Source organism: Lithobates pipiens, unplaced genomic scaffold, assembly GCF_037356315.1.
Source record: "Lithobates pipiens isolate NorthernLeopardFrog02 unplaced genomic scaffold, aLitPip1_a1.2 Scaffold_4, whole genome shotgun sequence".
In the NCBI taxonomy this organism is placed as follows: Eukaryota; Metazoa; Chordata; class Amphibia; order Anura; family Ranidae; genus Lithobates; species Lithobates pipiens.
The window spans coordinates 2,469,389-2,541,477 of record NW_027507852.1 but is presented as its reverse complement, the minus strand read 5'-3'; the positions used below and the strand labels follow the sequence as shown (position 1 = coordinate 2,541,477).

Here is a 72,089-nt window from a genome sequence, read left to right as displayed (position 1 = left end):
CCGTCGGACAATCCAATCGTGTATGGGCTAGTCCGCTCATTTTTCAAAAAAAAATCAGATGGACCTAGAAATAGAACATGCTTCAAATCTATCCGACGGACTCAATTTCGACGGACTAAAATCGGGAAATTCGTCCAGATGTGCTAGTCCGATGGACCAAATACGATGCAAGGGAAGCTATTGGCTACTGGCTATTGAACTTCCTTGTTTAGTCCCGTTTACGTCATCACGTTTTAAACGAATGGACTTGCGAATGGACTTAGTCTGTTCATGTGTGGCCAAGTCCGTTCGTTTGGAAAGTCCGTCAGAAAACCGTCTGAAAGTCTGTCGGGAAGACCATCGGAATTAGTCTGCTGGAAAGTCTGGTCGTGTGCACGCGGCATTACAAATAAAATGGTTATCAGTACTAGGGCATTGTGGCATAGAGATGACCGTATCTATAGTAGGATGGGAAGTATTAAAAAAGGGGGCGGGGGAGGAGAAAAAAATGATGGGGCGAACTAAATGGGACCACAAGGGATAATATTGCATACAAAACCCTGCAAGGAAATACAAAGACATGGATACCCATGAACAGCTGAGAATCAGAGTACAGCATCTTGAGCAAGCTGAGGAGCCTCTTGCTCTGTGAAGTCCCAGTCATCTATCCAGCCAGACCTTGTCAAATTTTTTGGGACAGTTCCAGTTAAGGTATGTGATCATGTACAGAGGCAAAACAGATTTCAGGACACAGCACCATGTATATATTGTGGGTGGTAGGGCATCCTTCCAATGAAGAAATATCTCCCTCCGTGCATACCTCTAAAATAACCTAGTATAGTGGCCTATAGTGTTATCATCAAAGACATTTATTAGCATGATTTTGGGATCTGACCCAAGGGTTAGATTAGTGATCCAGTTTAGATCAGCAAGGACCACTAGCCAATATGCATCGAGCTATGGACAGGACCAAACCACGTGCAAAAATTAAGCAGCCTGTGTACCCAGGGCTGGTGCAAGGCTTTTTGACACCCTAGGCGAAACCTAATTTTGCCGCCCCATTGACTCCACCTCCTTTGCCCTGCCCATCTGACAGAAGGCGCTACTATACAGGAAGCATCGGCTCTGCTCCCTCTAGCACTGGCTCCAGTGCTCTGCTGCACCTCTTATTGCACTATCGGTCAGACTGAGTTAGTTACATGCTGCAGCCTGCAGAGCATGCAAACACGGAGGGAAACAGCAGCTGGGTGCCCCTAGGCAGCAGTGTGCCCTAGGCGGCTGCCTAGTTTGCCTAGTGGTAGCACCGGCCCTGGACAGTTGGCCACGAGCATCGGCACCCCCGGAGTGCAGCGGGTGCACGCCTCCAGCGAAGCATACGCGCGACTGCTATCCCACTTAAAGGAGCCGACGTATAGCTACGACGGCTCGTTACACTACCGGTCGGACTGAGTTAGATACATGCAGCAGCCTGAAGAGCATGCAAACTCGTAGGGAAACCAGCAGCCAGGCGCCCCTAGGCAGCAGTGCGCCCTAGGCGGCTGCCTAGTTTGCCTAGTGGTAGCACCGGCCCTGTGTGTACCACATCTCAGGCCTCAGGATTCATTACTGTTAGCCTTTTTCCTTTACGTCCACCTATAAATCTGACTAGTAACACACTTCCTATCTTAGGGCGTCTCCACAAATGAGTGGAGGAGCAGCACAGCGGGGTAGTGGTTAGCACTTTCACCTAGCAGCAATAGGGTTGCTGGTTCAAATCCCGACCACAACACTATCTGCCTGGAGTTTGCATGTTCTCCCTGTGCCTGCGTGGGTTTCCTCCGGGTACTCCGGTTTCCTCCCACACTCCAAAGACATGCTGGTAGGTTAATTAGACCCTGTCCAAAAAGAATTGGCCATAATATGTGTATGTGTATGTCAATGTTGTAAGTGTGTCGGGACTCTACAGGTTAAAGGACCACATAAATAGCTGCAGATGGACACCGGTGGCAAGAAAAAGCGCCCAGAGGCGATTCAGTTCGTATAGGTAGCGCTATATAAGTCATTCATTCATTCATTCATTCAGTGAATAGAGGTGCAACAGAGACACCTTTGGGGAGCAGCATTGTTACTCTAGGGCTGAGGGTGTCCAAACTTTCTTCAAAGAGGACCAGATTTGATGAAGTGAACATGCGTGGGGACCGACCATTTTGTCTGAAAATCTTTGAGCCATTAAACCTTGGTCTAAGTGTATTCGTCCAGGCACTAATACACCACCCAACAAGGATTCTCTTGCCTTTGTGGCTGTGTGTGGTGAAGAGATGAGCTTGGGTGTGTTATTTGGATATATATCTTTTGTGGCCCCCAACTAATCCCAGAGCGCCACTCAGGATTAAGGATGAACTTGGGCGTATTATTTGGATATACAGTATTTATCGGCTTATAACACACACAGGAGTACACACCCTCACTTTAAGAGGAAAGTTTCAGGAAAAAAAATGAAATTGTAAATTAACTGTGAAGCAAAATTAGGGTCAGTGCCAATCTTCAGCCTAATCAGTGACCATCTGCAGCCTCATAAGTGCCATGAATGCATCCATACCATTGCCACAAATGCAGCCTCAAATGCAGCCTCACCATTGCATGCATGCAGCCTCACCATTGCATGAATGCAGCCTCGCCATTGTCATGAATGCAGCCTCAAATGTAGCCTCACCATTGCCATGAATGCAGCCTTAAATGCAGCCTCACCATTGCATAAAAGCAGCATCACCATTGCATGAATGCAGCCTCACCATTGCCATGAATGCAGCCTCACCACTGCCATGAATGCAGCCTCACCACTGCCTGAATGCAGCCTCAAATACAGCCTCACCATTGCATGAATGCAGCCTTACCATTGCATAAAAGCAGCATCACCATTGCATGAATGCAGCCTCACCATTGCCATGAATGCAGCCTCACCACTGCCATGAATGCAGCCTCAAATACAGCCTCACCATTTCATGAATGCAGCATCACCATTGCATGAATGCAGCCTCACCATTGCCATGAATGCAGCCTCACCACTGCCATGAATGCAGCCTCACCACTGCCATGAATGCAGCCTCAAATGCAGCCTCACCATTGCATGAATTCAGCCTTAAATGCAGCATTACCATAGCATGAATGCAGCATCACCATTGCATGAATGCAGCCTTAGGCCGCGTACACACGGGCGGACTGTTCGCCCAACTTTGTTTGTCAAACAGTTTCGGCAAACAGTCCGCTCAAAATTAGCATGGACGGACATGGCCACACACGGCACTTTTTGAGCGGACTGTTTCAGCGAACTGTTTGCCAAACAGTTCGCTCAACTTTTGAAATGAACGGACTCGCCCACGTAAGGCGGAGGCAAGTCCGCCCATTTCGAGCGCGTGTACAGGTAGGCGGGGCCCGCGAAGGAGACGTCGCGGGCACCGCCGCCTGGAATGGACTTAAAGGGGAACCCCAACGCCGAAAAAAATCGGCGTGGGGGTTCCCCCAAAGTCCACAACAGACCCTTGTCCGAGCACGCTACCCGGCCGGCCAGGAAAGGGGGGGCGAGCGAGCGCGCCCCCCCTCCTGAGCCGTACCAGGCCGCGTGCCCTCAACATGGGGGGTGCCTTGGGGAAGGGGGGGCCGCGCGGCCCCCCCACCCCAAAGCACCTTGTCCCCATGTTAATGAGGACAAGGGCCTCTTCCCGACAACCCTGGCCGTTGGTTGTCGGGGTCTGCGGGCGGGGGGCTTATCGGAATCCGGGAGCCCCCTTTAAGAAGGGGGCCCCCGGATACCGGCCCCCCACCCTATGTGAATGAGTATGGGGTACAATGTACCCCTACCCATTCACCTGTGAAATAAAGTACAAAAAAAAACACAACACAGAGAAAAAATATTTTATTGCACAGCTCCGGGGGTCTTCCGTCTTCGGGGGTCTTCTCGCCGGACTCCTCCGCTATCTTCGTGTAGCTCTTTTACTAGCGGAGGAGCCCGGCTTTCTTCCTCCCCGCCGCCGGCCTCTTCTCCCGACTTCGGGGGTCTTGTCCCCCTCTTCGGTTCTTCTGCCGGGCCACCGCGCCTTCTTATAGCTCTTTTGCAGGCGGTGGCCCGGTCTTCTGTCGCCGCTGCCTTCCGTTCTTCTGTCGCTGCCTTCGGTTCTTCTGCCGGGCCACCGCGCCTTCTTGTAGCTCTTTTACAGGCGGTGGCCCGGTCTTCTGTCGCCGCTGTCGCTGTCGCCGTCGCCGCCTTCCGTTCTTCTTCTTGTTCTTCTTCTTCTTCCCCAGGAGATGTTGACACGTCGCTCTCTCCGGCCGGAATGCCAGAGCCGCCCTGCGCTGCCACTTATATAGTGCCAATGGGGCGGTGTCACATGGTATATGTCACATGGGTTGGTCACATGGTGACCCCGCCCCCTTACGATGTCATAGTCCCCATGTGACATCAACCCATGTGACCAACCCATGTGACATATACCATGTGACACCGCCCCATTGGCACTATATAAGTGGCAGCGCAGGGGGGCTCTGGCATTCCGGCCCCCCCTTCCCCAAGGCACCCCCCATGTTGAGGGTACGCGGCCTGGTACGGCTCAGGAGGGGGGGCGCGCTCGCTCGCCCCCCCTTTCCTGGCCGGCCGGGTAGCGTGCTCGGACAAGGGTCTGTTGTGGACTTTGGGGGAACCCCCACGCCGATTTTTTTCGGCGTTGGGGTTCCCCTTTAAGTCCATTCCAGGCGGCGGTGCCCGCGACGCCTCCGTCGCGGGCCCCGCCTACCTGCACACGCGCTCGAAATGAGCAGACTTCCCTCCGAGCGGGAACAGTTTGCTCATTTCGAAAGTAGCCTACACACGGGCGGACTGTTCGCTCAAACACAGTTTCAGCGGACAGTTTTTCGGAATTTCCGAAAGACTTTGTCCGTCAAACTGTCCGCTGAAACTGTCCGCTGAAAGCCCACACACGAGCGGACTGTCCGCCCAAACACTGTTCAGCGGACAAGGTTGGGCGAACAGTCCGCCCGTGTGTACGCGGCCTTACTGTTGCCATCAGTGCAGCCTGATCGATGCCTATCTGCAGCCTCGGAGGGGACAGGGAGGGGACGGGATGAGCGCCAACATATTACATACAGGAGAATCTCCTGTTTACTCTGTGGCAATGGTGTCTCCAGCTTTCATATTTAGAGGGGGCACATGGGGGGGGACAGGGACAAAAGCAGGGGGGCAAATATAAAAATGTGTATGTGTGTGTGTGTGTGTGTGTGTGTGTGTGTATATATATATATATATATATATATATATAGGGTGGTAGTGCCAGGTTAGGTAATAGTGCCAGGTTAGGGTGGTAGTGTCAGGTTAGGGTGGTAGTGCCAGGTTAGATAATAGTGCCAGGTTAGGGTGGTAGTGCCAGGTTAGGGTAATAGTGCCAGGTTAGGGTGGTAGTGCCAGGTTAGGGTAATAGTGCCAGGTTAAGTAATAGTGCCAGGTTAGTGTGGTAGTGCCAGGTTAGGTAATAGTGCCAGGTTAGGTAATAGTGCCAGGTTAGGGTGGTAGTGCCAAGTTAGGTAATAGTGCCAGGTTAGGGTGGTAGTGCCAGGTTAGGTAATAGTTGGCAGGTTAGGGTGGTAGTGCCAGGTTAGGTAATAGTGGCAGGTTAGGGTGGTAGGGCCAGAGTAAATACATGACAACATGAATAGATAAGAATCCTGTTCCCCTCTTCCTCCATCACCTGCACTAAAAGCATGAATCTATGACTGTCCCTGCTGCTGCAGAACTTCCTTCTTCCCCTCCCTGAAGAAAACAAAGAAAAAAAAACTCACATGGGTGCTCACAATCTGAGGATTGATTCTGGCTTCTTCTTCCTGGAACTGTAATTAAAATGTGGCGGGTGGGAGGGGAAGAAGGAGGGGCTGCAGCACGGACAAAGCATTGCAACCTCACTGTGCCCATCATTTTCGCCTCACTGTGCCCTCATTGCAGCCTCACTATGCCCTCTTTGCAGCCTCACTGTGCCCATCTCATTGCCGCTTTACTGTGCCCTCATTGCAGCCTCACCGTGCCCTCATTGCAGCCTTACTGTGCATATCATTTCTGCCTTATCGTGCCCTCATTGCAGCCTTACTTTACCCATCATTGCAGCCTCACCGTGCCCATCATTACAGCCTCACTGTGCCCATCCTTGCTACCTTACTGTGTCCATCAGTGCCGCCTTACTGTACCTACCATTGCCACCTTAACGTGCCCTCATTGCAGCCTCACCATCATTGCAGCCTTACCGTGCCCATCATTGCCGCCTTACAGTGCCCATCATTGCAGCCTCACCATGCCTATCATTGCCACCTTACTGTGCCCATCATTGCTACCTTACCGTGCCCTCATTGCCGCCTTACCGTGCCCTTATTGCAGCCTCATTATCGTTGCAGCCTTACTGTGCCCATCATTGCAGCCTCACCGTGTCCATCATTGCCGCCTTACTGTGCCCATCATTGACGCCTTACTGTGTCCATCATTGCCACCTCACCGTGCCCTCATTGCAGTGTTACTGTGCCCATCACTGCCGCCTTACCGTGCCCTCATTGCAGCCTCACCATTGTTGCAGCCTTACTGTGCCCATCCTTGCAGCTTCACATGCCCATCATTGCAGCCTCACTGTGCTCTCATTGCAGTCTCACTGTGCCCATCTCATTGCCACCTTACTGTGCCCTCATTGCAGCCTCACTGTGCCCTCATTGCAGCCTCACCGTTACCTCATTGCAGCCTCACTGTGCCCACGACAGCCTCATCGTTGCAGTCTTAATGCTGTGTCACGGAGCTGAGTGTGAAATCATGTTCTGCCGCGCTATGACAAAAGTCCTGCCCTCCTCCTAGAGCAGCTCGTGTGATAGACAGAACACTGCGTATATCACATGAGCTGGTCTAGGAAGAGGGCAGGACTTTTGTCATAGCTTGGCAGAACATTTCACAGCTCCATGACACAGCGGTCCCCCACTGTGTGTGTGAGAAGGAGGGAGGGGAGCGCTGCAGCCACGCATGGCATAGATCCAAAGCGGCCATACTGGAACGGAAATGTACCGGTATCCCAGTAGGCCAGTCCAGCCCTGTTGGGGGGCATATGGGGGGCCCAGTATGATGTTGGGGGGGTCAGGGCCCCCTGTGGTCCCAGGCTGGTGATGCCTCTGCTTGGCGGCCTCTTTAATACAAAGTCCTGCCACCTGTGATAGACAGAACAGTCGTAAAATGGCAGCCCAGGAGACGGCACTTCCTATTACAGACGCCGCTGTGTAAACAGGAAATTCTCACTGTATGTATTCTGTCGGTGCTCATCTTGTCCCCCCCCTGTCCCCTCCAAGCACATATATACATGAATACGAGTATATATCTTTTGTGGCCCCCGTGGTGCTCTGGCAATCGTTGGGGGCCACAAAAGATATATATAACCAAATTACCGGTGGGGCCATTTGAAGCCGGAATGTGGGCCGCAATTGGCCCCCGGTCCAGACTTTGGACATGCCTGCTCTAGGGAGTGGGAGATTTACTGTAGATGGAATTGACTAACAAATAAAAGCTGTACCCCAGTTAACAGTTTAAATTTAAACTAAAGGCTTGTTTTTTTGTTAAAAATAACAAACATGTTATACTTACCTGCTCAGTGGATTTGCACAGAGCAGCCCAGATCTTCTTCTTCTCGGGTCCCTCTTCGGATCTCCTGGCCCCTCCCTCCTATTGAGTGCCCCCACAGCAAGCAGCTTGCTATGGGGACACCCGACCCAAGCCACATTCAGACATGTTCACATGTTCATTCAGACATGGAGCCACTTCCTGGCCCCATCCTCCTCTTTCTCCTCAATAGCTCACTGACTTCGATTGACAGCAATGGGAGCCAGTGCTGCTTCACTGGCAGGGGGGTTCCCAGACAGTCGAGTCTCTTGTGCAACATCTATCAAGATGGTGATCAGGTAAATATCAGGGGGGACTGAGGGGGGCTGCTACACACAGAAGGCTTTTTATATTAATGCATGAAGATAAAAAAAAAACTTTTGACTTTACAACCCCTTTAAGCAGTTGCATCAAGTTTTTTTTTTTTCTTTTGGGATAAAGATTTTACATAAGTGAATACCATAGTAAGCACCCTGTCTGTGTTTTTTAAATGGTTGGTCTCAACACTAGCTGGACGGCCTGGTCTGTTAAATGGGTGAAAATGGGTGAAAATGGGAAAAGGCCTAATAAAGAAAAAGAAAACAGCCACTATATCTAAGCTGATATGTATTCCAGTTTTGTTTTTTGGTTTTGATATGCTTTAAAGGCAAATTTAAGCTGTAGAGATTTTATCCTACATGTTGATTGACATCTTCATCTTCATCTTGCATTGCTGCCAATACCAACCACATATCATTTATCTTAAATGCAATAAATGAAATGAAAATAGAATTAAGAAAACGATTGGTTGCTTAAAAACATAACTTTATTAAGTAAACACACAGTTACTTTCATATTATCTAACAAAATAATAACTAACACAGCATATTATACTTATTTACACACATACTTATTTACACCCCTGCCAGCTACTGGCGGCTTAATCTTGGTCCACCAGCGTTCCTCCACTGGGACATCTGAAGATTACTTAGTGGCAATTTACCAACTACCTAGACATAGGGAAACATTAGCGCTGTTTGGCTTCCCTTATATCAGAGTGATGCCAGTTGCTGTAACTTTTTATGACTAGGAAACCAGTAGTGGAACACAAATATTCCCAGTGATAAAAGAAACTTTCTGAGTTAGTAATTTAAAAACAAGTTATCTTCATCAGAGCTAAAAATATATTTCCTTCCTTTCCATTATAAAGATAAGATTCTGAAATCTTCAGTAATTTGCCTTGTATTGAGGCCCGGAATGGAAAAGACAGAAAAGAAAAAGTAGTGCAGGGCCGGGCATGACAGTGTGTTTAGGGGAGACAATGCATGGGTTAATACGAAGAGATAAGAGGGGAGGGGACAGTGAGTAGCAGTCCAAGGGGGAGTGGTAAAATATAAGCAGGAGGTGGGACTAGGCTGGGGAACAGAAAGTTGTGGAGAAAGAAAGGAGGAGGCAGTTTTTTTGCTCTGCTCCTCCAACATGGCTGAGATGTCACTCGGATAAGTTTGCAGGTAGCAGCGGTGAACAGGGGACTGGGGTGGTTGCACAGACAGTTTTCGGTCTTTATGGATGACCAGGTGAGTGGATCGAGGCTGGGAGGTGAGGGTTGCTGTGCATGCAGAGTTTGCGGCCTCTGGCACTCTGTTTTTACCAGGGCCCTCATCCGGGGCCATGCGCCAGGCAAGGAGCCCTCTGGGGGGAACAATCCGATCCCCCAGCAAAGAATAGCCGGCCTTCTGCCTGAGCAGGGTCTGGGCGGACTCCACGCCACCTGCCCAGCTCTGTGGGTGGGGCCACGGGCCGTTATAGCTCCGCTTCCCCACCCGTGAATCGCAGGACTGCTACCTCCTCTGCCTGCATTGCTGCATGAGGAGGAAGGCTTGGCGATGGAGACTTATTAGTACGGCCGTCTGGCTGCTTATACAAAAAAAAATGTTTTTAAAGGGGCGGAGCTCCGCGGGTGGGCATGGCCTATACAGGCAGCGCAAGATGGCACAAGATGACGGTGGAAGGATGAGGTTGACCTTCTAGGTCACAGTATTGAGGGCATGTGTGGAACCGTGGCAGGAGGCGGAGCTTGGAGGGTGAGGCGGGCACTACAACGGAGGGACTCCGCGGCCGCCAGGACCTTGGGGGGCTAATGACACCACCAGTCCTGGTCTAGGATGACAGGTCGGAAGGCAAGCTGTCAGTGTACGAGGAGGGGGAGCCGCAGGGATACAAAACAGCGATGGAAGCAAGCGAGGCGACTGTTGGGGTTCCAGTCAGCCGGTAAGTTGGGGCTTTGGAAAGGGGGGTGCAATGTCGGCGGTGGTTGCTCCGTCGGGAACAGAGGTGGTGGATGCTGGCCCACAAGTGGCCGGTGGTGTGTCTGCCAGTTTGGGGACAGTGGTGCAGCAGTGGGGTTGTCAGGTAATGGTAGGATGGAGATGGTAAGAATTGCAGACGCAAAAAAATAAAAAATGTGAGAAGTACGGGTGCTTTGAGGGTCCCTTGGGAACACAATTAAATAGGAGGTCCGGGATATGATTTGAAAAGGCAAGTGTGTGAAGATCTTCTCGTTATGGCCCCCTTTAAAAAAAAAGGGGGGAATTTAAATTTTAAGTGTATAGGGTCAAGCAGGAAGATTAAGGGAAAAAGGATGAAGGTAAGAGGAGGTACAGATTGATTTTGCGGAAGGCGGACGCCATTATGCGATTGTTATCTTTGGGGGGAAGAACCCGAACATGGTTCGGCGTTGTTCTGTTATATGTAGGCCATTGGTAGGTGCACATGTTAAAAAGGGGGATCCGATTGGCTACGGGATGATGAGCAGTTTAGACCGCGCAGGTCGGTATGGCCGTCTCTTCGTGGGGATCAAAGGATAGCGGCCTCTGGATGCGGTTTCTGTAGTAGTAGAGGCCCCGAAGCAGTTCTTTCGGGGGGGGGTATACCCCCCTCTGGACTGTCGGCCGAAAAGAAAGGGGGGAGGGTTGGCAGTGCAATGTGAGCTCCTATCAGTTCGGTGGTTTTTCACCTTAAACACGAGTGTTAAATCCATTGTATTGTGGCTTCATGTGAGGACAATGTACAGGCAAGCCTAGTCACACAAGGGATGACTTTTGGAAGAGAGTGAAAAGGTTGCAGCCTTTCATAAGTATATACCCGGATAAGAAAATGGCGAGGCTGCTTGCCCCTGAGGTTTTTAATGGTGTCTTCAGCGGGGGTGGTGCCTGAGAAGGAACCAAACAAGTTTCTCCTCGTTTCCCCACTTATCTGTCAAAAATAAAATAAAAGAGTTCTGTCATAATTCGATGCGGTGCACTGTGTCCGATACTTCATGTACACAGCTATAAGATGGGCTGGTGTGATGGAAAAGGGGTGCCTATGGCAAACTAGTAATCTGTGTTCCACTTGCTTACAGTTTATTCAGAGAGCTTTGGCTTCTGGATAGATGCTGGCAAGAGGAGTTTTTTACTTGGATCAATGCCTGCCCATGGGTTGCTCAATTTAGTGGGCCATGGTTAGATGTTTAGTTCTTTACCGGAGGGGGGGGGGGGGTGGGTAGAGACACGTTGGTCCCTGATTCAATCATACATGGCTTGGATGTTTTTGTGTGTTGCGCCGCCTTCAACCGGTGTGTGCGCAATTATACTTTATACATTGCAGCACATTGCAGGTAGGTTCATTAGTGCCATTGGCTGCAAAACAGGGGGGCGATGAGGGATATTGTACCATTTTGTTTTGGCATTGTGATCGTTCTCATTGGTAGTATGTGCCCCTCCGGTGTATTCCAGCGAAAGGTTAGCCGGAATACTGTAATGGTTGCACTACGGGAAAGGGGTTGTCTCCGAACTGATTATCCTCTGGAGGCCTATTGTGTGGAAAAAGATCCCGCAGTGTATTGGTGGAATATGTGTTTGAGTTCGGGGGTGCCATCAAAGACCAACAGACTGGAGTTAAACAAGTTGTTACGGAGGTGATATTTTGGTATATATTTGCAGGCATGCTAACTCCTAACTGATGATGTTCCTACCTGACCCGGTTGTTTCACTCCCTAACTTACTAATCACACTAAAATCATTTCACACCTTCTCAGGGCTTGGCGTTAATTTAGCAAAATGTTCAGCTCTTCCTATCAATATCGCTTCACAAGTCACTTCTAGCCTTAAAGATAAATTTGGCTTCTTCCTATCAAATAGCACCCTCCTATATCTAGGGGTACGCTTGGCCCCCTCACTCCGAACAATATACAATGCCAACTACCCACAGGCTTTTACTAAGGTCAAACAATGGTTACGTCCTCATTCAATTTTTCATTGCTAGGAAGAGTTACAGCCATTAAAATGTCTATACTATCAAAATTGTTGTATTTCTGCAGAGCTCTTCCCCTATATGTGTCCCGCCAAACCTTAATACTGATCCAACGAGACATCAATAAATTTGTTTGGAATAACAAACGCCCCAGATATGGCAAACTACTCACACACACAGGACCATGTCACGTGGAGGACTTGGCCTGCCAGATGTGTGGCTCTATTATTTATCGGCCAGATTAGCGCAGACAGCACAATGGCATGCTGCTCCAGATAAGATTCCCTGGCTTCAGTGTGAGATCACCTCTGTCCGCTCTTTTTATATCCTGGGTCTTCTTTGGCAGGTAGGCCTCAATCCTAGACAAGTTGGAGCACTTAACAACATTGTAGGTCAAACTATTCATTTATGGTCTCTATACCACCAAACCTATAAACTTTGTTCCGACAGACCCCCCCCCCATCTTCATTTATGGGAGACATGTGATTCCCTCCAGCATAAGATTCACCTATAAAGTTTCTTTGGTGGGAACAAAAGCTTAAACACACAACACTTAAAGCACTAACACATGACACATTATTCTACTCCTTCACTCAACTCCAGGAGCAGCTTGACATTTCAAGAGAAGGGTTTTACAAGTTTCTCAAAATCAGACATTTTTTTGATTCTCTATACATGCTCACTGCCACTCCCATTATAGGATAGAACAGAAGACTTGTTAACCCTTGTACACACGGTCGGACATTCAGACGCAAAATGTCTGATCGGACCGTGTTGTCAGATAATCCGACCATGTGTGGGCTCCATCAGACTTTTTCCGTCGGAATGTCCGACCAACAAAGTTTGAGAGCTGGATATAAAAATTTTCAGACAACATGATCTGATCGGACTTTGTCCGATCGTTTGTAGAGGATTCCGAATGGACAAACTGCCACGCATGCTCAGATCAAATTCCTAGACCAAAGCTATTGGCTACTAGCCTGAACGTAGTCCCATTGCAACTAAATAACGTCATCACGTTACGAACGATCGGATTTTCCGACAACTTTGTCTGACCGTATGTATGCAACACCAGTTTTGGACAAAATCCGTCGTAAAAAATCCAACGGATTTTGTTGTCGGAATGTCCGACCGTGTGTACAAGGGCTATGACATGCTACAAAATATGCATAAGTGCACCCGCTCCATAGCTTTGAAAGAGACTGTGGTGAAACTACACACACGGTGGTACCTCACTCCAGACAGAGTTCATAAATTCTATCCCGGTGTCCCAGGGACTTGCTTCAGAGACTGTCAGAGCTCTGGCACCTTGCTTCACACTTTCTGGAGCTGCCCTCACCCTGCAACACATTTGGAACCAGGAAACCTCCAGAATAACACAGATTACTGGATCCATGATCACGCTAACAGCACCAATATGCTTATTATTCACACCGATCCCAGAATTACCCCCTCCTACCATGAAACTAGTTAAAACCCTGTTTTTTGCTATTCAGTGGGCCATAGCCCTAAATTGGCTATCTCAGTCAGTTCTTTGTCCCCAAGTGCTACAGAGGACAGAGACCATCTTTCTCATGGAACAAATCCACCACACGATTAAGGACACTATGCACTTATTCACCAACAAATGGTCTAACTCAGGGGTAGGGAACCTCGGCTGGTCTAACTGGTCCTCGTATCGGGTGCTGCAGTAAATTGGGTCCCAATGTGTTATAATCGCTTCTTATCTCCCTCCTCCCCACAGTTTTAGAGTTACACCGCCTTTTAAGATATTGTGACCCTGGAGGTAGATTAAAATTAATTTAAGGCAATAGTGACATTGGCAACGTTCCATATCTAACCCAGATAACTCGATGTTACCTTATTGTCATGTAGAGCTGGGAGGGTGTATCCTTGTTCAGATTTTGTTAGTTTTTCTCCTTTTTTTTAGTTACATCTCTTTTCTGTTTTTTGGTTTTAATGGCTATGCTGAAGGGGCGCACCATACGTTAAACCTTTTCAGTGCAGCTGCCCCTGCACTGATTATTACAAGCTGTGAACTATACCTTTTGTGAACAATGTATGCATTAACACCTGGGTTGCACCCTGACAGATTCTGTATATGCCTTTTTTTTTTTATACTAAATAAAAGAACGTTTGTATTAAAAAAAAAAAAAAAAATATATATATATATATATATATATATATATATATATATATATATATATATTTTTTTTTACTTTCTGCTATAATACATATTCAAAAAAAATATATAAAAAAACGAATTTATTCATAAGTTAATAAGGCCAATATGTATTCTGCTGCATATTTTTGGTAAACAAAATCGCAATAAACGTATATTGATTGGTTTGCGCAAAAGTTATAGTGTTTACAATATAGGACTTTTTTTTTATTATTGTTTTTACTAGTAATGGTGGCAATCTGCGATTTTTAGTGGGACTGTAACATTGTGGGGGACACATCTGACCCTAATTGACAGTTTTTGGTGACCAGTGACACCAATACAGTGATCAGTGCTATAAAAATGCACTGATCACTGTATAAATGACACTGGCAGGGAAGGGGTTAGCACCGGATACGCTCAAGGGGTTAAGTGGCCCCTAGGGAGGTGTTTCTAACTGTATGGGAACTAACTAACTGGGAGTACAGAGAGATCACTGTTCCTGAGCACTAGTTTACAAAGGCATATCCCCATTCTGCTTCTCTTTCCCACGATCAGGTGCCCGACGGACATCGAGACCACCGACCCTGTGGGCGAGCTCCTGTGGCACACGGTGGGTGCGTGCCTCCAGGGGTGGGCACGCGCCCACAAAAACTAGTGCATGGACTGGCACACCGGTATGTCATTTTGTGCAGGGGAGCTATCTGTGGCGGCTGGTCGGGAACTGGTAGGTCCATTCCCTGTATCATTTTTTTGCCTTACTTTGTAATGATGGGCTCACATGTTGCTGATTGATTCCCTATGCTCATGTATTCATTCACCTAGCTTGTCCCTATTCACCAATAGGAGAAGCAACTACTTGCATGCCTAGTAATTTCTCTGTATTACATCACAAATATTTTTAAAATAACCATATCTCTTCCCGCACTGTAAGCTCTGTTAATTGCTTTCACCCGAACAAGTACAGGGCTGAAAGACCCAGGGATTGTGGGACATGCAATTTCTTCACAGAAAGTATTGGCTTTTAGATTACGGACAAGGTCCATGTATTAAACATGCCTCATGATTCAAACAAATGGAAATTTCTGACACAGGAATTTAAAGATTTACTCAACTATACTTATATCTGCATACTGGCCAACAAATCACACTATGAAATGACATGAGAAATCCATATTTTATGCAGGTTAAAAAACACAAGAAGCAGGTAGAAAGGTCTATAATGCCTTTAACTTTTGGTGTCTGTGAATTGTATGGCAAAGCAAAATCAAAATATGGTTCCCTTCATTATATGCACATTTCTATGTTTTATCAGTTAACCCCTTCACGCCGACAGTACGCATATATGTGGACCCACTGGACTGGGCTTTTTTTTCCAGTGGGGGGGCATATAAGCGTATCTGTCTTTGTGCTGGGAGCATGTCGCTCAGCGTCTTAACGGGAGACCCGGGTCCTGTACTAACAACTGGTGCCTCTGGTTCCCGGTCACCTGATCGCTGTGATAGCTTCTGATTGGCTATCACAGTGATTGGTCACTGTGAAGCCTGCCACTCTTTCTTTCTCTGTGAATAGAGGGGGGAGATGCATTGTATCTCCCTCTCTCCTTGCAGAGAAAAAACAAAAAAATAACTGTGCGTAAAAATATATATAATAATATTAATAATGAATAAATAATAGCTAGACCAAGGTCAGTGCCAGGGTTAGTATTTGGGTCAAGGTCAGTATATTTTGGGAAGGATTTTATTTTAAAAAGCATTTTTTAATTAGTATCAGTGTTAGTTAGTGCCAGTGTCTGTGTATTTTAGGCAGGATTAAAAAAAAAGAAAAATGTGCACTATTGTTGTTGGGCTATAAACCGGATACATACACATATGTTGTATTACTGCCATCATCCAGGACAAAATTATTTATTTTGGACTGTTCTTTGGTGGTAAATTATGGTAGTAACAAGAAATATACAGCTAAAATATATATATATATATATATATATATATATATATATATATATATATATATATATATATATATATATATAATGTGTATGTATGTATATGTGTGTATCTATCTATCCAGGACAAAATTATTTATTTTGGACTGTTCTTTGGTGGTAAATTATGGTAGTAACAAGAAATATACAGCTAAAAATATATATATATATATATATATATATATATAATGTGTATGTATGTATATGTGTGTATCTATCTATCTATATATATGTGTATATATGTTTTTTTACTATTTTGGGACAGTTTTCCTATGATAATAAAAAAAAAAAAAAAAAAAATCAAGAGATATCCATTACCACTTAAAACCAAATGAAAGCACATTTTGTCTTGAAAAAAAAACAAGGTATAATCCACCTGGATGCACAAAGTAGGTGTGACGATATGCACAGTTTTACTAACACATGTTAAAGTTGCAAAATTGTGCTTAGGCATTAACGTTTGTTTTACACTTGATGGGGTTAAAATACCCTACAAGTATAGAAAAGTATCTGTTGATAAACCAGAAATGCACTCAGAACCTGTCTGAGATGTGACATGACTGGGGAGGGAGCAGATGGGCCGATGTGTCCTGTGGAGGGTGGGCGGGCTCGCAGCTGCAAATCCGCCAAAAACAACAGATGTTGTTTCAGTCCACATTTGGAAAAGTGAGAAGAGGGTCCCCACACGCCCCTTTTTTCTTCACTTGTTCTGGTTGCTTTGTTGTTCACTTTTGTATGTGCATTTGTACATGTACATGCTTTCTACTTGACTGTATGTTGTTTTGATGCTGTAGCGGAACCCCCATAGGGGCTGCTGAGTAATGTGGCCCACCTGTCACCCTAACCCAGGCCGGCATTAACTCAGTCACTTTTAAGACAATGAACAGTCTATGTGACTGTTTTGTATTTTTATTGAGGGATTTGAACTTGTATAGGGATAGGAGCATATGAAATGCCCAGTAGAACAAGCAATTGGTTGGTTGTATATTAATCAGTTGGGACAACTATACACACTTGGCTACTCCAGTCTCCTCCAGCACATATCTTGCTTGAAGACTTACTCTCTCTCTCCTGCACAACACTTGACTCTAGGCACAGCTAGCACATGGTTAGGCTCAAGTCTGACTCAGTCAAGCCTCAGCAACTGCCTTTTAGTGTAGCAAAAATAGAATAGGAAGTCTTTAGTGCTAGCTGTCCTATGGTGGACTACTGCTCCCAGTAACCCCTCTTCAGGCCCTGCCCAGCCCTCCTGGCTGCAGCTGCCCGACTTCACTGCCCGTGACATTGCAATCCTCCCTGGTTGCACACCCAGCTCTGATTGTTTCCTTTCAGTCTTCTCTGGCATGCCTCTCCAGTCCTCCCGACTGCCCATGTCACTGACCAGCCCTCCTGGCTGCAAACCGGTGGTTCGCCCCTGAAGGCTTGCCCAGCAGTACTAGCTCCCACTGTCCTCTCTGACTCCTCTCTGTGCCCCCTGTTCAGATCCTTCATGAGTTCTTGTAGGTGATTCTTCACAAAAAATAAAAATTTTATATCTTTATGTTTGAAGCCTGAAATGTGGCAAAAGGTTGAAAAGTTCAAGGGGGCCGAATACTTTCGCAAGGCACTGTAACTGACATATTTGACACTTTTTGGGAACCATTATTACAGTAATCTGTGCTAAAAAATATGCATTGTCATTGCACTAATGACACTGGCAGGGAAAAGGTTAACATTATGAGCGATCAAGGGGTTAAATGTGTTCCCTGTTTGTGTTTTCTAACTGTATGGGGGACTGTGTGACTGGGGAAAGACACAGATCCATCTTACTGCTTAGCAGATAGACAGGATCTGTATGATCTCCCCTGTCCAAACGAAGATCTGCCTTGTTTACACAGGCAGATCCCCGTTCTGTCACTACGGGGAACCATCGTGGGTGGCTGGCAGACATCGAATCCACCGGACCAGCTGATTTGCTCCCCCGCTGGCCAATGGTGGCATGCACGCCCACAAAATTAAGTTCACAAGCCGATCTACACCTATGGCGAGTCGCAGGAATGAGTCAACCTGCCTCAGCATAATGACGGCGGCTTGTCGGCAAGCGTTTAAAGAAGTAGTTCACTCAAAACCTAACTGTAAACCTTTTTGCAGCCACATTCTATGCCTAATCTAGCTATCCCTATAAAGAAGAAATCGCTATATATAAACCTTTTCTGAAGCCAATCCGGTCTCCGGCAGCGGATGCTGTGTGCAGGAGAGGACCGACAATGGCTGGTAAATGCCTGGGAATTGATGTAACCCATAGACTTAGTATGGGGCTTCTGTTGTCTGCTACTTCTCCTGCACACGCCTACATACTGTTGCCGCTGCATACAGTCGAGCGTGGGACCGAAGCAGCTGCAGAACAGGTAAGTACACCAATTTCTTCTTTACAGGGCTAGATAGATTTAATGTAGAATGTGGCTGAGTAGGTTAAAATTAGTTAGGATTTGGGTGAACTTCTACTTTAAAGCCTCGTACACACGATTGGAAAAATCCGACAACAGACATTTGTTCGTGGAAAATGTATAAGCCTGCCATCCTACATTTGTCAGCGGAAAATACGCCAACAATTGTCCGATGGAGCGTACAAACGGTCAGGTTTTCCACCAACAGCCTGTCATCACACAATTCCAGTCTAAAAATCTGATCCTGTGTGCGAGGCTTAAGTCTAGTGTCCTAGGTGTAGTAGGAGGCCATTTATTAAGGCCTGGTTCACACCCATGTGTTTCTTTGGTGCTTTTTGCAGAAACATACTACAGTTCATTTAACATGGTTTCCTATAGGATATATTCACATCTATGCTTTTGTCAGCTTTTTTTAATCTGCCCAAAAGAAAAAAAGAAAACAAAAAGAAAAAATAATAATTATAATAAGATAATAAATGCAAAACGCAAATCACGGCAAAATCGCAGTAAAAGCGCATGTGCAAAAGCGCAAAACGCACAGCAAAAAAGCACTCAAGCCTAAAGACTGCTGCCACTAGAACAGGTATTCCCATTTAATGATTTTCCCTCAACTTCAGTTGTGTAATAGCAATATAAAATATTGGATTCGCCAACTTAGATTCCATGCACACTTTGAAGTTTTTTTTTCACCTTCTCGTCGCGTTTTCTAGAGAACTTTAGGAGCTGTAATGCCCCATATACACTATCAAATTTCCTGCTGATTTTTTCCTTCAGGTTTACCAAAACCATGTAGTGCAAGGGCCTGCCTGATTGCATACACATTGAAACTCCTAAGGTTTCACCTCATATTATATGGTTTTGGTAAATCCGAAGGAAAAACTCAGCAGAAAAATTGATAGTGTGTATGGGGCTTAAAAATGTCAATCGCTCCTAAATTCCTGTTATCTCTTGTGAATGTCAAGTTTCAACTTTTTTTTTTTTATTTGTTTTTACAGAGAGGAGTGTTGTTAAGTGCAAAAAATGCCTGTAAACTCAAACAGTCATAAACTCTCATACACTCGCCTAAACTTTGTACAATATGCTCTCAATTTGCGTTTTTTGTACCACGTTTTTCCAGCTAACTGACGTTTTTTTCTGCTCCTAGTGTGCCTTAGAGGGGTGAAAATACCTGGCAGAGACACACAGACAGTAATAAAGACCTGGCAAGGGTTCTAAACATTCCCAAGGCTGTTCAAGGCTAAAATAAAAATATGTTTGTGATTTTCTTAATATAACATACAATAAATAAATAAATACAAAAGAACTCATGCAGTCCAGTGAAGTGACAGTGTGTCTTGGAATGTTTGGAAGCAGCTTACGCTTTAGTTGAACTATAGACAAAAGTAAAAAAAAAACAAAAAAACAAACAAAAAAAAACACCCTTTTTATGTAGTTGGGTGCTTGTTAAAAAAATAGTTTCATGCAACTTGCGTAAGTGCCAGTTCACACAGGGGTGACTTGTCAGGCGACTTGTCAGGCTAACAAGTCACGCTCTATTCAGTACAATGGAACCGTTCTAATAGGAGCGACTCAAGTCGTTCCGACTTAGAAAAGGTTCCTGTACTGCTTTGGGGCGACTTCGGAGCGGCTTGCATTGACTTCTGTACAGAAGTTGTTTTGCAAGCCGCACTGAAGTTGCGATGTATAGGGCGGCTTCAGAGTCGGGAGACTTTTAAGCCCCCCCCCGTGTGAACCGGCCCTAAGGCTCAGTTGTTTTGAAGTGCATGCAAATTGGTAAGGGTGCATTCTGACAGCACAAGAGAGCAGAGTGAAGGAGTAAGACACATCCCTGTCCCACTGCTGCTGTCCAGTCACTTACTGGAGACAGGGAGGTGATCAAGCTATAGAGAAAGGACACCAGCCTGACAGTCTTATAAATCGAAGGATTGGGTAGACCGATATACCAATCGTATTGTAGGTATAACTGTTCCAATAAACATATTTTGATGGTTGTAGGTGCAAAAATAGGTTAAAGTGGTATTAAACCCAAAAACCAAAAGTTTTATATATTACAGTTTACCAGTCATTAGATGTGGTGGCTACATTAGTTTTCTTTTTTTAAGGTCTTTTTTTTCCCTTCTGTTTTCACATGGTGATCTGTCCAGTAACACATTTCCTGTATTAAAGTTGCCCCTAGGATAAAGGAGCAACAGTGACACCTTTGGACAACGGCATTGCTAATCTTGGGGGGAGAGTAGTGTTAGATGTACTAGCAGATTTGGATAGACTAACATATGTTAGCTGGAGTTTGGCTTCAAACTAACACTTTTTAAAGAGTTACAGCAACCTTTTTTTTTCTTTTTTCGGGATGAAAGTTTTGCATAAATAAATAAAAGCTACTATTGTTCACATCCCTATCCATGTTAAATGGTTTGTCTCAACCCTCCAACTGATACATCGGCAGCCAGCCATAGGCGGTTCGAATCTCAACCAGTTCCGCAGGATATGGCTGAGATTCGAATCATGTATGGGCAGAGTTAGGGTTAGGGTTAGGCTTAGAATGTTAGGGTTAGAAGAACAAGGTTAGGACTCAGGGATTGGACTAGAGATCTCCCCAAAGGTCAAAGGTCAGCAGGTGTGTCCACCCAGAGGTCAAAGGTCAAGAGGTCTGGCTGACTCACCAAAGAGTTCTGCCTAACCCAACTAAGTTGGGGCATGAACAAGTCGGGGCAACTTGGGTACAACCAGCTTGATGGAGTTTACATGCAATTATCGCTAGCGGCTGGTACAGTCCCTAGCAATAATCACAGTCTTTTGCCGGCTCCCCCCCCCCACCAAGAGAATACAATGGACCCCGTGGGAGGGTTTCCCATGTCAGCAATGACTATGTTGATGGGGGAATTGACGCTTGGCTGCAGAAAAGAAATTTTCTCTGTGTATGGCTGGCCTTACTGACTGGATAACCATGTGAAAATAAAGGACGGAGAGCCTAAAAAAAAACAAATGCACACACAACATCTAAGAACAGGTAAGCTGCAATACAGTAAGACCCCTTTCACACCAGGGCGTTTTTCAGGCGCTATAGCGTTAGAAATAGCGCCTGAAAAACGCCCTAAAGAAGCTGCACCATTGTCTGTAGTGTGAAAGCCCTGAGGGCTTTCACACTACAGCGGTGCGCTGGCAGGACGTCAGAAAAAAGTCCTGCCAGCAGCTTCTTTGGAGCGGTGAAGGAGCGGTGTGTTTACCGCTCCTCCACCGCTGCTGCCCATTGAAATCAATGGGGCAGTGCTGTAATGCCGCCGGCAAAACGCCGCTATTGCGGCATATTGCCGGCGGTTTTAACCCTTTCGCGGCCGCTAGCGGGGGGTAAAAGTGCCCCGCTATCGGCCGAAATGCGCCGCAAATACGCCACAAATCCGGCGGTAAAACGCCGCTAAACATAGCGGCGTTTTACCGCCGCCGCTATCAGCGGTGTGGTGTGAAAGCAGTCTAAATGTTTGCTTTTGGTTTTTGATATCATTTTGAGCGAGGCCTAGACTGGCCTTTACATCTCAGTGGCAGTTTGATGTGTTGAAATATAGCAATTAGAAGATCTGCCAGAGGTTTATGTGAAGTGACAAGTTAATTACCCCATGATGAGTTAAAAGACTGACCTTATTTGATTAGACCAGTAGGTCTGCTACAAAGCCACACACATTTTAAATATGAGCACATTTTTCCAGCTTCATCTTGTAAAATGAAATTGCATGTACAGTACAAATATTGGGAGGATGTGGGGAATGAGAGAAAATTCCAAGGTGGGAAACCCTTGCAATTTAATGGCAATTTTGAAGACTGTTGTGCAAGCGTATACTGTATTTTTGTCCCAATTCTGCTGGTATATTGGCTACATTTTCTCCTATGATTATGGCAGGATCATTATGCTCTGCATTATCTGTACTACTTACAGATTATTCTTTTCTATGAATCTAACAATTCATGCTGGCAGAGGACTTCTGAATGGCAGGACTGGAAAATGCTTGCAAAGAACTGGTTGATCAGCAGAGTTGCAGCATGGAGTTAAGTTATATTTACACAGCATAGCTTCTCTTTGTCAGTTGTGGAGTTATCCGTCATTCTTTTTATTGGTTTTCCCCAAATCCATAGTTTCCTCGTGACTCTTTTGCCTAAAAATATTGGACATCTTCCAAACACTATTCATTTCTGTTCCTTCAAAGAGCTTGGCCATAAATTCCACCCCGGCTGTTCTAATTAGGCTTCCTCCTGCGAACACATACAAAATAGGGTTCACACTGCTACTGAGAAATGCAAGAGCTGTGACATTAGGTCTGGCAAGGGAAGCAAGTTTTCTTAGCTTGTCTGATGAGAACACTTCCCCTGACACCTCTATCATATTCACCACATGGTAAGGAAGCCAGAAGATGGCAAACATCACTATGATCATCACCACCAGCCAACTTGTTTTATGTTTGGTTTGAAACTTGGCGTTGCGCAGCCTCAGTCCAATGTAGATGTAGCACGACATGATGATTGTAAATGGAATGATAAAGCCAGTCACTGTCTCAAACACATATTGAAAAATGATGTGTGCCGGAGAGTTGTGAATGTGCCTACACTGTTCTTTGTTGTTAATAGTCTCTGTTGCACGGTAAATTGGCATAGGAATGGCTAACAAGCATGATAAAACCCATATAGCCAATATGACTTTTCCAAAAAACATCTTTGTTCTTACGGTTACAGAGCTCATGGGTCTTGACACAGCAAAATATCGGTCTATGCTCATAGAGGTAATAAGGATGATGCTGCAATACATACTGAGGCAGCTAATGTAATGACAAAGCTTACAAATTATATTGCCAAATATCCAGCTGCCAGTGGATAGGAGATGTAGGAATACAGGTGCTGTTAGGATTACGATGATATCTGCAATGGCCAAATGTAAGATGAGGTGGCAGGTGACGGACCACTTTTTAATGCAGTTCAGAATTGACCAAATGATGAATGCGTTCCCTGGGAAACCAATGATGAAGGCGACTGAGAGGATCGCAATGCCGAGCTTTTGGGAGTAGCCATGAGGTGTCATTGGATACACGGTTGAGTTTGCGAAAGAAGAATTGCTGGTAGCCAGTTGACCGGGAACCATGTACTGGATACAGAAAAAAAGACAGATGTGTAAGATGTTATAGCATATTCAAAGAGTTTATCAGTAGCGTCTCAAAAGAAAACATGCAAATACAAATCAAATTTCAGTTTTCAATTTTTTAAATATAACATTAATGATTGCTTATTCATCAGGTATATTTGCTGCCAAAACTTTCTTCATAGTATAGTAGTACTTACTCTGTCTATTATCCTTTCAGGATACATTGTAAATCCAGATGTTATACTAGAGGGAATGGTTAGTTTATGAAAAATTAAGCATATGTATGTGCAGTGTTGCCCTTAAAAGCAATTTAAATTTCCGTGTTTCAAGATAGAAAATGAAAAATGTGTTTACCCACTGTCGGCTGACGTCACAGAGCCAATCCAGGCTTAGGCAAGGTCGCGACAATGAAATCGGGATCTGCCCACATGCCTGGCTTAGCCTCTCAGCAAGCCGCTCATAGGTTGAGCCGGCGACTCCTGCATATCCACAGCCCAGTTCTCCAGCGAGCGAGGGGGGAAGAGCAAAGAGTGGTGACTGACAGTAACCAGCTCTCTGCTCATTGAGCTCTGAAAACTGAATGATCGGTGGTGTTTGAAAAGTTAAATATTTATTAACTTTGTATGCCACCAGTAACATAGTATCCACATTTTTTTTGTGTTTTTTTTTTTGTCAGACGGTTGAACATTTTAGCATTTGGTTCAAGCATTAATAAGACTAGAATGCATCATGTTTAAGCGCCTGTGTAAATCAAGGCCACCGTCTAAATATTGTTGGTGGCTGCAAGGCACTGGGCTTACTTTCAATATATATGAAAGTGCAAAGGGTGGTGAGTCTGGCAGGGATCATTAGCATTTCAAAAAACAAAGTCTAATTGAGAACTGAAACAGATAGTAGATCCTTCTGTGTTTCTATTACTTTAGTAGATTGGGAAGGAGACAAACTTCTAGAATGGAACAGAACCCAAACTGGCTTGTGCATCCGAAGATGTCTGGAGAAGCAGCATTGTATCACGTGAACAAGGAACAAGATGTTTTCTCCATAGATATATGCAATGTGCTTAGTCTGGTGGTTAGTTACTATAACCATAACATGTGTGGGCTTTTTTTTTTAATTCTGCTTCACTTTACTATGACAATCCAAAAACCTACTTGTAGATAAGCTCACTACCATCCATCCTAGTTGTCCTTATTGAAGTACCGTGTGTATCAAAATTGATTTAATCACTCTCCTAGCAAGTTAGCTCCCTCTGCTTTCCCTTCGCAGAACACTTTCTTTGTCTATATTAGAGAATTAAAATTCAAACCCCACTCCGCTGTTATATTAATGTTAACAAGTGTGAATATTAATTGAATGAATTGTGCAGCTGCTATGAAAAAAAAAAAACCCTTGTAAAAATGTGTGTATAATAGTAGAACCAAATGAACCAATTGTACCCAGCAGTGCTAAATAAATAGTGTACAACAATATGCTTCCTGTTCACAAACAAATGATATATCCAAATTCATTAACCAATACTGAAATTATGCAAAACTCTTACACATAACAACACAGTGCTTAAGTGTAATATATAAATGGATAAATATATAAAACCAAATGTGCACTGTGTAAAGTTCATACAATAAAGTTAGTGTTCCATTGTCTAGTGATGTGTCCTCAATAAACACAATAATGGTGCTCAACATATAGCATATTGTTGTACACTTTTTATTTAGTGCTGCTAGGTAGAATTGGTTAATTTGGTTTAATTATATTAGAGCAGTGGTCTCCAAACTGTGGCCCGGGGGCCAGATACGGCCCATTGCTTACCTTTATCCGACTCTTAGGACATTTTTAAACCAGCTGACAGCAATGAAGGGGCACCATTGCTCCCACTGACACCATTCGTGGGACACTATTCCTCCCACTGAGACCAATGATGGGGCACCATTCCTTCTACTGACACTGTTGATGGGGTACTATTTCTTCCACTGACACCATTAATGGGGCAATATTTCTCCCACTCATACCAACAATGAGGCTCTATTCCTCCTATTGGCACCAACAATGTGGCACTATTCCTTCCACTGATACCATTGATGGGGCATTATTTCCCCCACTGTTCCTCCACACATTTCCACTGGCAAAAAGTCCAGCTCCCGCCCCCCAAAGCCTGAAGGACAGTAAACTGGCCATTTTTTTGAAAGTTTGGAGACACCTATATTAGAAATTAAAGTGCTGGAAGGCTGCTGTCTCTTTGCTTGGGAGGAGGAACAGTTGGAGCAGAGTTACTGAGAGAACAAATTGAACAACATTGGTGTTTCTGCTGCAAATCTTGAGAATTTATGGCTCCATAATGGTTGCATCTATAGAAGTCAATGAGGGTTTATTTTAAAGCTTGTTATCTGCTTATTATGTATATGTAAATACTTGACTATTCATAGGCTGGCTACACGTTTACTTTAAATTGGGACCTCAGTGCAATCACTTGTGCCTGTTCTTCCCCCAGGTTGTGTCTGGATTAGCATATGTGTCCCATTTGAGTAGTATCACAAGTGTACAATATCCTTCTCCCTTACAGGATCCCTTGCTGGCATTCAGGGTTAAGAATTAGAAGTAATATCTGTACCCCCGCTCTCTCTGTTGCTTTACTCTGCAGTAGTAGACACCAGATCTCAACCAGTCCACCCAAAATGTCCATGGCTGCTTCCAGGCCCTTCCTGGGCCTGGGAATTATTTACAAGAAAGATTAACTAAAGACCAAATGTTTACATTCCTTTTGTAAATAATGTTTAAAAATGCTGTGTTACAAAAATAACCAATTTAACCACTTCTACATGTGATTTACGAAACTGAATATGCTAGCTTGCAAAGCAGAACTTTTCTAAGGAACTAAAAGTTGTCTTCATTTAGTTGACACACTTTTTGTAACGACTATATATTGGCAAGGTGCAATATCATATTCATTCTAGCCTTATCTATCTATGGTGCTCTGCAATAATTTTTTTACGATGTTCGCTTTAAAATGTCTATAAGTGACATTTGTTCAAGTGTAACCTCAATCAGACTTGAGTTTGTTAACCCCATCTAGTATTTAAATCCATAACTCGGAATAAGTCCATGCAATTTAGTTGCATGGTAAGCAATAAACAGATTAAGAAATAAAGACTATTGGAGATGGAGGACAGACTAAACGCAAGAGGTTATTCCAGGGAGGTACAGTATTAGACACTGAAAGGAACAGTATTGAAGGGAACAGTCCTTGATTCAGAAGGTCCCAGAGGCATAATAGTAACAGATTTCCATTTGTGTCACATTACCATTCAGAATCACATCATATTTCAACATCATTTAAAAATATTGGAAAATCCTGAAAGAAAAGGGTGGAAGAACTTCAACAATCACCACTACTATAGATCTTTAGTAGAGGGAAATTGATCAATTAGGGACAAGATTGTTAGGGCTGGCTTTAGGATGGTATAACTACATTTTTGGGTACCAGACAATACATGTCGTTTTCCTGTTTATCAATGTTTGAGATGAAAATCTAAATAAAGGATTATTTCACAAATCAAAGCTTGTATATAGTATATACTGTATCCTTAAATGTCCCCGTGGTTTCTATTATGTGGTAGAAACCCACATACCAATCACAGCACTGTCCGCCTACCCCTGCACTGGTCTTTAGTACCCGTCCCTTTCCTGGGATAAACAGCAATTCTGCTGCAGGTGCCTGTGACAAGCACAGTTGCAGGGGGCTCAGAAGGGTAAACAGAACATTTGTTGTGCACCATGTGAGGGCGTAGTGGGCCCCATATCCCTTGGGGCTTATGTGTTGCATAAATAGGTAATACGCCATTGATTTCATCTCCTGATTGTTACTGGTAGCTAAACATTTCACACATTTCTTACAGGCCCTCTGTAGCACAGCTTAAGTTTAAAACCTTTTTTTTTTTTAAATCGAACACCTCTATTGGACATTTTGGCGTGTTGCAGTTTGCACATTTTTTACTGTGCATTTTGCTGCGTTTCACACTTGTTTGTGTGTGTTTGCTTCCATTGTTAGTCTGGCTGAAAAAAGACACAAGTCTATTTAGTTCAACCGATAAAAGCTAAAAACATTTTTGGAAGTACGTATTAATAAATATACAATGTGCCACGGATTTTCTAACAGAATTTTTCTATATTTTAGAGTTGGAGTACACTATTTTATCAGCATGCACCATGTAAGTGATGCTGTAAGGATTTTTTTTTTTATATATGTATAATACAGTGGGGCAAAGAAGAATTTAGTCAGCCACCAATTGTGCAAGTTCTCCCACTTAAAAAGATGAGAGAGGCCTGTAATTGTCATCATATGTATACCACAACTATGAGAGACAAAATGTGGAAACAAATCCAGACAATCACATTGTCTGATTTTTGAAAGAATTTATTTGCAAATTATGGTGGAAATTAAGTATTTTGTCAATATCAAAAGTTAATCTCAATACTTTGTTATATATCCTTTGTTGGCAATGACAGAGGTCAAAACATTTTCTGTAAGTCTTCACAAGGTTGTCACACACTGTTGCTAGTATGTTGGCCCATTCCTCCATGCAGATCTCCTCTAGATCAGTGATGTTTTGGGGCTGTCGCTGGGCAACATGGACTTTCAACTCCCTCCAAATGTTTTCTATGGGGTTGAGATCTGGAGACTGGCTAGGCCACTCCAGGACCTTGAAATGCTTCGAACAAAGCCACTCCTTCATTGCCTCGGTGGTGTTTGGGATCATTGTCATGCTAAAAGAGCCAGCCATGTTTCATCTTCAATACCATTGCTGATGGGAGGAGGTTTGCACTCAAAATCTCATGAGACACGGCCCCATTCATTCTTTCATGTACACGGATCAGTCGTCCTGTTCCCTTTGCAGAGAAACAGCCCCAAAGCATGATGCTGCCACCCCCATGCTTCACAGTATGTATGGTGTTCTTTGAGTTCAACTCAGCATTCTCTCTCCTCTAAACACGATGAGTTGTGTTTCTAACAAACAGTTCTACTTTGGTTTCATCTGACCATATGACATTCTCTCAATCCTCTTCTGGATCATCCAAATACTCTAGAAAACCTCAGACGGGCCCAGACATGTACTGGCTTAAGCAGGGGGACACGTCTGGCACTGCAGGATCTGAGTCCCTGGCGGCATAGTGTGTTACTGATGGTAGCCTTTGTTACGTTGGTCCCAGCTCTCTGCAGGTCATTCATTAGGTCCCCCGTGTGGTTCTGGGATTTTTGCTCACCGTTCTTGTGATCATTTTGACCCCACGGGGTGAGATCTTGCATGGAGCCCCAGATCAAGGGAGATTATTAGTGGTCTTGTATGTCTTCCATTTTCTAATTATTGCTCCCACAGTTGATTTCTTCACACCAAGCTGCGTGCCTATTGCAGATTCAGTCTTCCCAGCCCGGTGCAGGTCTACAATTTTTGTTTCTGGTGTCCTTTGACAGCTCTTTGGTCTTCACCATAGTGGAGTTTGGAGTGTGACTGTTTGAGGTTGTGGACAGGTGTCTTTTATACTGATAACAAGTTCAAACAGGTGCCATTAATACAGGTAATGAGTGGAGGACAGATGAGCCTCTTAAAGAAGAAGATACAGGTCTGTGAGAGCCAGAAATCTTGCTTGTTTGTAGGTGACCAAATACTTACAGTGGTGTGAAAAAGTGTTTGCCCCCTTCCTCATTTCCTGTTCCTTTGCATGTTTGTCACACTTAAGTGTTTCGGAACATCAAACCAATTTAAACAATAGTCAAGGACAACACAAGTAAACACAAAATGCAATTTGTAAATGAAGGTGTTTATTATTAAAGGTGAAAAAAAATCCAAACCATCATGGCCCTGTGTGAAAAAGTGATTGCCCCCCTTGTTAAAACATACTATAACTGTGGTTGTCCACACCTGAGTTCAATTTCTCTAGCCACACCCAGGCCTGATTATTGCCACACCTGTTCACAATCAAGGCATCACTTAAATAGGAGCTGCTTGACACAGTAAGGTCCACCAGAAGATCCTTAAAAGCTACACATCATGCCGAGACCCAAAGAAATTCAGGAACAATTGAGAAAGAAAGTAATTGAGATCTATCAGTCTGGAAAGGGTTATAAAGCCATTTCCAAAGCTTTGGGAATCCAGCGAACCACAGTGAGAGCCATTATCCACAAATGGCGAAGACATGGAACAGTGGTGAACCTTCCCAGGAGTGGCCGGCCGCCCAAAATTACCCCAAGAGCGCAGCGACGACTCATCCAAGAGGTCACAAAAGACCCCACAACAACATCCAAGGAACTGCAGGCCTCACTTGCCTTAGTTAAGGTCAGCGTTCATGCCTCCACCATCAGGAAAAGACTGGGCAAAAATGGCCTGCATGGCAGAGTTCCAAGGAGAAAACCACTGCTGAGCAAAAAGAACATCAAAGCTCGTCCTAATTTCTCCACAACACATCTTGATGATCCCCAAGACTTTTGGGACAACATCCTGTGGACCGATGAGACAAAAGTGGAACTCTTTGGAAGGTGTGTGTCCAAGTATATCTGGCGTAGAAGGAACACTGCATTTCATAAAAAGAACATTATACCAACAGTAAAATATGGTGGTGGTAGTGTGATGGTCTGGGGCTGTTTTGCTGCTTCAGGACCTGGAAGACTTGCCGTGATAAAAGGAACTATGAATTCTGCTGTCTACCAAGAGATCCTGAAGGAGAATGTCCGACCATCTGTTCGTGTACTCAAGCTGAAACGAACTTGGGTTCTGCAGCAGGACAATGATCCTAAACACACCAGCAAGTCCACCACCGAATGGCTGAAGAAAAACAAAATGAAGACTTTGGAGTGGCCTAGCCAAAGTCCTGACCTGAATCCTATTGAGATGTTGTGGTATGACCTTAAAAAGGCCGTTCATGCTCGAAAACCCTCTAATGTAACTGAATTAGGACAATTCTGCAAAGATGAGTGGGCCAAAATTCCTCCAGGACGCTGTAAAAGCCTCATTGCACGTTATCGCAAACGCTTGGTTGCAGTTGTTGCTGCTAAGGGTGGCCCAACCAGTTATTAGGTTTAGGGGGCAATCACTTTTTCACACAGGGCCATGATGGTTTGGATTTTTTTTCACCTTTAATAATAAACACCTTCATTTACAAATTGCATTTTGTGTTTACTTGTGTTGTCCTTGACTATTGTTTAAATTGGTTTGATGTTCCGAAACACTTAAGTGTGACAAACATGCAGAGGAACAGGAAATGAGGAAGGGGGCAAACACTTTTTCACACCACTGTATTTTCCACCATAATTTGCAAATAAATTCTTTAAAAAATCTGAGAATGTGATTGTCTGGATTTGTTTCCACATTTTGTCTCTCATACTCCCTACTTTTTTGCCCCACTCTATATACATATTAGTTTTTATAGTGTTTATTTTCAATGGATTTATAGGTTGTATTATTTTATTTGTGTTGTTTACTTTCTATTCCGGGGAAGATTGTGTTGTGGCAGTGTTAAGACTCAGTGAGTGTTAAAACACTCATTTAGGTTTAGTAAAGTTCAGTGTTCACATTACAGAAGAAGCATAAAGCAATTAATTATGTTTAGCTTTTTAGACATCAGGAACCGAGTTCTGATTGATTGCTAGAGTTTTGTACACATCATTACTGCTTGCACTGCTTTAACCAAAACTGAACTTTACCTAAATATTACAAAAAATAATAATAAAAGAATAAAAAAAAAGTTAAGATATAGAAGGGTCAGTTTGCTAAAACTGAGTGTGCAAAATCTGGCGCAACGGTGCATGGTAGCCAATCGGCTTCTAAACCCAGCTTGATCAAGTAAGCTTTGACAGAAAAAAACCTGGAAGCTGGTTTCTATTCAGAGTTGCACCAGATTATGTACTCTTCAGATTTAGTAAATCAACCCCAGAGTTTTTTGGCAGAATTTACTTTGCATGTCTCTCAACCCATTGGCAGTATCTTTCAATATTTGAGCCAGTTGCCTGGATGATATAACTCCTATGCACGTGTGGCCAGCTGGTGGCTGAAATTCAGCATTATGCCATTCTGTAAAACCAAACATGGTTAAAGTCATTGTAAAATTATGTAGTCAGTTTTGTAAAAACATTATATAATGTCTCCCATGCAACTTTATTGTGGAAAATACCATATTTACAGCGCCGTTGGGTGCTCACATGACCCCCCGCACATTATATAATTTTTTTACAAAATGGATTACATGTTTTTACAAGGACTTTAAGTAGGGCTTATTTTTGGGGTACGACATATTGCATTCATCCCCGAAAATCACACTAGGTCTTATTTTTGGGGTAGGGCTTATTTTTGGGGAAACAGGGCATGCTGTGCACATTTGTCACATGTGCTAAACAGCTTGGATTGTATGTACATGTTAGGAAAAATATAAAGCATGTTATGGGTTACGCAAGTTATTAGAATACAGTGTTTTTCTCAAAATTGGGCTTTTAACCACTTGCTGACCACGCCATAGCCGAAAGACGGCTACAGTGCAGTCAGCTTATTCTTTTCCTTGCGCGCCTCCTTGGGGGATGTGAAAAAAACATGACCACCGGTCCAGAAGACTCATCACGGATCACGGTAAATGGCCGCTGGTAGCTCCCGTTTACCAGGTGATCGCTCCGTCAAAAGACGGAGCAATCACTTGTAAACAAACCAGCATCATGGGCTGGATCTATAGTGCACACAGTGCTGCTTAGTGCCAATACTCTGCCCATACTCTGCAATACTCTGCCAATAATCTGCAATACTCTCCCAACAATCTGCAATACTCTGCCAATACTTTGCAATACACTGCAATACTCTGCAATATTCTGGCAATACTCTGCAATACTCTGCCAATATTCTGGCAATACTCTGCAATACTCTGCAATACTCTGCCAATATTCTGGCAATACTCTGCAATACTCTGCAATACTCTGCCAATATTCTGGCAATACTCTGCAATAAATTTTAACAGAAACAAAGATTTTTTTTTTTACCAAATTTTCAGTCTTTTTTGATTTATTGCGCAAAAAATTTAAAACCCAACGTAGATTAAATACCACCAAAAGAAAGCTCTATTTGTGTGAAAAAAAGGACAAACATTTCATATGAGTACAGTGTTGCATGACTGAGTAATTATCATTCAAAGTGTGAGAGCACCGAAAGCTGAAAATTGGTCTGGTTAGGAAGGGGGTTTTAGTGCCCAGTGGTCAAGTGGTTAAAGTAGACGTAGAAGTATGAGTTGTCTATGCTTATGCTCAACCATTCAATAATAATTTCAGTAAAATTCAAGAGCCCTGCGAGCGTCATTACTTACTTCAGACATGATGCTGTAGTCTCCCGAAGAATAAGGGATGTCCTGTTGAGTAAATGTAAGAGTTATTTATCTTATTAAAGTGAACTATATATAATCAGTCACTTTACAACATAAATCTGTTCATCTTAAATCTGACAAAAAAAGGTCATGTTTATAAAGCAGTGAATCTGACTTTTGCCAAACATTCACTGCAGGTGCATCTGCATTAAATGACAGTGATTAAGTCACCCCTTGTGAATGTTTGGTGAAAGCTGCATTCACTGCTTTATAAATATGAACCTATTAATTAAAAGCAAAACTGAAAATGACAGGGCTGTGGTGGAAAATATGAACATAGGTCAAATCCCATGACACACTTTCGAAGAACTCTTCAGACCTTGAATTAAAAAAAAGATTTACAGTTATTTTTGATGCACATCCATTTATCTGCTTGCCCATAGACCTAGATTGCTCTGTTTCCCCCTTCATTTCAAAATGGAGGAAAAAGCTGAACAGACATGGATGGAAAAGTAATGTCTGTCCGGTTTGCGTGGAATATGTTCACAAGACCCTGCTGTTTGAAACGGACACCCCCCCCCCCCCCCCCCCATGACTTCTTGGTAGAGCCTCTGCTTCTCTTTGCTATAGACAACAGTTAAGCAGCATTGTTTCAGCAGTGCAGTCCTCTGCCTTTTTATACAGAAGAAGTTTTCATCCTTTTTTAGGGCTGCTGCAGCTCTCCTACTTTTGTTCATGTTCTGGTTTTCTGCAATGTTTTACAGAGAAATAGATAAGGTGTGGCTTTCACATTGTTCTCTTAATTGGTAAAAGTTTTAAGTTATCTGGTTTCTTATAATATTCCTATTGCCTATGATCATATAAACATTGTTGGTTGTACAATGTTTAGATTACGCTTTAGACCCCTTTCACACTGCAACGCTTTTCAGGTGTTTTAGTGTTAAAAATAGCACCTGAAAAGCATCTGTCATGCCTCCCCAGTGTGAAAGCCTGAGTGCTTGCAGGATGGGAAAAAAAATCCTGCATGCAGCATCTTTCGGGCGGTGTAGGAGCTCTGCATACAGCGCTGTCCATTGAAATTAATGGGTAGCACTTCCAAAGCGACTGAAAAGTGCTTCGGAAGCGCCGCAACACGGGTGCTTTTAACCCTTTGGTCGCTAGCGGAGGTTAAAAGCGCCCCACTAGCGCCCAAAAAGTTCCGCTAAAACTAGCAGCGTTTTACTACCAATGGACCCGCCGCTCCAGTGTGTAAGGGGTCGAGGAATGCTTTAGTTAACTTTCAACTGTACCTCATGTGAAGGGACTTTTTTGAGCCAAATACCTTCTTTCCTTCCTATTTTTTTGTAGCACTAACCCCCGAAGGAGTTGCTGGTTATTTTTGGGCTTACCGTTACCTTTCGTTCTCCTTGTGATGCAAGGACGGACTGTGGTGGGGGCACCTGATGCAAGGATGGACTCTGCTGGGGGTACCTGATGCAAGGATGGACTCTATTGGGGGCACCTGATGCAAGGACGGACTCTGCTGGGGACACCTGATGCAAGGAAGGACTCTGCTGGTGGCAGGCGACGTGGCAGGTGACACGCTCAGGGATCCCACTGATTCTGCATTATGGTGAGTTTAACCACTTGAGACCCACGCTATAGCCGAATGACGGCTACAGCGCGGATCTCCTTTTCCGGGACTACGTCTATTGACGTAGTTCCCTGCACGAGCGGCCGGCGCGCTCTGTGATCGGCGAGTTTACGAGACTCGCCTGATCACCGATCCGTGCAAGGGGTCGATCCCGACCCCTTATCACGTGATCAGCTGACAGCTGATCATGTGATATAATGGAGCCAGTAATCGGCTATTATGACAGCGCGAGGAGAAAAAAAAAGCCGACATCAGTCCCGATCATGGCCAGCTCTGCCAGTGCCCACCTGCCCCCTGCTTTGCCTGCCTGAATAAAAAATGTGTCCCCCCTGTCAGTGCCACCCAGCAGTGCCCATAGTGCCACCCAGCAGTGCCCACAGTGCCACCCAGCAGTGCCCACAGTGCCACCCATCAGTGCCACCCAGCAGTGCCCACAGTCTGCCTCAACAAAGGTACTGCACCCCAGTGCCACATATCCGTGCCCAGCAGTGCCGCCCATCAGTGCCCAGCAGTGCCGCCCATCAGTGCCCAGCAGTGCCACCTATCAGTGCCCATCAGTCCCATCTATCAGTGGTACCTATCAGTGCCCCTTAGTGCCACCCATCCGTGCCACCCATCTGTGCCACCCATCTGTGCCACCCATCCGTGCCATCTTATCTGTGCCCGTCTGTGCCCATCGGTGCCGCCTTATCTGTGCCTATTAGTGCCGCCTTAACTATGCCTATCAGTGCCCACCAATGCAGCCTATCAGTGCCCACCAGTGCAGCCTATCAGTGCCCACCAGTGCAGCCTATCAGTGCCGCCTCATCAACGCACTTCAATGAAGGAGAAAAATGACCTGTTTGCAAAATTTTATAACAAACTATTAAACATGATTTATTTATTTTTATTTTTTTGCATCTTTTTTTGTTTGTTTAGCAAAAAATAAAACTCCCAGCTGTGATTAAATACCACCAAAAGAAAGCTCTATTTGTGGGAAAAAAATGATAAAAATTTAATTTGGGTACAGTGTTGTATGCCCGCGCAATTGTCATTCAAAGTGCATCAGCGCTGAAAGCTGAAAATTGGTCTGGGACTGAGGGGGGTTTAAGTGCCCAGTAAGCAAGTGGTTAATGATTTAATTTTATATTACAATGTAATAATAGAAATAATGTGCTTCAATCATCCCCACACAATAACAATCATGGTGCCAGGATGATTGAAGCGCTAACACCAGGTGTTTGGAGTATCTTCATCTGCTGATAGACTCTGGAATACACATATTTCTTTTGTGGTGTAGGATCTGCGCCTGCTGTCCCTCCATCCCTCTCCCCCCATTTTCCCCCATTCCTCCTTTCCCTCTCTATCCCTCATTCATCTCAGACTCTAACCACGCCCCATATGAGCCATGCCCATTGAAGCCACGCCCTCTATTTCACATAGACCACGCCCATTTTGGAGCTCCTCCCCTTTCCCTTTTCCACGCCTACAAACGCATGCCCCGTTCCCTAATTATAATGCAACTCCGCCTACAACCAAAAAATATTTTTTACAATGTTGCCAATTATGCATCACATACATCGCATATAAGCATGTGGGCTGGATGCAAAAGGTGGATCAGCAGGATGAGTGCCAGGACAGGTAGATGTGTCTCACATCTGCTTCCTTTTACCACTCTGCATATCGTGCATATCATAGATGAGAAGAGGGTACAGCGGTGGGAAAATGAGCAGGGGGGGTTCAGAGGTGGGACAGATGAGCAGGAGGGTACAGTGGTGGAAGAGATGAAAAGGTGGTTCAGCAGTGGGAGAGAAGAGCAGGGGGTTCAGTGTTGGGCCAGATGAGCAGGGGGCTGGAGCAGTGGGGCAGATGTGAAAGGAGGTGTATTGGTAGGAAAGATGAGCAGGGGGTTACAGTGGTGGGGCAGGAGAGCAGAGGGAACAGAGGTGGGGCAGAAGAGCAAGGGAGTACAGAGGTGAGACAGATGTACAGGAAGTACATTGGTGGGGCAGATGAGCAGATGGGTTCAGTGTTAGGACAGATGAGAAGGTGATTCAGTAGTGAGAAGAGCTTGGGGATAGAGCGGTGGAGCAGATGTGCAGGGAGGTACAGTGGTGGGGCAGATGAGAAAAGGGGGTACATTCATGGTGCAGATGAGCAGGGGGGTACAGTGGTGGGGTAGATGTGCAGGAAGTACAGTGGTGGGAGGGATGAGAAGGGGGTTCAGCGGTGGGACAGAAAATCAGGGGGGGTACAGTAATAAGCAAGGGGTTACAGTGGTGGGAAAGATGAGCAGGGGGTTTCAGTGTTGGGTCAGAGGAGAAAGGAGGTACATTGGTGGGACAGATGAGGAGGGGTTTACAGCGGTGAGGCAGAGGACAGGGGGGTGCAGAGGAGAAATGAGCTACATCGGTGGAACACATGAGCAGGGGGTTACAGTGGTCGGGCAGAAGAGCATTGGGGAACGGCGGTGGGGCAGATGTGCAGGGGATTACAGTGGTAGGGCAGATGAGCGGGGGGTACAGTGGTGAAACAGATGAGCAGAGAGGACTGTGAGGTGAAGGTGCAGGAATTGGGGCTGATCTGAAGTGTGGAGTTGCAGGAATTGGGGCTGATCTGAGGCGTGAGAGTGCAGGATGTTCATTTCTCACTACTAAAGTAGTTTACAGCATTTACTTTCTAAAAAATCCTTTTGGTGATTGAGAGCGTGAAGTTTACTTTTTTTTGTTATAGAATCATCACGCTCAATTTCTTTGAAAATATTTTTCGCCACATTGTGCTCAAAAGGTTGCCTATCCCTGTGTTATACATTACTAAAATACCGACTGCCTACTGCCAGGTAAGTGTTCTTATATTTCAATCCTTTTTATTTGAAAAAAAAAAACAAATATGAATACAGAAAAGGACATTGCATCAACATATGACATTGAAACATGAGCATAATAAACCAATCTAGAGATTATTAATAGCAAAAATAGCTATCTTATTAACTTGGTTAGATAAAACTATCATATTGGCTATAGTAAGTGCAAAACTGGTTCAGTTATTAACAGAGCCAAGTGAGTGTTCTTTAGTGAATTGACTTGATTTATTTTATTTATTTTTGCGGTATTTACCATGATAATTTGACTCTTTTATTATCTCACGTGATATTTCCAAAAAATGAGTCACGTGACCCTCATATCGCATGCGGAATCCTTTAGTGAATTAACTTCTAAACCTTTTCATCCAACCTTTAAATTATTATATTTATTGTTTTACAAAGCCAGTATATAAGAAATGTAGTGGTTAAAAAAGCATGCTTGCATTTAATCAGTCTTTTTATGGCTTATTACTAATCCTTCATTTGCATATTTGGGAGCGTATCCTATTACAACACTTTTGAAAACAGGTCTAACACGTATGACAGATTCACAGAGTTCTTATCTGTGTTACTTTTACAATGTATCCGTATGACTGCAACTAATTCAAGAATAGGGATAGCCAAACACCCCCCTGTTCGGTTCACATCTACAACACGCGAACAGGCTAAAAATTCATTCGAACACGCAAACACCATTAAAGTCTATGGGACAGGAACATGAATAATTAAAAGTGCTATTTTTAAAGGCTTATATGCATGGCATTGTTATAAAAATTGTCATATTGTCATAAAAAGTGTTTGGGGACCTGGGTCCGGCCCCAGGGGCAGGGCCGCTGATAAGCCAGTACAACTGTCCATGTTATACCGGGCCCGGCCACCAGGGGGCCCGAGCAATCTGAATAGATTGTAGAAGAAAGAAAAAAAAAATGTCTTTCTCCAACTTCCCCCTCGCTCCTCCCTACAACTGGCCATACTTATGTAAGCCAACTCTTCCAAGAGCTTCCCCTTGTAGGCTTCCTGATGACACACAACCACTCTTTCCTGAAATCTACTAAATTCTGTACACCTTTGACTGCACAATCATTTTTGCCTACTGTCCCTTGTTGTCTAATGTAAGGATCTCTATAAAAATGTAATATTTAACTATCAAAAGGGTTTCATCTAACCTTTCCATCATATTTGGAATTTTGTAACGCCAAAAAGTGGTGATAAAAAATGGGTTAAATCAATAGTCTTTTGTGCATTAATTCTCATGGTTCGTCTTACTGGAGGCATGGCAGGGGTTAAATACTGCCTGCTATAATGTGTTCTTTTCCCTTCTCACAAGATTTGAAGGTATGAGTTCATTGAAAGCCTATCTGCAGCATGTAGATGGTGTTTGTTTTGATGTGAATGGCATCCATAGTGTGCATGCGTGGGTAGTGCTATGCAGAAGATTTTGTGAGACCATTAGTGCGATGCAAGCTGAACAGTTAGGAGAATATATACAGGTTATCATGATCTAATACAAAAATGCTGAGGGAGGGGAGGAGGGCCCCAAAGAGGATACTTACACTAAAAGTAAATCGTCTCTGATTATGTTGCAAGTTATTAAGTAAAGAACGTCTCCCTCTGCCCTTTTTGACCAGAATTCACATTCTCTAGATATCCTGAAAAGCTTTAAGCGTTATTAATTCCAAAACAAAAATGTAATATATGGCAGCTATTAGCTAACCAATCATTAGATAAATGTGTTGACTGCATTCATTTTCTTTTCTTTGACTTTTTCCCTCTGACTTTACCTGGTGGTCTGGCCAGTAACGCACCTTCTGTATTAGCCCTTGTACACACAGTCGGACATTCCGACGGAAAAGGTCCGATCGGGCGTTGTTGTCGGATAATCCGACCGTGTGTGGGCTCCATTGGACTTTTTTCGTCGGAATGTCCGACCAACAAAGTTTGAGAGCTGGATATAAAACTTTCCGTCAACATGATCCGATCAGACTATGTCCGTTCGTTTGTAGAGAATTCCGATCGGACAAAGTGCCACGCATGCTCAGATAAAAGTACGAGAGCAAAGCTATTGGCTACTAGGCTGAACGTGGTCCATTCGGAACGAACGAACGTCATCACGTTCCGAACGATCTGATTTTCCGACAACTTTGTCCGAGCGTGTGTATACATCACCAGTTACAGACAAAATCCGTCTGAAAAAAATCAGACGGATTTTGTGGTCGGAATTTCTGAACGTGTGTACAGGGGCTTAGAGTGCTCCCGCTCTGGATCAAGGTGCAGAGGGGGCACAGCATCGTTGTCAGTTTGGGGGGGGGGATTAGTGTTAAATATATTAGCACATTTAGATAAAATAATAAATTGAATTCAAAAGCCAGTTCGCAGTTTATAATTGGTTACAGCAAACATTTTTTTTTTAAAAGCTGATAAATGTAATCACCCCTGCCAGTGTTAAGTGGTTTGTCTCATCCCTGTAAATGGATACATTCTGCTGGAGAGCTTATGCTTTTGAAAAACAACAAACAATCCATATTCCCATTGCACATGTTCCTGGAAAAGGTTTTAGAATGCTGGGTGTTGCAGCAACCACCAGCTGGAGACTGGATCATAAAGTGTCATAATGGAGATATTTGCCAGCATACCATCTGACCTTTAAGTTGAGTCCAAACTGTTGTTTATTGACTAGCATAAGGCTGTCTCCCAGGGGCCACACATCATTGTCTTAATACTAAAATGTTGCTAAATTTTGTGGACAATCTCTCAATCTCATATTTGGACTATTTTCCCGGTGGGTGTCCACATTGATTGGTGGGCTTTGAAGCCCATGTTTGGCTCCCTTCTTTGGCACTGAATCCACTCTTTATGCATAATTCTGCCCCTGTCCCTGGAACCGTGTGGCTTTTTCTGCACTTCTTTTACTAGCAGATTGGGCTGGCATGACCTATCTGTGCATAGATCCTGATGGTGGTGTAGTAGAACCGGTTTCCAGTGGGATGGTACCCTCTGAACCAGTTTCCGGATACTTATAAGTGAGACTTATCTCTTTGAAAGACAGTGAGGTCCGTTCGCTTTGCTATCTGTAGAACCTTGACTGTATTCTGAAGAAGCCTCATAGTAAAACGTGTAGATACACAAGGGCTCACTGCACATTATGTATTATTCTACAAGATTTTTAATTTTTCTGTACTGTTCTATTTATGTTGTGTATTTTTCAATAAATAGTGTTTATTTTCATACCTCGTCGTTGTTTCCTATGCCTTTAGAGCCGGTTCACACAGGGACGACTCGTCAGGCGACTTAGCTGCCTGACAAGTCGCGTCCCGTTCTGTGCAATGGACTTGAGTTGCTCCGACTTAGAAAAAGGTTCCTGTACGACTTTTGGGGCGACTTGCATTGACTTCTATACAGAAGTCATTTTGCAAGTCGCCACTAAAGTCGGATCCCGGTCGCCTGAGGCAGTCGCGCTGAAGTCGTGCTGCCTCAGTGTGAACCGACTCTTAAAGTCCGACCTAGGTTTACTGTTATAGTACACCTTTTTTTCTTGTTTATTCCCTGTTGTTTATTGAAGCATGATCACATCACAAACAAGAGAGTGCAATGTTTCGGAGTCACACAGGACCCCTTCATCAGACATGTGATAAGTGTAAAGAAGCAGTGCAAAATATTTAAGTAAGCATCCACCGTCGATGCTTATTTAAATATTTTGCACTACTGCTTTAGGCCCCTTTCACACGGGGCGGATCAGTAATGATCCGCCCCGTGATGATCCGCCCACTCAGTGGGGATTGCTCCGTTGTCCCCGCTGAGCCGGCTGTGGACAGGGTGGTCTCCGTACACTGTGCAGGGACCGCCCTGTCAGCTCTCCGCTCTCCTCTATGGGGATCGGATGAGCACGGATTTTCCTCCGTCTGCAGAATCGGACTGTTGTGGAGGCAGACAATAGCGGGTGTCTGCGGATGTTCACCCGCAGACTCCCACTGTCCCATAGGGATGCATGTATGTCTGTATTTCATCCGCAAACGGATGGATGAAATACGGACATACTGTCCGCATGTGTGAAAGGGGCCTTACACTTGTCACATAAAAAAATGTTTGGACTCAACTTGAAGATCCGTGGTGTGCTGGCAAATATTTTCATTTTGAAAAACAACAGTCTTGCTATCAGAATCACCAGATAAAACTAGAAGAAAGAAAGCCTAGGAAAGGAAACCAATACAAATCACATCTAAGTATCTGTAAGCTGCAATATAATAAATGTTTACTTTTGAGCTGTGGCAGTTGGTGCTCAAATTTTTTTGGGGGATGCAAACAAACTGAAAAAAAAAACATCAATTGCAGCCTCACTGTACCATCAAACACAGCCACTGTGCCGATCAATTACCGCCACTGTGCCCATCAAACTCAGCTACTGTGCCATCAAAATGCAGCCACTGTGCCATCAAACGCCGCCACTGTGCCCATCAAACTCCGTGCCATCAAAACGCAGCCACTGTGACCATCAAACGCCGCCACTGTGACCATCAAACGCCGCCACTGTGCCATCAAACGCCGCCACTGTGCCATCAAACGCCGCCACTGTGCCATCAAACGCCGCCACTGTGACCATCAAACGCCGCCACTGTGCCATCAAATGCCGCCACTGTGCCATCAAACGCCGCCACTGTGCCATCAAACGCCGCCACTGTGCCATCAAACGCTCCCACTGTGCCCATCAAATGCTCCCACTGTGCCCATCAAACGCCGCAACATGGGCCATCAAATGCTCCCACTGTGCCCATTGAATGCTGCCACTGTGCCCCCCACCCGCCGTCTCTCTATATGTCACCCGTTACATTCATGCTGGACCAATGAATGTAACTATGTATAAACTGCCACACCTGGAATTCATTTTTAACAGCTTAAAGACCAGCCGCCACAGTTGTGCGGCAGCAGGTTGGCTCTCCTGGGCAAATCCTGGTACGTCGTCTGCCGATTTAAGACCACTAGGGGGCGTGACGCCGCACCTGATGAATGTGGCCAGTGGCTGCGATGTTTGCCTTCTACCCGCGATCGTTCCTGAGAGAGACAGAATGGGGATCTGTCAATGTAAACAGACAAATCCCCATTCTGTCAGGGGAGGATAGACAGATTGTCTGTTCCTAGTGATTAGAAACAGCAATCTGTCTTGCTCCCCCCACAGTTAAAAACACCTCCCTAGGGAACATTTAACCCCTTGATCACCACTAGTGTTAACCTCTTCCCTGCCAGTGACATTTATACAGTAATCAGTGGCTATTTTTAGCACTGATCAATGTATAAATGTCAATGGTCCCAAAAAAGTGCCAAAAGTGTCCGCCGCAATGTCGCAGTCCCACTAAAAATCGCAGATCACCTCCATTACTAGTAAAAAAAAAAAATAATAATAAAAATGCCATAAATCTATCCCCTATTTTTTAGACACTTTAACTTTTGCGCAAACCAATCAATATACGCTTATTGCGATTTGTTTACCAAAAATATATAGAATACATTGGCCTAAACTGATAAAGAAATTAGTTTTTTTACATTTTTGGGGTGGATATTTATTATAGCAAAAAGTAAAAAATATATTTTTTTTTCCAAAATTGTCGGTCTATTTTTGTTTATAGTGCAAAAAAAACAAAAACGCAGAGGTGATCAAATACCACCAAAATAAAGCTCTATTTGTGGGGAAAAAAAAGGACATCAATTTTGTTTGGGTACAACGTCTCATGACCACGCAATTGTCAGTTAAACCAATGCAGTGCCATATTGCAAAAAATGGCTTGGTCATTAAGGGTGGCAAATCCTTCCGATTCTTAAGTGGTTAAAGAATGATGTGACAACATAGCCATGTACTGTTTATTTTTTTTGGACCATGTTGTTTTCTATTGGGCACATTAGGGATATTAGTCTCATGTTGGAAAACGGTCTGAGATTTTGAAATCTGCAGAGTACCATTATCATTATGTACTATTGTGCATGTTTCTGAACTGAACTCCAGGCAGATATAAAAGAAAAAAACACCAAAAAATGCAAGTTTGTGTTAATTCAAAAAAATACTTGAATACTTGAATTGGTCTTTATATCAGGATTTTATAATCTCTTGAACAGTGGAATTCAGACTGGGAGAGTGAGCGCAAGGAGTTAAAAAAAATTGAACTGCCGATAGGAGGAAGAGCAGAGTGCCAAAGAGATGAACCCATCAGTGTGCTGCGTCTACTGTATTTCATTATCCAATCACCTACTGGGGAAGGGACAAGACCTAGGTATACCTTTCACTGCAGTTGAGAAAAATCATGCCTGCAGAATGGCTGTGCTGACTGGCAGGGCTGTGTAAATCTTAGGAATGAATTGACAGAAACACTAATCATTTGGCAGGCAAAGAAGGTCTCGTATATGCATTTCATCTGTCTGGAGGTCATTTTTAAAGTGATTGTATATGTCTTTTTAATAGAAGATATTTTTTCAAGAAAAGAAGAAACAGTTTCAATGTAAGTGCCGACTGTAAAAAACAGCAGACAGATAAAGCATGGAATAAACAGAACAGCTACCCTGAGGCAGTAAGGATATGGATAGAACAATTGTACATACAGTTGACTCGCAATGTCTGTAGAACAGCAAGATAAATTTGGTAATAAGCCTATTAGGGGAAGATGGATGAGTCTGAGAGAATATTCATTGTGTACATAACAAGCATAATGTTTGAATGAGGAAGGTAGGAACGCTGACTTAGATTGACAAGAATAGGTAAGGATGTTAAGTAGAAAAATAGTAGTAAAGATAAGAAAGCTAGGGGAAGTAACAATAGATGAATAGTAGTAAAGGGAATAACGCTAGGAGAATTAACAATAGAGAGAAGAGAAGTGGGAGAAAGATGCCAGTAAGGTTTGATACAAGGGCAATACCAGGATATGTGTTGGATAGTCCCAAGGGCTTTTCGACATCTCCGGCATTTGTCATCAGCAGGAGAATTTAGAATGCATAGCTTGGCCAGAGGAAAAGTATCTTGTATTGGTTCTCTTTGTACAGCGTACAAATCAAACTCTTGGCAGCTTGAGATCATATTTGTTGCCACGTCTTCGGAGGCAATTCCTCTCCCAGTATGTGTTCCCCTTTTTTTCATATATGGGTGTTTGAGAAAATATTGTTGTCATTGAAACTTGTAGCTTTTAAATTTGTGAAATGAACCTTTTGCTGAATGGACCTCCCAAGCACGAAAGCATTAACATCGTTAATTTAGGTAAATCATGTGAGCCAGTCAAGGATTTGGCGTAATGATGTATCACGAATGTAAGTATTCATAGAAGGCAAGCGTAGGGAGATCTAAAGCATTTTTAAAATATTGGAAAGTCCTTAAAACCCTGGTTCTAGCATCCACAATCTGGCCAAAGTGGAATAGACCCTTTTTATTCCAAACATAGGTTACGATATGCTGGAACATCAGGAGTGACTAGAAAGGATGTCACAAGAGATGCATTCGTTGTTAAAAGATGGTGGCTATGAATTTGGCACCAGAAGGTATAAGTAAGCCATGGTTTGTAGGAGGCCAGATAAAGGTACTGAGACATTGGAGCTCCACAACAAAGTGAGTAAGTGGATGAGGGCAATCCACAACTTTTCAATTTTGTGGCCCGACCCCTGCTGGACCTGATCCGTCAAGCCGGAGCGACCTACACCTGGGCCCACCCCTTCTGCATTAAAGTGACCAGCGGCGACAGTAAATTTGTCCTATCAGATCCAGACCAATTTGTTAACTTCTTTCTCTTTTTCAAGCAAGACCCAGTAGCAGTTCTGAATTGGCTAGACCCACCAGATGATATTGGTAATATGAAGCAGGAAGGGGGTTAATGCATTGTCCCTGATGCATTAGTATAGATTTCAATCGTCTGTATGCGCTGTAGCTTTTCACAGCAGGGGGGAGGGGGGGGCAGTTTTTTATGTTCGCCCTGGGCACCAAATGACTGGCTCCATGCCTGAAAACACTCCAACACAAAGAGACTGTGTGAACAACCCTTCGCTTTCTAAGGCTGACTTAGATACTAGCCTGTCTGCAATCTATGAAAAGCTGGTAGACAAAATACAGCTGGAATTGCACAAATCTACTCTCTCCCAGGAGATTGCAGCTATAGGAGGCCGCACTGACATTCTTGAGACCAAGCATGATGAACTTTCTCTAGCACATAATGAACTAAGGAAGGATTATGAAATGCTGGCAGATAACTTCTCATTCATGCAGGCCCAGGTTAAAGATTTAGACCAGGGATATGCAATTAGCAGACCTCCAGCTGTTGCTAAACTACAAGTCCCATCATGTCTCTGCCTCTGGCTGTCATGCTTGTGGCTCTAAGGGTCTTGCTATGCCTCATGGGAATTGTAGTTCTGCAACAGCTGGAGGTCCACTAATTGTATATCCCTGATTTAGACAATAGAAATCAACATCATAATAATGGGATCCCTGAGTCTGTTGCAGATCTCACACCAGCCATCTCTAAACTCTTCCAAAACCCTTTGCCTGATAAACCACTCTCTGCCTTCATATATGACAGGATCCATATGGCACTTTGCCCAAAACCAACACCTGATAAGTCTCCTCGCGATGTGATCATGTGCATGAAAGATTTTCTCATCAAATAAGATATCATGCGTGCATCCAGGAATACATCCAACATAGAATTAGATGGCACCAGGATTCAAATATACCCAGACATCTCCCCTGCTACACTAGACAGGAGATGCAGAATGAAGAAAGTTACTTCTATACTGCAGACAGCAAGAATTAAATACCGCTGGGGCTTCCCATTCAAGCTCTCTGATGCACAGTGGCTCAATACACACAGTATACAACATAATAGAAGGAAAATAACTTCTGGTCAAGCTGGGCCTGCTTGAATCAGAACCTCCAAATCGACCACCTGCCACCCCCAGATCATCACACATTTGGTCCACTCCTTCATCACGTTGCAACCAAAGAGACCAAAGAAGATGGCGTCAATCCTTTCAAGATCAAGCAACGTAAACTTTTCCAATTTGTTTAGAATTTCACATTTTATTGATTTAATTTCTATCACTAGATTGGCTGACATGTTCTTGACAGGCTGGCTCTTTTCATTCCTCTTATAAGGCAAGCCTGCCTTAACATTTATCTATCTGCGATTGAAGTGTCAGAGATTATAAGGTTGCTTTTATTTATCTTTGTCACTTTACCATATACTTTGGATCAGGAACTTACTATGACTCAATTTTTTGGTATTCAGCTCTGAACATGGCATCTGTATCTACATTGAAATATCTGGGTCATTCTGCAGTCAATCTATGGAGACTTGTGCCCTATACATACTATAACACTAACATTTTGGTAGCTCACGTTGAGCACCTCTAATTCCTATATAGGGAACCCTATTCTCTGTTCATCCCTTTTGGGTCCTCTAAATCCACTTAAGTTTTTCTATAGGTTCCTTTTTTTTGAGGTTCCAAAATTGTTAAAATTTCTGCTTGGTTATCAACCTCTAAAGCAGGGCTTGACAAATTTGCTTGGAATCTAGGAGCCAGCTAAAAAAGTTAGGAGCCAGGTCGGTAACGGCAATCCGGACCTGTCCCTGGCCTGACATGGAGACGAGTGAGGGGAAGATAGCTCCCAGCCCCCCACCTGTCTCCAAGTCATTGCCCATAGCTCTTAGAGGGACATTTTATTTTTTTCATTTTAATTTTTTTCAAATGACAATTTTTTTTTTTAATTGCATTTTAGTGTAAATATGAGATCTGAGGTCTCTCTGACCCCCAGATCTCATATTTAAGAGGACCTGTCATGCTTTTTTCTATTACAATGGATTTTTACATTCCTTGTAATAGGAATAAAAGTGACACAATTTTTTATTTTTTTTAAAGAACAGTGAAAAAAATAAAAATAAAAGTTAAAGTAAGAAAATAAAAAGAATTTTAAATGCGCCCTGTCCCGCCCACATATGAAAGCGGTTTTCAAACCACACATGTGAGGTATCGCCGTGATCGGTAGAGCGAGAGCAATAATTCTAGTCCTCTGTAACTCAAAACGTGCAACCTGTAGAATTTTTTAAACATCGCCTATGGAGATTTTAAAGGGTAAATGTTTGTCGCCATTCTATGAGCGGGTGCAATTTTAAAGCGTGACATGTTGGGTATCAATTTACTCGGCTTAATATCATCTTTCACAATATTAAAAAACAATTGGGCTAACTTTACTGTTGTCTTATTATTTTTATTAAATAAATTATTTTTCCCCAAAAAAGTGCGCTTGTAAGTCCGCTGCGCAAATACGGTGTGACAGACAGTTTTGCAACGACCACCATTTTATTCTCTAGGGTATCAGAATAAAAAATATATATAATGTTTAGGGGTTCTAAATAAAGGGAAGGAGATAGGCAGGCAATAAAACCAGGCAGGGGAAGCTCCATTAGCATTGCTGGTTGTCATACCAACGGCCACCACAAGAGGGCGCCAGATTCCAGAAGGAATCATAGGACTGCAGAAGGCCTCAAAGCCGCTGCCTCAATTACCGGCCGCCGGAGGAACGGCCCGACGCGATCACGCCGGGGGGGGTCCACAGAGACAGGACACCCCCAGCTGTGCTGCCCCAAGCGCCAGGTCGCTAATTCTAGTCGCAAATGCGACCTGGCGCCCGGGTTTTGTCGAGCCCTGCTCTAAATAATTTTAAAACACCTTAGTTCTTTGTATTGAATTTCGATTTTCTATATTAAAATGCACATTTATTCTTTTATAACTCTATTTAGCTTGGCACATCCGCCGTCACTAGTTTGTCCCCTTACTTGCTTTCGGAGCCTGGTGCCACCCCTTCAAATGCAGGGATGGCACCCCAGACTCGAATGCTGGGTTCAGGACATTTATGTCCTCAGGTTCGTTATACGTGTTCAAGTCACATGTTGTCACTTGACCCCCTTATTTTTTTTTTTTATTATTTCGCCTTTATGGCATGTATTATATAGAAATTACTATTGGAGGACCCAAGTCACCATCACATTCCCTTCGACCTATATGAAATTTTATAACTCTAAAATATTACAATTTATTGGTACAATGTTGTCTTCTAGTACGATATATTTTGCTACAATACATATTTGTTTCCTCTCATGGTGGAGCTGTCTGTAATGCCGAGTACATACAACTGGAATTTTCGACGGACTAGGTCCGATGGTCTTCCCGACTGACTTTTGGTGGACTTTCTGAACGAACTGACTTGGCCACACACAAGCACACCAAAGTCCGAAGGATTAGAAGGTGATGACGTACGACCGGACTAGAATAAGGAAGTTCATAGCCAGTAGCCAATAGCTGCCCTAGCCTCGGTTTTCATCCGTCAGACTAGCCTACAGACGAACGGATTTTTCAAATGGACTTGAGTCCATCCGAAAGATTTGAGACATACATTTTTTTTATGGAAACAATTTAAAACTCAAAACTCAATATTTTTAAAGTTTCACGCATGATATCTTCTTTGATGAGAAAAACTAAAATTTTTTTTTCAAATTGCCTTAAAAATCCCAACTAAGGCTCAATTCACATCTATGCATGTTGCTTTTGAGCATTTCTGCAGTGCTTGCCGTGTTTTTACAGCGATTTTGCCGCGATTTGTGTTAAGTGTTTTTTTTTACACTGTATATAGCTTGTTGCTAAGGAAAGCCAATCGCCACGTCCTTAACAACCGATGAGTCATCAGCTTCCCTGCTGACAGCTGAATATAAAAGAAAAAGAATTGCCGGCTAAAAAAACAGGTCCTTGGGCCTAGTATTGATTCTCCACTCCATACCAGATCCATACCAGATCCATACCAAATCCATACCAGACCCTTATTCGAGCATGCAGCCCAGCAGATCAGGAAAGGGATGGGACGAGCAAGCGCCCCCCTCCTTTCTGAACCATACCAGACCGCATGCCCATTGCACCCCCCACCCCAAAGCACCTTGCCCCCATGTTAATGGGGACAAGGGCCCCTTCCCGACAACCCTAGCCAGTGGTTGTCGGGGTCTTATTGGTATCTGGAAGCTCCCTTTAACAAGGGAGCCCCCAGATCCCGGCCTCCCCCCCGTGTGAATGAGTATGGGGTACATTGTACCCCTACCCATTCACCAAAAAAGTGTAATGTGACAAAATACAGTAGACAGTTTTTGACAGTCTATCATTAAAAATATCTTCTTCTTCCTCCAGTCTTCCTGCATCTTCTCCAGCATCTTCCTCCTCCAAGCTCCTTCTTTCTCTGGCCTTCTTTGTCCGGCGTTCTTCTTCCTTTGCTGCCGCTCCCACCGACAATCCTCCTCTGATGCTGCGTCCAGCAGATCTGTCCGCACCGACGTTAAGCATTTCTTAGATAACGATGGGGACGTGACCATATGATGATGTCATCCAGAGGCCCCACCCCCCTGTAACGTTACCGCACGAGGCATGATGGGTCTGTGGTGTCACAAGGGGGTGGGGCCTCTGGATGATGTCATCCGAGGGCCACGCCCCATAATTATTTAACAAATGCTTGACCACGGACAAATCAGTGGGATGCAGCATCAGAGGAGAGTCATTGGCAGGAGCGGCAGCAGAGGAAGAAGCACACCAGACAAAGAAGACCCGAGAAAGAAGAAGCAGGAAAAGGAGAAGCCCGGAGGAGGAAGATGGGGGAAAAGATGCAGGAAGACTGGAGGATGAAGAAGATATTTTTAATAAAAAAAACTTTCTACTGTATTTTTTCAAGCTACATTACTTTATTTTGGTGAATGGGTAGGGGTACTTATTCACATAGGGGGAGGCCTGGATCAGGGAGCCCCCTTGTTAAAGATTCCGATAAGCCCCCCCACAGACCCCGACAACCACCAGGCAAGGATTGCCAGGAACACCCCCCCCCCCCATGTTGAGGGCATTTGGCCTGGTACAGTTCGGGGGCGCTCGCTCGCCCCCTCTCTTTCCTGACCTGCCGGGCTGCTTGCTCAGATAAGGATCTGGTGCGGATTTTGGGGGGGGGGGCACACCGTTTTTATTCATGATTCTTTTTTTAAATTTAGCTGGCTACGGGGAAGCCCACTGATAGATGATGACTCATCGGTTGTTAAGGGCACAGTGTCCAGCTTCCTGGCCTCCTCCTTATCAACCAGTTATATACATATATGTACAGCTAAAAAAAAAAAAAAACACACAAATGTGGCAAAATCGTATCAAAATTGCGGTAAAACAGCAGGTCAATTGAAATCTATTACATGCAAAACGCTGCATTTTGCAGGAAAAAAAGTCCATGACCCTTTCCAAAAACACAGAGGCACAAATATGCATTGATGTGAACATGTTCCATAGGAACCCATGTTAAAAAATGTCCCTGCATTTCTGCAAAATACATCAAAAAAGGCATTAGTGTGAATGGAGCCTTAGCCCCTGTACACACGGTCGGAGATTTCCACAACCAAATCCGTCGGATTTTGCCCGTCGGATCTTGTCCGAAACTGTTGCATACACACAAACGTAATTTCGTTACGATGGGACTACATTCAGGCTAGTAGCCAATAGCTTTGATGTAGGAATTTGATCTGAGCATGCGTGGCACTTGGTCCGATCAAAATTCTCTACACATGATTGGAGTATGTCCAACCGGCCCAGTTGGTCGGGAAATATTTCCAACATGTTGTAAAATTGGGTCCGACGGATATTCCGACGGAATCAGTCCGATGCATACTACACACAGTCGGATTATCCGACAACACGGTCCGATAGGACACATTCCAACGGATTCTCCGACCGTGTGTACAAGGGCTTAGAGGTCTATTACTTTCTTGTTTTTTTACCTTAATGCAGCAACAAATCATCAACCTTTATTCATGGTTCACACCTATAAATTTTTTGTGCATTTTATGTTTTGCAGAAACACATTAAAGTCCATTTAACATGGTTTCCTATGGGTTCCACAACCCTGGATAAGGTTATGGAAGTTTTATCATTCCTCTTGCATTCTTTGTGCATATTTAACTGTATCCATAGTCATGTGAAGCATTTTATCTATGTTATGTCAATAAATATTTTCTATTTTTCTACTATTTTTTGTTTATGTAGTAGTGCCTCTAAAGTTGCACCCCTAGGGGGGTCTTTCTTTTTCTATGTTGCATTTGGGATGTGGGTATCTGAGTATTCCTTATCAGAAACCCTTTTCATTTATACATCGTTACATACAGTACATCATTTACATTTGTGTTCTGTACTCATGCAAATTAAAACAAAGTTATTAAGCTGGAGTGTTGTGTTTAGACTTTTTTTTTTTTTTTACAATAAAGTACAGTAGTTAAGAATGCATAAAATATTGATTACTTGTGGCTCCTCATTTAATGACCAATTTGTTTAATGGTCGTTGAAATGGAACCTGGTCGTTAAGTGAGGAGTACCTGTATTTTAAAGGTAACTGGCATGTGAAGTTATATCGTTCAGTAGAATGAGATATATGTCAAATATTTTTACAGCATATCGCAACAACCACAAGGTTACAAAGTTGTGAAAGATAAAGGAAGGAAAAAGAATATATATTTACTCAATCTGCCTTTACCTAACACACCCTAACTGAAATAGCTGTTAGTAATCATATCACAGGAACTGAAAGTATTGTTCATCAGAGATACTCACTTTTATGGTATATATCCTTTGACTTCTGTAGCGTCAGAAGGTATCCCAGAATAGTGAAGACAAGCAGCACAGCTAATCCATGTGAGGCTGATGGCTTGCAATCAGTCACTAACACATTGCTCTCTACTCCACCCACATGGCTTTCTCAGAAGGCACAAGTACTCAGTGGCACCAGTGTAACCATGTTTTTCACAGTGATTGTCATCAGTTACTGCGTCTATGCCAGCACGATTAATTGTCCCATGGGGTATTTGGCAGCAGCCATGCCATATCCTGCAGAATATTTAAACATGCATTACCTGTTGTTTTCATGTTCCTTAAAAAAACAGAACTTTACATCTGTGCTAATTCAGGCTTGTAGCACCCTCTGCTGAGCAATAAATAATTTGCAATAAGTAGAAAAGAGTATGTGTGGAAAGTAAGGAATGAGCAAGTTGTATTGTGCTAATTCCAGTTAAACACCCACTAGTACCTCCGCTTAAGTAGAAAGTGCTGATTCCTAACAGCTTTGCAAGCCTGGCATGATTTACTGGAACCAGGCTTTTTTCTTTGGTGTTGTGCAAAAAAGGAATGCAAAGCAGACAGGTAGAGACAGATATAAAGGCAAGAGGAATTATTTTTATAGCTAGACAATAAAAAAGAAATGAATCACAAACACAAATAAAAAGGTTCAACTCCTGTCACGGATGTGTGAGTATGCATGTTTTTAGTGTTTCGATAATACACAATCCCTATCCCACACGCACCAAACAACTGTCCCTGAGCCACCCCCATCAAATCATTCTCTGCAGCTATTACCTTTTGTACCACCACCCCCTCCCTTTAGAATGTAAGCTCTATGAGCAGGGCACTCCTGTACCTTTTGTATTGAACTGTACTGTAACTGTGTTGCCCTCCCCCCTATACATTGTAAAGCGCTGCGTAAACTGTTGGCGCTATATAAATCGTGTATGTATAATAATAATACACAAAAAAGAAACACTAACAGCTAGATTTGAGGACATTAATAGTACCACTCAAAAAAATGGGTTAAAATATCAAGCATTTGTTGTACAAAAGGTAGCAAGTAACCACTATTAGGACTCATACATAATTAATCATGTACACATAAATGACACAATATATAATACTGTTCGGTTGTTTCCTCTCCAACCCTATAGTGGTTGGGTGATGGGTTGCTTTCTGTGACTTTGATAATGTCTTAACAGTGGCGGCCCGTCCATTAGGGGTGCCCGGGCGCCGCCACATCCTAATTAATGCTCTATGATCCCTGCTACCCCCAATGCATGCATCCAGCCCCTTTCAGGGCACCGGGTGCATGGATTTCAGCGGCAGGGTTTTTTTTAAGCACCTGATTAGAGCCAGAGGCTCTAATAAGCTTCAAAATAGGGTGGGCTCGTGGTGAAGAGCATTGTGCCATGAGTCCACCCAGGTGTTACAACAGCGAATGAATATTCTCTGTTGCAACACTGATCTGATCCTCCTCTCGGCCAATCGGGAAGTGGGTCTGTTAACCATCACCTGATTGGCTGAAAGGACAGGCAATCCTATTGAATGCCTAGGTGGAGGGCAGGAGACGTACGGCGGAAGCGAGGAGAAGAAGACACAGGAGCTGCTGCTCAATGCCTGCCACAGCCTGATGTCTACTAATGCCCTGATCCTCGCCTCTTCCCGATGTGCCCGCCACTGCCCGATCCCCGCCGTTGCCCGATGTGCCAGACGATGCTCGCTGCCTAGATGGGGTAAGTGGCGGTGGGCCGGTAGACAGTGAGGTGGGTGGGTTTGAGGTGCTGCGGGGGGGGTGGTTGTTTGCCACCCTCCCAAACAAAAAGCCACCAGCTGCCACTGGTCTTAGATATTTTTATTTCTACTATCCGGGGGGAGAGGAGGCAGGAGCTGGAACATGTTACATGTTCCACCCTAAATATGGGTGAAACGTGTACAATGTTCCAAAGGTGAACTAAGCCTTTAGGACCAACTCTAAATTGGTGTAAAGAGACAGAAAGAGTGCCTGTCTCTGTACGCTGTGTAGCAGGCAGCATATTTGCTCAATTTATCCCTTCCACTTTCCATACATCCTTGGTTGTTAAAATGAAGCCACATGCAAAATTTTAACATTTGCAAGCAGGCAGGCTATTTATCACTGAAAAGACATGCAATAAAAAAAAGTCTACCTGGCTGCCTACAGTCTTTGTTAACCACTTCAGCCCCGGAAGGATTTGCCCCCTTCCTGACTAAGCCATTTTTTTGAGATACGGCGCTGTGTCACTTTAACTGAAAATTGCATGGACGTGCGATGTTGTAACCAAAGAAAATTGATGTCCTTTTTTCCACACAAATAGAGCTTTCTTTTGGTGGTATTTGATCACCTCTGCGTTTTTTATTTTTTGCGCTATAAACAAAAAAAGAGCTACCATTTAGAAAAAAGCACAATATTTTGTAGTTTTTGCTATAATAAATATCCCAACATTATAAAAAAAAACGTTTTTTTCCCTCAGTTTGGGCCGATTTGTATTATTTTACATATTTTGGTAAAATCGAAAAAAGATTTCGACATTGCAGCGTACAGATCAGACACTTTTGACACTATTTTGGGACCAGTGACAGTTATAGAGCTAAAAATAGCCATTGATTACTGTATAAATGTCACTGGCATGGGAAGGGGTTAACACTAGGGGCAATCAAGGGGTTAACTGTGTTCCCTCAGCATGTTCTAAACTGTAGGGGGGATGGGACTGAATGAATAGGGGAAGAGAGAGATCCGTGTTCATACTTAGTACGAACACCGATCTCTCTTCTCTCCCCTGAGAGAACTGGATTTGTGCGTTTACACACACAGATCCAGGTTCTTACTCTGTCATGAGCGATCATGGGTGCCCGGTGGTCATCGTGCCCACAGGACACACACATCGGCTCCGGGGACATGCACACGCTTGCTGTGATGTCTTAAAAGGAGCGACGTACAGCTACGGCGGTTTGCCCACCCGGGCCAACCTGCCGCAATATACAGGCCCCTGTCTGCCAGGATGAATGACATCTGCACATGCACAGGAGTGAAGTCATCCTGTGCTAGCCAATCAAGATGGCCAAAACCAGCACTGCAAAGAGGCAAGGGAGAAGATGCCGGTTAAGGACCCCTCGTGGATGTCAGACTGTTACAGGTAAGTAATTCCAAGACAAATTTAGCCGGAAGCTCCAGAATCCCATGAAAGTCTTTATTTGCTACATAAGGTCAAGATAAAAAACAGCTGATGCGTTTCGGCTTACAGCCTTGTTTACAGCATGCTACAGGTAAGTACTGACACTTTATTTCTGCTTTGAGGGCAGTGTAGGCTTTGCAGTCGACAGCCTCCCAACAACCAATGACGCTGCAGTGGGTGGAGCCTGATGGGATAGCTGAAAATATAGTTCCCCATCTGGTCCGCTTAGTCTTTGTAATTGACAGTAGGCAGTGAACTGATTCTATATCCAATAGCAGTGGATCTGCCCACTGCCTGCTATTAATAACAGGGAGAGTGGACCTGATCGGGAACTAGTGTCTCTGAATCCCTATCAGTCTTCGCCCACCCAGCTTCAATACTCCTCAGCTGCTGCAATGTCTGTGTAACTAAGGAGGGAGCTCAGCTGCACTGAGGATAGAGTGCTTGTATAGACACTCTTGCTGGTCTTAAGCCCCATACACACTATCAGATTTTCTGATGAGTTTTTCCTTCAGATTTACCAAAACCATGTAGTAGAAGGGCCTGCCTGATTGCATACACATTGAAACTCCTAAGGTTTGACCTCATATTATATGGTTTTGGTAAATCTGAAGGAAAAACTCAGCAGACAATCTGATAGTGTGTACGGGGCTTAAGTGTGCCTCCACACATGGTGCTTTCCCCAATTGTGTTTCCAACAGGTAAAAAGAATCAGTTGCCCACACATACATTTGTTGTGCATAGGCACGATGAAATTGTTACAGATTGGCTATGACACTCTTTATGAATACCCTTGAGTAGCTGTCTTGCTCTAATTATGCAATTCATTCCCCAAAAACAATGAGCCTCTTAATTCCCTTTCCCAAAATTTTGTTCAATTATCATTAGCAGGTAATTCAGACATGAATTTTAGGAAGCTGATGCAGCGTTTTGTATTATAAACATACAATATATTCACGTATTTATTTAATGCATGAATTTGGCATTTTCCATTAGCTTAGTGAATGGGGTAAAAATTAACTTTGCAAACATATGCAATCACGTGCACAGGAAAAAAAAAAAACATATTTTTATTTGCAAATGATTTTATTGTGGAAGTCAGTAAGTCAGCACAGCATTAACCAGAGGCGTAACTAGAACCTTAAGGTCCCTGGCGCAAGGAACCATGAAGGGCCCCCCTGACTGGGGCCCTTCCCACTGATTCCAGGGCACTTTACCCCCATGGTGGGACCCTTTTATTATGGTCCACCTTACTGCCATCTTGGAGTCCCCCCCCCCCCCCAAGTGTCCAGTCAAAAGTGCAAGCACACAGGGGCCCAGGGCAGCAGGACACGAATAGGAAGGTGGTGGGAGTGGCATGTGGAGGAACCAATGCCCTCTATTTCCCTCCTGCAGCTGCTGAATATCTGCAGGAGGGGGAAGAGGAGAAGCGGGCATTCAGCAGCTACATGGAGGGATCGGTTCCGCTACATGCTGCCACTCTCCTATCCAGGCATACAGCCCTGCAGCATGAGGTCGGGTCGCAAAGGTGACCCTTGTATCTACACCCCTGGACTTTATCTCATTCACTAAGGGAAAATTCCAGTACAAAGTAATAATTCCCTTGCACAGTGAATAGTCTATTTGCCTTTTGTAAATCAGAACCATTGCATTGTTTCTTGATAGCTTTAAAGTGTTTCTACCACTAGCTACAAGACTAGCCAAAGGATACTAGCATTTAGCATTTTAAGGCTTTTTGTTGGTCACTGTAATCATTTCACATCACAATATCATGGAAATTTTGAGCAAAGTAATTGTTGTAACGGATCTTTCGATATATGTATTTCATTTTTTATTGCAGGTATTTACACAGCACAGACAATTAATGCAGTGCTTTATATACTGTACATTCATGTCAGTCCTTGCCCTCAAGGAGCTTACAATCTAAGGTCCCTATGTCACATGCATACATACACATACTAGGGCCAATTTATAATGGATCCAGAGGAAACCCACGCAATCAGAGGAAAAACATGAAAACTTCATGCAGAGAGTGTTTTGAACAGGATTCAACCAAGGGTCTTAGTGCTGCATGACAGAAGTCCTAAAATATTTGTGGTAAAACCTTGTAGCAATGTAGTCTTATGATTCCCACAATTCACAAAGTAAATTGGAGCATTAAATACAATTACAGAGCCTTCGGGCAATGCTTCCTGGGAAGTAAATGCAAATGGGGTATTTTAGATAAAATTGATTTCTACATGCAAGTGTATTTCTCATTCACTGGATTCTTAATGCAGCCCTCAAAACATGCGGAGTATGGCACTTATTTTCTGGGCAGTCTTTTTTTTTTGCAAGCTGACCACAACTACTAGGTTCAGCAGTCCGAAACAGGGGTCATCAAATTGAGTGGTTTCTTAATCCCAAAGGGTATGATTTTCCCACTCACATCCACTCAATCGTATAAGAATAATTCCTAGAGTTTTCTCTCCTTATTTACTCATGTAATCAAAAATGTACAGGTAGGTTAATGCAGTGGTCATCAACCCTGTCCTCAGAGCCCACTAACAGGCAGGTTTGCATGATAACTGAAATACATCACAGGTGATATCATTTGCTGCTCAGTGATTGCAGTATTCTAGTCTTCATCTCCCCAAGGAAATACATAAAACCTGGCCTGTTAGGCTGGATTCACACTTATGCATTTTTAGTGCATTTTGCAGGTTTGCACTACAGAACGTGTTCCATAGGAAACCATGTTAAATGGACTCTAGTGCAAATCTGCTAAATGAAAAAAGCACTAAAACTGCATAGGTGTGAATCCAGTCTTAGTGGGCCCTGAGGACAGGGTTGATGACCACTGGGTTAAAGTATATCTAAGACCACAATTTATTTCTACTTTTGGAATAAGTAGGCAATGATTAGATTCCCTCTGCAATTTTTGCTGGGTCCTGCTGGTGAGATTATCCTTCTTGTCCCAGAGACACAACAGGAAGTAAGAGGAAATCTCTCCAGAGTGGGGGTCCCCTCTTACACAGTTATCACTGGGACAGGTGTCCTAGATTTCACTTCATCTTCTGTTCTGACAGCCTTAAAATTGTAGATTCCCATTGATTTTTGTCCCAGTAACAAAAGATTAAAAGAGATTATGATACGCCCCAGTAGGGACACAGACAGCAATAAAAACCTAAAATGGTTTCCAGCCCTTCCCCACTGTATCCCAAACTAAAAAGAGAAAGCTTTTGATTTAGATACCCTTTAATAAGCTTCTTTCAAATTTTAAATTATTATTACAGGTACTTATATAGGATCATCAATTTACACAGTGCTTTACATTATATATATCTACTGTACATTGTACCATTCTCATCAGTCCCTGCCCTCAAGGAGCTTACAATCTAAGATCCTTACCTCACATTCATGCATACAAATACTAGGGCCAATTTAGACAGGAGCCAATTAACCTAGTAACATGTCTTACGGTGGGTGTAAATCTGAGTAGCCGGAGGAAACCCACGCAGGCACGGGAAGAACATGCAAACTCCTGGCAGGTAGTATCATAGTTGGGATTGGAAACTGATGACCATAGGTGTGCACAGCTTATAGCATTAGGGTGAGCACCTTAAAGCTCAAACATATAAGCGTGTGTGTGTGCGCATGTGTATATATATATATATATATATATATATACACATATATACATATATACGGAAGGTGTCAGTAGAGCAGTGAATGGTGTCATAAGAGCAGATATTAGGAGAAAAAAAAAGAGATTTTTTATTTTATTTGGTGAAATATCAGGGGTATTTCAGGCCAGCGTGCTGGAAATTTATCGTCACCTACCTACAAATCGCACACTGCTCAGCGCTTGAGGATTTAATTTTAAAAGAAAAATATAGCAATCTTTAGACTACTCCTTATGATTACTAAATGATTCAATCAAATAAATAATAGAACAATAAAAATAATAATAGCTGCTGCTTGTTAAAAATTGCACTTCATATAAAATATATACATAAAAAAATAGATAAAACTTCAAAAAAGTCCACAATTTAAATATATATATATAGCAGCGCTCAATATACAAAATCTTATTCAGATATTAGTTCATATGTGCTCTTGAAAGACTGGTGATAGAGTCCAATGAGTGAAGAGAAGAAAAAAGGATCAAAACCACTTTCCACCTGGCGCTTTTTTCCACCTTATGTGCTCTCCAAATACAAACCCCCCAAGGGGATGCACTCACCAGAAAATCAACGGAAAAAAAATTAAAAAAAATTAACGGAATCTCGCGGGGTTTTTTATTCACCTGTTGTTGTGAGGGGATTGGTAAATCTACCTCTAAACCTTCATTTTCTTTATTGATTACTTGTTGTTGCCATGAGTATATTATATTACTTTTAAAATCATTCAAATCACGGTGATACTTTTTAAGCTTCTTTTTCTGCGTGTCTTTATCTATTTTTTCAAGTTTTTTGTGTACCCTATCGTTAAAATCCTTAATTTCTTGTATCACAGTATCACAGTCTTGTAACAGTATCACACTATGTCAGTATGATTTTGTCTCCTTTATGAGTACTGGACCATCCTATTATGGAGATATCAAGCGACCAATGAATTTAAAGTTTTGAAGGCTCCCATTTCTTTGATTTCCCACGACTAAACAACTCAGTGGTTTGGTTTATTGGAGGCTCATACATCCTTGATTTTCTGGTGAGTGCATCCCCTTGGGGGGTTTGTATTTGGAGAGCACATAAGGTGGAAAAAAGCGCCAGGTGGAAAGTGGTTTTGATCCTTTTTTCTTCTCTTCACTCATTGGACTCTATCACCAGTCTTTCAAGAGCACATATGAACTAATATCTGAATAAGATTTTGTATATTGAGCGCTTCTATATATATATATTTAAATTGTGGACTTTTTTGAAGTTTTATCTATTTTTTTATGTATATATTTTATATGAAATATCAGGGGTCTAAACATTGGAAATATGCACCACACAGGGTGATTAGGGTGTGCCCAGGCATACCTGGCACACCCTGTGCGCACGCCTATGCTGATGACCCTTGTGCTGTTAGGTGGAAGTGCTAACCACTGCGAGACAATATGCTAAGATTTAGCATATGTGTTTTTTTTAAAAGACTATGGCATTTTCTAGGTCAAGCACTGTTGTTAATGGAACATACATCATACTTATGGGCCCTGAATAATATATTACTCTATATAAATATAGTGTTTATTGACTAACGCACATTTCATAATAATTAGTTCCAATTTCTGTCCTAAAATCAACACTGCTTTGGTATATAGTGTACAAATGTCTGCTGGTACTTTGAAAATTTACAGCTTGGCAAAGCATTCCAAGTGTATATGCAAATTTATTAGATATAAATCCTCTAAATTATAATGGAATTGCTTTTACTGTATTAATGTTACTGTATTACTTGATCTCCAGAAGATTTACCCCCCTTTTTGACCAGGACATTTATTCCTTTTTGGCACTGCGTTATTTTAACTGACAATTGTGCAGTCATGCAATTCTGTACTCAAACAACATTTATACAATTTTTTTCCCCTACTAATAGAGCTTTCTTTTAGTAGTATTTGATTACCGCTGGGTTTTTTATTTTTTGTGCTATAGACAAAATAATACTGAAAATTTTGAAAAAAAAAACAAACACTTTTTTTATTTTCTACTATAAAACATATCCAATAAAAAAATATAAAAGATCAAATTTCTTCATAAATTTAGAACTATATGTATTTTTCTACATATTTTTGGTTAAAAAAAATCCAGATAAGCATATAATTATTGGTTTACGCAAACTTTATAGAGTCTGCATACTATTGTATGTATACTATTATATGTATGTGTGTGTGTGTGTGTGTGTGATATATATATATATATATATATATATATATATATATTGCAATTTTATTTATTTTTTTATACTAGTAATGGCAGCAATCAGGGACTTATAGAGGGACTGTGATAGTATGGCGGACAGTCTGACACTAATGCCGCGTACACATGATTGAATTGTATAACGAACGGACTTGGCCACACACGGACACTCCGAAAGTCCAGGGATTTCTAACGTGATGACGTACAGCACGTATGACGGGACTAGAAAAAGGAAGATCAATAGCCAGTAGCATATAGCTTCCTTCTCGTACTTGCTTCTGAGCATGCGTCATTCTTAGTCTGCCGGACTAGCACACTGACGAACAGATTGTCCACTGAAAGCCAAGTCCTTTCAAAGTCAAAACTACTTTCTAAGTCTGCCGGACTTTACGATGAAAAAGTCCGCTGGAGCCCACACACGATCGGATTGTCCGGCGTAATGTGGTCCGGCGGACAATTCGATCGTGTGTATGCGGCATTACTGACACTTTGTGGAAGCCAGTTATACATATACAGTGATCAGTGCTAAAAATATTCACTGTCGCTGTACAAATGACACTCACTGGGAAGAGGTTAACATCTAGGGCAATCAATGGATGTGCCTAACCAGTGTTTATGTGTGTAATGTGAGGTGCTTTTACTAAGGGATGTTACTTTGCAGCGAAACAAAAACCGACACATCCCCGCTGACAGAACAGAGCTTTATATTGTTTACACTGACAGAGCTCTGACCTGTCTTTCTCCTCGCCGATCAGTAGGTGCCGGCCAATGGATGAACACCGGCACCCGTTGATCAGTGAGTGCTTTGACTAATCACAGCTTGCATGGTGCAGCGCACGCACCCTGTACCCGGAAAAGCAGAATCACACACACACACACACATATATATATATTTATATATATTTCTGTGCAGCCAGCCCACACTGTAGCAGTAAAGCTACAGTGCTCTGTCAGGTAGTGGTTAACACTGCAAACTTTATATTGTATTTGTTCCCGCAACAGGAAGTAACACGCTTACTTCCAAGGTACCCCAAGTTTCACAAGCAATCAGTGAGGAAATGGTTAAGTCATTGGTAAAATGATTGGGGTTGATTTACCAAAACTGGAGAGTGTAAAATCTGGTGCAGCTCTGCATAGAAACCAATCAGCTTCCAGGTTTTATTGTCAAAGCTTAATTGAACAAGCTGAAGTTAGAAGCTGATTGGCTACCATGCAGAGCTGCACCAGTTTTAGTAAAACAGCCCCAGTGTGTGTGTGTAGGGTAATACAGAATGAAATGTAATCCTTGAAAAAGAAAAACCTTTGCGTTGTACAATTTAACTGCTGAAATGTTATTGAGTAATTTGTACAGAAAATGCACTCTGACAGATTTTACATGCTGTGAATTATTTATCGGTGGGTTTACCAGTTGTTCCTTGGATATATGACCAGTGTTCCTTCGTTTGATGGAATGTTCTGGAGACTGTCAATAACATTCCTGGATTCATATGTGTTAACTTTACCATTCCTCAAACGCATTTCTTCTCTCCAAACAATATAGTTATCTTAGAGCTGCTTAGGAGAACGTTTTATGCTTACGTAGCACTATTCCTGACTGACTTAGGAAATTTATAAAGTTTAAACAAATTTAATACTGCACTATTTTTTAAGGCCCATCTTTCTAGCTGATACTGTTAACTATTACATGCACAGTCACCATTCAATGGTTCTAATTTTATCCCGTTTTTCTCTTCAAGCTCCACCGACTCAGCCCGACTTCCAACTCTCACAAGACCTTTTACAAGCTCACGTTGAGATTTAACCCGTTTTTGGATTTCTGCCACGGTTCCCTCCAGCAGCTTGGCTACAAATCCCACTCCAAATACCCTAAATAAATCAGACGCAGCAAAGGCATACAGCAAAGGATTGACACACGCGCTGAAAAATGCTAAAGCGGTGGCTCCAGCTCGGCTTTTTTTAGCTGCTTTTGCCAGGGTCTCGGATATATTTCCAGTGGTGAGATTGGCAGTCACCTGTATAGCATTGACTACATGATATGGAAGCCATAGGATGGCAAAAGTCAACAAGATAACAGCAATCAGTTTCTCTATCCTTGACCGTTGTCCAAAGTGGCTTGCTTTTAGTTTAATTAACACAAGCATATAACTAAAACATACCACAGGAAAAGGAAGCAGGAAAGCCACCAATGTCTCAAAGGAGTAATGAAAGATGGCCTCTGCTCTGTTGGCATGGCAAGGTTCACATATCGTAAAGTTCATGTCTTTGTTGTCTATCACCTCCCTGAAAGCCAATGCCGGAAGTGCCAAAGCCCCTGCTAGAAGCCAAATAACTATGAGGACCTTTACCACCACATCTCGTTTACGAAATGACTGAGCCATGTATGGTCGGAAAACAGCTAAGAATCGATCCATGCTCATGAGAGCAATAATGAAAATGCTGGCATACATGTTAAGGCAACAGAGGTAGTATGCAATTTTACAGGCAGGTCTACCAAATATCCAGCTCTTCTTGGCCAAAAATATGATAAAAAATGGAGTGAGGAGAAGGACTGTCCCATCGGCCACCGCCAAGTTAAGGATTAGGATGCAGGTCACTGACTTTTCCCGGCCTTTCATTTTCCACAAAATGCTCCAGATAATAAAAGTATTCCCAGGTAAACCCAAGATGGCCGACAATCCTAGAAATATTGCTCCAGGGATGCGGGAAGCCGGAGAACTGAGGATGGTATCATTGTTATAAGTATTGACGCAGCTGGCCATGTTTGAAACAGTTCCACCTAAATGGAATATAAAATAAAGATAAACAACTAAATAGAAGTGCATGAGGATTAAACAGCTAAAGAAACACATAGTATATATACTGATACTATTTATTATTTAAAAAAAAATATTAACATGTATTCAAACCCACACAATAAAACCAAATATGTTGTACATGTTCCTGTAATATCAAATATCAAACATTTTAATCTTTTTTTTGTCCTTTGAGTCATGCTTTCACATAAATCCTACTAGCAAAGCGTATTCAGAGACACTTCCTCTCGTAAGGTGACGATGCTTATTTATTCAGCTGCAGTAAGCAATGTCTTAGCACTAATTTAGGAATCTGGATTTATAGTCATCAAAGCAATTTTCTAACTGTGGCAATGCAGCGTCATTTTGAAAATAAGGGAAAATATACTGTAAGTGAGGGTGGAGATGTGTTCCAGGCACAAGGATCCTTTATTGCATGCAAGATTTAGGAACAGTGGTTTCAAAAAGGAATAGCAAAATCTGCTTTTTTTTTTTTCGAAATGGGGAAGGCAATAACCTAAAATTTGGCATAGGGAGACAAAAAAAAAAACAAGGCTGACACTGATCTGAATGGTAAATTTAAATATTATGTTAAGTAATTTTAATGAAATTATCATTAGTTCCTTTCCTATACAGACTATATGGATGATCGTAAAGCAATAAACGCTCAGCGGTGTATTTTATTTAGTATAGCTGTAATCATAGCTAGCTATCTATCTATCTATCTATCTATCTATCTATCTATCTATCTATCTATCTATCTATCTATCTATCTATCTATCTATCTATCTGTTTCATGTGGGCTAAAAGACTTGGAAAATAAACAGGCATGCTTAAAGTGCTGCTTCCCCGCTAGATAGGAATTTTCCATTAGAATTTGCTTTTATAATGTAGTGTTAAATGGCAGTACTAAACCAGTGCTAAAGTCCACCGAACCACAGAATGAATGAATTAATGCAATTAGCCTGGGCCATTAATGAGGCAAACAGTAAGTGAAACATAATGGCTTCCGCTGTTTCCTTGGAAATTTAGAAAAATATGCAGCTTGACTGGAATTTGCTTACATGCTGTATTTGCTAAAAGTGATGGGCTTAAAATAATGGCAGACATAAATGACTTTTCAGTATCAGGTAACCTATAATTTAACATGTGTATGTCTACAATCAATTTCACTTTATCTGCATATGAGTGTTTATAGTGCCTCTAGTACAGCAGCGCTATACAATGGCAACACAAACCATACAAAAAAATATTCAAACAAAATATGAATAATAGACCTATTTGTTACAAATTTCACAATGCTTCCACTGAAGCAGTGCTACAGAATACCACATAAATACAGAATATAAAATATATATAACAGTGTATAAAAATGTATGCTGTATACAGTACTTACTGTGCCTCCTAATCAGATGGCCACTGATGTAGCATTTTACAAGCATTTTTTGTGTTGAAATTACAACCCCCCCCCCCCCCCCCAGCTTCATGACCAGGCCATTTTTTTTTTGCGATATGGCACTGTGTTACTTTAACTGACAATTGTGCGTTTGTGCGACGCCGTACTCAAATAAAATGTATGTCCTTTTTCCCCCACAAATAGAGCTTTCTTTTGGTGGTATTTGGTCACCTCTGTGGGTTTTTACGCTATAAACAAAAAAAGACAGACAATTTTGAAAAAAATAAAATAAACAATATTTTTTACTTCCTGCTATAAAACATATCAAATAAAAGAATGGAAAAAAAATCTAATTTCTTCATCAATTTAGGCCAATATGTATTCTGCAACATATTTTTGGTAAGCATATATTGCTTGGTTTGCGCAAAAGTTATAGCATTTATAAACTATGGGATAAATTTATGGAATTTTTACTTATTTATTTTACTAGTAATGGTGGCGATCAGCGACTTATAGAGGGACTGCAACATTGCAGCGGACAAATCAGACACTTTTTGGGGACCAATGACACTAATACAGTAATCAGTGCTAAAAATATGCACTGTCAGTGTACTAATGACAGTTACACACTTAAGCCACACCCCTGACAACGTCATTTGATAAAAAAACACATAGGGGGAGCTGGAGTGTGTGGATCGAGGTGCAGCGGCCATTTTGTTGGTTGATAATGCTGGTTGTTTCCATATGCTTGACTTCTACTGAGAACATGCGAGTTTAAATTCATCCCTGGGAGTCCTATTGCTGCTGTGAGGATTCTCTATTGGTTTTCCTGGCGGTCGATAGTGGAGTTTGAATACTGATATCCATACCTGTGCACTGTGATCAGCATACTCCTGGTGGAGTGGATCTAGTTGCTGTTGAGTCTCTCTGGTATTACCATTTGGCTATCTGCTGTACATAACCCTTTATTTGAGGATAAGAGTCATTATTATTGGGTGTTGGTGACAGCTTTTCTATCCAGCATACCAGTATTCACTTCAAGATTAATTTGACTCTTTATGAACTTTATTTAATTTATATGGACTTTATTTAAATAAGCGCTAGACCTTTCTTTACAGTGTACTAATGACACTGGCAGAGAAGGGCTTAACATCAGGGGCGATCAAAGAGTTAACTGTGTGTCTAACCGGTGCTTGTGTACACTGCGTGAGGTGCTTGTACTATGGGAAGGCAGAGATCCATGTTCCTGCTTTGCAGGAACACAGGCTCACAACCTTCCCTTCTCACAGAATGGCAATCTGCCTTGTTTACATAGGCAGACCGCCATTCTGCCTGTGTCCCGAATGATCGGCCAGTCCCGGTGGACATCACATCCATCGGACCTACTGATTGGCTCCCACTGTGAACAATTACAGAGGGAGTGGGACGCAGGTGGCGTGTGTGCATGCCCCAGACACAGAAGTTCAGGATAACATACAGAGCCATTTTGCCACCGTATATACTGTATACAGTATAAGGTCGGCAAGCAGTTAATGTCTCTTCTCACATGTAAGTGTTCCACAGCAAGAAAAACATGCTCCACATGATTCACCACCACCTAATGGAAGGCAAACTCACCAACTGTGATGAACCTTAAAGCCAACACAAGGGACACAACTTAAAGTCAGTAGAATGTGTACCTTGTGCTGATATTAGTAAAATTTCTCCTCTGCCGATGCGCCCTCCCTGCTGCTGTAATCTTCAGGTGCGATGGGGGTTATTCAAATTAAGGGGATGTCACAGAGAGCCCGAATATGCCCTTTCTGCCCAACTACCCCATTCATAGAAACCATTCTACATCTTCTATGAATGAAACAGGATCTATGAATGGCGGGGACGGACCTTTAAATTATCTGCCCACCTTCCATTTATAGATCCTGTTTCTTTCATAGAAGCTATACTGCAGGTGGCTCAAACATCAGTAGCTCCTTCAGGGGTAGGCTTTACATTCAAGAAACCCAGAAAAAAACATCCCTTGTATGCATAAACCTGGATTAAACTTCAATGTATTCTACTTAACTGTCCTAGGAACTATATTTCTTTAAAAAAAATGACCTTTGAGGCAGAACAATTCTCATTAGAGCTTATACCAACTCTCTTCAGCAATACTCTTATTTACATGGTGACTTATCTTTTTGTAACAATATTATAGAAAAATGATGTGCTTTTTCATTTATTTATTTTTTTTTATTTTTTTTTAATGATACATGGAACACATCAGCTTGGTGTAAATAATCTTGTCAATGTGTTGTCTTGTTTTAAAATACCTTATTTCTATGTATACACTGGGTGGTCAGATTTGCTCATAACCTAGATCAGTCTCTGTTTCATGGAAACAATAGACCAGGCGTGCCCAATCTTTTTAAGAGCGAGGGCCACTTAAGCAACTTGGTAACCAGTCATGGGCTACAATGAGTGGAGCGGGCGGATGACAGGTCACGGCTACTCTATAGGCCCTCCGATCTGATCCACCCAGATGGAAGGGGGCGAACTCCCTTCTATTTTTTTTATTGGATTTTCCGGACCGGATTGGAGGCAGGCAAGAGTAAATGGACAAAAGTCTGTTTACATCTGCCGCTCTGTAGAGATGAATTGAGGGTCCGATTGGGTAGGGCCGATCGTATGAAAAGGGCCTAAACTGCTTTCACACTGATGATTACGCACACCGCGGGTGCAGCACAGTGCACCTGTGTCTATCCTGTGGGTTAACTGAATTTTGCCATAGACTATGCCTGTGGCAAAATCGGCTTATGGGCTCTGCTCTGCAGCCATTTTCTTCTTCTACCACCAGCTTCATTCACAACACCAATGCTGTGGTATGATGGGTCGGCAACCTGCGGTCTGGGCTTGGTAACCTGCCATTCTAGAGGAGGATGTCGCGGGCCACATCAAAGGGCTCCGCAGGCCACACGTGGCCCCCGGCCACTGGTTGGCCACCCCTGCAATAGACGCTCTACAGTTTAATGGATTCAATAACCACAGTTTTCTGGTAGCCAAAAAACATATGATCTGAAAAGTTAGCTACTTCCCATTTGGAAATCCTCATGTCTCATATTATCTCGTGGACCATTATTCCTAGTGATAGGCACACAATGGACAAGTATTTAAAAGTAAAGACTGGCTTTTTTATATGAAATATATTTCATCTTGTGAAATAAAATAAAAAATCTACCTATTGCTTTGAATTTTTCATGATATTTCGCAATGCACTTCCTGACGTGTAACTGTATTCATAGATACACATCTTCAGTGTGATATCATCTAAGGTATATATTCCGGTGACTGCTTTTCTCATTTGACATTGAACTTCTTCCTGATATGGCTATTAATGTTCTGCTGATTATTATTTTAAAGGCCTGCTAGAGGAAAAAAAAACTATATCTGAGGACCTGCACTACAGAACTTTCTTGTTCCTAATTTATTCATCTTTATCCAGTGGCAGAATGACCTTCTAACACTCCTCATTCTTTCTCTCCTTTGTGATACCTTTGTGTGAAGATCTTTGCTAGGGATGAGCCGAACACCCCCCGGTTCGTTTCGCACCAGAACTTTCGAACGGACCCCAAATTCGAACGAACGTTAGAACCCCATTGAAGTCTATGGGACTCGAACGTTCGAAATGAAAAGTGCTAATTTTAACGGCTAATATGCAAGATACTGTCCTAAAAAGGGTTTGGGGACCTGGCTCCTGCCCCAGGGGACATGGGTCAATGCCTAAAATGTTTTTAAAAATGGCCGTTTTGGCGGGAGCACTGATTTTAATGACGATTAAAGTGAAAAAAAAGTGAAATATTCCTTTAAATATGGTGCCTGGGGGGTGTCTGTAGTATGCCTGTGAAGTGCCACGTGTTTCCCGTGTTTAGAACAGTCCCTGCACAAAATGACATTAAACGGAAATAACACCATTTAAAACTGCTTGCGGTTTTAATGTTATATCTGGTTCCTGCAATATGGTTGAAAATCATTGAGAAAAATGGCATGGGTAGCCCTACCTGCCCATTACCAGCCTATTTGGGTCTTGTACGCATATTAAGGGGAACCCTGTACCCATATTAAAAAAAGGAAATGCGTGTGGCCCCCAGGCCCTATATACTCAGAACAGCAGTATACAGGCGGTGCAAACAAGACAGGGACTGTGTAGGTTTGTTGTGTTAAGTTGAATCTGTTTGTAATTTTCAACTGGTACATTTTTAAAGTGTAGCTCCAGTCAAAAAAACTATTTTTAAGCTTTTTGGAAAACATAGGGAAGGGTTATCACCCCTGTATAATTTGTTTTGTCGTCCATCTTTTTTCATCTCACTTGCTGTTGTCTCCTTCCGTTTGCAAGTAGGAGATGTTTGTAAGTTGGATGTTTGAAAGTAGGGGCCTGCCCTATATGCTCTGCAGAAATGGCGGAACAAGGTGTTGGTTTTGCCACAACAGCCCTCAAAGTGACTCTTGGTGGGCGCTGGAGCGCCCTGCTGTGAACGATTATATCAAGAATTGTAAGTACATGCCATTGTTGAACAGTGGTAGAAAAATTGACCTTTGGTGGTTGTGGTGCTGGTGCCACAACACTATAAGTCCTCACCGTTACTCTGGGTGGGCACAGGAAGGGGCCCTCCTGTGAAATATTATATCAAGAATTGTAATTACATGTCCCTGTTAAACAGGGGCAGAAAAATTTGGCCTTAGGCACTGCTGCTGGTGCCACCACACTGCAACCTCTGCCATATACTCTAGTTTTAATGCAGGAATTAGCCCTGCTGCAAAGCATTGCATCAAAAATTGTAATTAAACGCCCCTGTTAAACAGGGGCAGAAAAATTGGGCCTTAGGCACTGGTGCTGATGCCACCACACTGCAACCTCTCCCATATACTCTTGTTTGATTGCAGGAATTAGCCCTGCTGCAAAGCATTGCATCAAAAATTGTACTTAAACGCCCCTGTTAAACAGGGGTAGAAAAATTGGGCTGATGGCATCAACCAGAACCAGAAATGTTCTTCCAACATATCAGCGGAGGAGGAAGAGGATAGACAATCAACATAACAGGACAGTCACTCAGCATCAGCATAGGCAGTCTTGAAGGGATGTGGTATTTCAAAAAAAATTATTCGGTTACATCAGCTTCAGGTGCTTGGTAGCTGTGGGTGATCCAAGACTGATTCATCTTGATGAAGGTCAGTCGATCAACTGATTCGGTGGACAGGCGCACCCTGTGATCAGTAACAAAGCCACCAGCAGCACTGAAAGTGCGTTCCGAAAGAACGCTGGATGCAGGACAGGCCAGTAGCTCAATTGCATACTGTGCAAGCTCTGGCCAGTGATCCATCCTCAAGACCCAGTAAGCCAGAGGATTTTCGGTGGGAAAGGTGTCCAAGTCTGACCTTGCCCCTAGGTATTCCTGCACCATGTAAATCAGACGCTGGCGATGGGTGCTGGAACCGATCATACCTTGGGGCTGCGGACTAAAAAATTGTCTAAAAGCATCAGTCAGATGGCCACCTTCTCCACCGCTCCTTCTGACCGATGCCTCAGCAACACGTTGTCCAGGACCAGGAGTTTGTAACCTCCCAGTCTCTGGGAACGCGTTGCACAGACCTTTCTGCAAGGCCTCCCGGAGATGTCTCATCCTCTGCTCCCTCTGCGATGGCAAGATAAGGTCGGCAACCTTACCCTTGTACCGTGGATCAAGGAGAGTGGCCAGCCAGTAATGGTCCCTCTCCTTGATCCGAAGAATACGAGGATCCTTCCGCAGGCTTTGCAGGATCAGGGAGGCCATGCAGCGTAGGTTAGCTGAGGCATTCGGTCCGGAGTCCTCTGGGTCACTAAGGACAACATGATCCGCAGCTACCTCCTCCCAGCCACGTACAAGTCCACGTGTTTCTTGGGACTGTAAATCATCCCTACAAGACTGCTGCTGCTGATGCTGAGTGCCAGCCTCCACCTCCATGCTGACACAATCATCCTCCTCCTCCTCTTCCTCCTCCTCATCCTCTTCCTGTGTGATGGGTGGCACAGCAGGAACACTGTCTGGATAAAGGGGGCCTTGAGAGGCAAGGAAGTCCTCCTCTTCCTGCCTCTGTTCTGCCTCAAGTGCCCTGTCCATTATTCCACGCAGTGTATGCTCCAAGAGGTGGACAAGAGGTACAGTGTAACTGATGCATGCACTGTCACTGCTCACCATCCTTGTGGCCTCCTCAAACGGTGACAGGACAGTGCATGCATCCCTGATCATGCCCCACTGGCGTGGTGAGAAAAAACCGAGCTCCCCTGACCCTGTCCTGGTGCCGTAGTCGCACAGGTACTCATTGATGGCCCTCTGCTGCGTGTGCAGCCGCTGCAGCATGGCCAATGTTGAGTTCCATCTGGTGGGCATGTCACATATAAGGCGGTTCTTGGGCAGGTTCAACTCCTTTTGGAGCTCAGCCAGCCGAGCACAGGCATTAAATGATCGGCGGAAATGCACACAGACTTTCCTGGCCTGCTTCAGGACATCCTGTAAGCCGGGGTACCTGCCCAAGAACCGCTGCACCACCAGGTTAAGGACGTGAGCTACACAGGGCACATGGGTCAGTTGTCCCTGTCGGAGGGCGGAGAGGAGGTTGGTGCCATTGTCGCAAACCACCATTCCTGGCTTAAGCTGGCGTGGCGTCAATCACCTCTCGGCCTGCCCCTGCAGAGCTGACAAAACATCCGCCCCAGTGTGGCTCCTGTCCCCCAAACAAACCAGCGCAAGCACGGCATGGCATAGTTTTGCCTGCGTACTTGCGTAGCCCCT

At 43.3% G+C, this 72,089-nt stretch overlaps 2 protein-coding genes across 2 annotated transcripts; both read right to left on the bottom strand.

Annotated features, from left to right (window-relative positions):
* Window positions 1–16,338: 16,338 nt before the first annotated feature.
* On the bottom strand, window positions 16,339–52,320 carry LOC143956693 (leukotriene B4 receptor 1-like). Its single transcript, XM_077466891.1, has 3 exons — window positions 52,020–52,320; window positions 32,920–32,961; window positions 16,339–23,592 (listed from the first exon to the last, which is right to left on the bottom strand). The coding sequence occupies exons 2-3, from the start codon at window positions 32,926–32,928 to the stop codon at window positions 22,552–22,554; spliced, it is 1,050 nt and encodes a 349-aa protein (XP_077323017.1). The 5' UTR covers window positions 32,929–32,961; window positions 52,020–52,320; the 3' UTR covers window positions 16,339–22,551.
* A 7,775-nt stretch (window positions 52,321–60,095) lies between these two features.
* LOC143956694 (leukotriene B4 receptor 2-like) lies at window positions 60,096–63,860 on the bottom strand. Its single transcript, XM_077466892.1, has one exon. The coding sequence runs from the start codon at window positions 63,858–63,860 to the stop codon at window positions 62,775–62,777; it is 1,086 nt and encodes a 361-aa protein (XP_077323018.1). The 3' UTR covers window positions 60,096–62,774.
* Window positions 63,861–72,089: the final 8,229 nt, after the last annotated feature.

Coding starts and splice junctions, on each gene's coding strand:
- LOC143956694 (XM_077466892.1), bottom strand. CDS start 63,860: ATGGCCAGCTGCGTCAATACTTATAACAATGATACCATCCTCAGTTCT.